The sequence below is a fragment of the Cajanus cajan genome, chromosome 7 (genome assembly GCF_000230855.2).
Source record: "Cajanus cajan strain Asha chromosome 7, NIPB_CcT2T_4, whole genome shotgun sequence".
Lineage (NCBI taxonomy): Eukaryota > Viridiplantae > Streptophyta > Magnoliopsida > Fabales > Fabaceae > Cajanus > Cajanus cajan.
The window spans coordinates 12,651,084-12,723,172 of record NC_138523.1 but is presented as its reverse complement, the minus strand read 5'-3'; the positions used below and the strand labels follow the sequence as shown (position 1 = coordinate 12,723,172).

Genomic DNA, 72,089 nt, shown 5'->3' with positions numbered 1-72,089 from the left:
TAACACCAATATGTAATGCTTTAATTCAGTTTAAACCAACATTATTCATGAACACATGTTAATCAAGAACAATCTTATTTAATGCACAATCAAGATATTACACAAAGTAAAAGATAAGGGTAAGAGAAGATTGCACAAGTCTTTTATCCTGGTTCAGCCACTCCACATGTGACCTACATCCAGTCCTCAATCATAACCTGATCAAGATTTTTTCCACTATCTTAATGAAGAAGGTTTACAAGCATACCACACATGCATATACTCCTACATTCAAGATAACCACTTTCTTGACCTCAAGAAAGCATCCATTGTAGAAACCCACTACAAGAATTCCTTACCACTTGAGAAACCCTCTCAAGATTTACAAGTATTCACAAAGAATTAAGGAAAGAATTCACATGGAATTCAGAAGCAAATCTTAATCTCTTCCCTTTCAAGAATGTGATGATGATGATAATCCTTTCAAAGTTTTTCACAAACGTTTTTCTTCTTGGATTCACAAAGAAAACTCTCCAAGATTGTCACAAAGACTTCACAAAAACGCTTTTCTAATTTTGATTCTCAATTCTAACTCTGTTCTGAAGTTTCAAAATGTTCAAACTATTTATAAAAGTTTCAAAACCAGATAATCAATTATTTTAAAGAATAATCGATTATTTTGTTCTTTAGGTTTTCTGGAAAACAAACCAAGAACAATTTAATCGATTATTTTGCTGGATAATCGATTATTCTAGAGAGTCATTTCTGGGATAATCGATTATTTCACAAATAATCGATTATTGCAGCAAGGCATCTCTTTTTGCTTGTTGCTGGAATAATCGATTATATTTAATGATAATCGATTATTTTGAGTTAGTTTTCAAAACTTTGTTTTAAGTCTCAAAATAACTTCTTAATCCTTTTAACACATCATCATACACTCCCTAATCAGATTAGATATAGATTTAGCTTATGCACACAGCACACACAAAAGATAAACTCAATCAAAAGAAGTTTATACACTATAAACTATTTCCTATTACATAGCACTTTCTTTTGACTTTGTTTTTGACTTCTAAGTTGTTGTTGTCCTTGGCACACATTTGTTATCATCAAAACTCTTCAAGCTTCAGAGGTGATCTCATCAAGTTCAGGCTCCCCCAATCTCAACAGATATGAGGATAGATGACCTTATGGATCAATTAGTGAGTGTTTATGTGTTTAGTAAGATTGACCTTAGGGTGTGGTATCATCAAATTAGAGTTGAGGATGAGCATATATACCAGATAATTTTATGCTAGTTATCTAAGTGTGATTTTTGATTGTATGAGGTGCATGTTCTAGGCCATGTAATTTCTAGTAGAGATATAACGTAGATCTACCTAAGGTAGAAGTTGTGCTTAAGTGGGAGATACCAAAAGTCAATTAGTGACGATAAGAGTTTTCTTATATTAGTTTATTATTATAGGAGAGTTATTGAGAAAATTTCTAGGATAACATTACCTTTGACTAGATTGACTAAGAAGATTGTTGTCTTTGTGTGGGATAGTGTGAGATAGTTTCCAAACTCTAAAGGAAAGATCGCATAGTGTTACCGGATTTTAGTAAGTCTTATGTGGTATATAGTGGTGCTTCTAAGATGGGTTGGTTGGAGTATGGATGCAAGAAGGAAGGGTAGTAGCTTATGTGTCTAGGCAATTGAAAATTCATGAGCGGAATTACCTTACCATGACATTGAGTGAGCAGTTGTGATATTTACACTAAGATTTGGAGACACTACCTGTATGATTATAAGCTTGAGGTATTTAGTGATCATTAGAGCCTTAAATATCTATTTGACCCGAGAGAGTTGAATATAAGACAAGAGAGATAGTTGGAATTTCTTAAGGACTAGGATTTTAATCTTAGTTTTTATCTGGGTAAAGTCAATGTAGTAGTCGATGCTTTGAGTAGGAAACTTTTACATTCATCTTCACTTAAGATTTGAGAGATGGACCTTTTAGCTCAGTCTATGGATTTAAGTTTGAATTGTGAAGTTACTCCTAGTAGTGTGAAACTAAGTATGACTCGAGTAACGAATGGATGGTTGAAAGAAATTGGAGAAGCACAATTAGATGATTCATTTGGTGGTAAAACATGAGGCTATAGGACAAGATAGTGGATGAGAGTTTGCCTTGGATGGAGGAGAGTGGTGAGATTTAGATACCGAGTATGAGTACTTAGTAAACTTATGCCTAGGTGTTTGATCTTTGGAGAGGGTCATAGAAGTAAAGCTAATATTGTGACAGATTCCTTGAGTAGGATGATCATTCATCTATCGTTTTTGATGATGTATGTGTTAGATTTAATTGAGGAGGTTAAAAAAATAAGTGATGTATAAGCTCACCCTTAAGAGCATTGGATTGGGTATGTCAAAAGCAACTAGCGAATTAATGGATGAGATTAGAGAAGCCTAGGAGTTAGATCTTTTCTTAGTGAACCAAGTGGAGAGAATTGGTAGGGGTATGGATAGCCCTTACAAGTGGAGGTTGAGGGTGTTTTAAGGGTTTGAGGATAGAATATATGTGCCTAGTAATCCCGAATTAAGGAAGATGATCTTAGAGGAAGGACATAAGAGTATTCTTAGCATTCATTTAGGAGCTACTAAGATGTATTAGAGTGGCGCAGCAGAAGCGTGGTGGCCTAAGGTGAAGAGAGGAGTAGAGGAAATTGTGTAATCGTGTTTAGTATGCTAGAAGTCTTTAGGAATTTTGCAGCCTTTAGACGTTCCAATTTGGAAGTGAGATGGTGTGTAGATAAACCTTGGTTGTAGGCTTGCTTAAGATGATTACGAAATTTGATTCTTTTTGGTTTATAGTGGTTGGACTCACCAAGTTTATTTTCTTTACCCTCGTTGATAATAGATATTCCTTGGTGACATTGAAAGAGTTGTACATCTATAAGGTAGTGAGGTTGCATGGGAATTAGAAAGCAAGATGCGAGGAGTCTACCATTGCAAAAACTTTGGGGACGAAATTTCATAAAGGAGGGGAGAATTGTAACAGCCCAATTTTTATAGACTGTACGAGGGCCCAAAAGTCCAATAAGGGTAATTTAGTAATTCACAGGGGTGTTTTAGTAGCCCAGAACGGGCCATTCCAAAATTGGAACGGACCTTCCAAGTTACTAAAACGGAGGTGATTTAGTGGCTCGGAACGAGCCTTTCCCAAAATGGAACGGGTCGTTCCAAACTATTAAAGCCTATGATTCTTAGTTGGGATGTTCCGGATTTCAGAATGGCCTTTGAACATTATTGAGAACGGGCCGTTCCAAAATATGACCGTTGAGAGTTTTAATGCAAACCCCAGAACGAGTCGTTCTGGTTTGAGAACGGGCCGTTCTGGATGTGAATTTTACACATGACGTGAGATTTTAGAATGGGCCGTTCTGGATTTGAAACGGGCCGTTTCGCGAATCCTGATGCCTATAAATTGAGTGCTCTAGCACTCTTAAAATCATATTTTTTCAGTTCTGACTTCTTTCAGTTCTGATTTATTTCTTCTACATTCTCTTCTTTCCCTTCTACACTCTCTGAAGATCGAGGGGCACTTAGAGGAGGAGACCAAGAGATCTCTGTTTTAGTTTCAACTGTTGTTTATCCAGCTGTGGGGGGAAAGGGGATTATTTATATGTAGAGTTACATGATAGAATTGGGTAGAGAAAGAGCCCTTAGGATTATGAGTAATTTTATAATTATTTCTATTTGGAGAATTATTGGTCTTATGTGATTCTGTATGTATCTAGGACTATGAATATATGATTAATTTGTAAAAATGATGCTCTGGGAGAGAGAACGAGCCTTGAGTAAGTGATGCTACAAGGACGAGCGTGCCCCTGGCATGGTATGGGATGAGTGAGGCAATTAATACGTATCACTTATGTCTAGAGTGGCAAGACCTTGAGGTGGCGTGACCATTGGCATAGTGTTAATTGCAATACTTGTGATAGATTGGTGTGATTGTGAAATTGTGATGTGAATATGATGCATGATTGATAGAATTAGAATGTATGGATATGTTTGTAAAAACTTCAATAATTGATGAGATTATGTTGTGTTTTTCCTTGTGTGCTTTACACATAGATGTTTTCTTTTCTCACTGTGCAATTGTGGATGTTTTAGGTGAGGAAGATCCGGCTATGAGTGGCATCTAGAATATGCCAACGGTTGAATTGTGGGTATGCTCTGATATTGTAACATCGGGGCAGAAGATTTCTAGGACATGAATTTTTATATGGATTTGGAGTTGTACTTATTACTTTAAAAACAATTTGTAAACTCTTACATTTTATTTTCCAATGTCCATTTTCAATTATTTTGGATATTGAAGAACATTTGTGAAGGTTTTTAATGTGAACCCTTTTACTAGTGTTCAAAAATTTATTTCGTTAATTTAATTACATTATTACGCTTTATGTGTTGGGGTTGTAAGGGTGTCACATTTGACATGCATTATTTCATGCTTATATGGACAGATTTGCTTCATCTTACTCATTGATTTGATATATATATATATATATATATATATATATATATATATATATATATATCATTAATTTATCGTCTCTCTTCTAAAAAGGCATCTTTTGTATTTAATGCTATCAAATTTTCTTATTAAAATGCTCGATCTAATTTAAACATGCATTTTTACTCTAATAAGACAATCTTTAACAAAAGTGCAACAAGTTTTTCAATAAAGAATATATCATTTGTGCACTTTTCAAAAGCAATCTTTGATCTATAAAACATGTTTCAAAAGCAATGCTTTAAAAATTTCTTCTTTTCAAAAACATGTTTGTTATCCTAAAAAATGAGGTGATTGTTAGGTCAAAAAAATAATTTTAGATCCCTTAGTCATAATGTTTTAATGATAACAAACACAAATGTTTTATATGTGTAGACACCAGATTTCGTCTGAGTTGTCAAAGGACTACTAGAACGACATGGAAGACCCTCGAAGGCCCAATAAAGCACTAGAATGAACCAGAACAACGACAAGAAGCGCAGAGACTCGAAGGTGGGGTTTTAGGCATGGAATAGCTCATTCCCAAATCAAAACAAGTTGTTACAAACTTCTAAAATAGCCTAAAACACTAATTAGGAATGACCTATTTCCAATTTAGAACGGGTTGTTCCAGCACACTAAAATGGCCTAGAATCCTAGTTGGGAATGACTTGTTCCCAATCCAGAACGGGTCATTCTAGCTCACAAAAATGGCCTGAAACCCTAGTTGAGAATAACTTGTTCCAAAATCATAACGACCATTCCAAACCTCTGGGAGCTTATAAATACATGGCTGATGCACATATTCCCACACACATTGCTCAGTTATCCTAGTCCAAGAAGAAACTTTCTCTCCTCTCTCTCTCTCTATACTTTCTTGAGTGTTTGTGAGTCTTTGATGAGTCAATATTTTCCCCTATTTTCTTGCCTTTCTGTACTTATTTTAATCTTTGATTTGTGCCTAATTGCTTATATTCTGCATTGTTTTCTATTTTGGCTGTAATTGGACCGGTAATTCATATTTTAGCTAATTTGAATTTTCTGCATCTAATTATTCCAAATTTCATTTTCAGGGCAGTTTAATAATTATTTGGGCTTGGAATTAATTTCTGGACTTCAAGTGGAGCTGCCACGTCATCTGCCACGTCATCTTCCATGTCACTACTGCACCATTTTTCCACCTCAGCATTTAATTTCAATCTGTATTTTATTTTATTGTATTATTAGGTCAGACTTGTATGGTGGAGGGGCCCAATTTCGTTTTAGGTTTAGGTCTAGGTTAGGGCTGACATGGTAGCCACTAACAAGGAAGGCTGATGTGACTACGTGAACAGTAGCCTCCATTTGTGTTTGGTTTTACGTTTTGTTTTCTGGAGCTGTTTCTTCATGTTTTGGCTTCCTTCTTTGTTAATTTACGTTTTGCTCAGCTTCCATTTTTTCGTTTTGCTTTTGTCTTTTCTCTGGTTGTGGAACTTGAATATTTACATTTGAAGAATACATTGCATTTTCGTTTCTCTTCTCTGCCTTGTAATTTCGTTTTCCTTCTTCTCCTTGCATTTTCGTTTCTGTGCTGCGTTTTGATTTAATGGAAGGCTAAAAACCACTAGTTGGCTTCTTGTTGTGGATTGTAATCTCTGTTTGAGGTTGGGTATGTGTGTTCATCTCTGTTCTGCTTGTTCTTCTCCAGTCAACTTCTATATAAATGCCACAGTTGCTTAATCTGTGAGGAGGAGGTTGATGTTGTGTACGTTTGTTTAATTCGTGTAGGGAAATCTTGAGTTAATCTTCGCTTAGTTGGTTAACTCAGATGGAACAATGATTAAGTGGTTAATAGAGTAATCTTTTGAGAAACCAGGGATAAGAGAGTTATAATCCGAACAAGGAGTCAATCCATTTTACTTATTGTGTTATCTGCATTTATTGTGTTACAAACTGAATTTCTGAACCAAACCCCCCATTTTGTGTGTTTAAGCCTTTAACAGTAAAAGACGGTCCTTGGGAGACGACCTAGGAGTCACTTCCTAGTACTACATTTACTTGTATTTATTTGACCGGATACGACTTCGATCAGTCTTTTGTAGAGCGAAAGGTTGTTAAACGTACCTTTGTATTGAAATCTTAAAGGTTACTCTATAAAAGCTTGCTACAGAGGTATTTTCACCAAATTCCCTTCTTCTTTTGTTATTTATTTGATTATTATTAATTATATTATCATCATAGAAATTTCATTCATCATGTAGATATTTAATGTGTAAATAATTAAATAAAAGGTAAATATTTAATTATTGTTAATTATTATGTTAAAATCATCATAGGTTACCAAATTAAGGCGTTGTGGGGTGCCTAACACCTTCCCTACACGTAACCGACTCCCAAACCCAATTCTAGCTGTCAAGGCCATTATTAAATTTTAAAAACCTTTTCCTTTTTCCAATGTTTTGAGTAAAATTTTGATGGCAACTCTTAAGAACCTTTTTCAAAAACCATTGGTGAAGGATTAGTTTGGTCTTTGGGCATTTCTAAACCGATGAGATTTTCAAATGAAAGTCAAAATCATCTATGGGCAAAATCATAATTTTATAGGTTCCGACAATATGAAGAAAAGTTTTTAAGTCATAAAATGAATGCTCTTTGTAAGACGAATGCACTAAGATGATCAATTATCTTGACATAAATGTTTAACAAATGAAAGACTTCATTTGTAAGACATTTACTTTGTATTCATACCATTTATGATGTTTGATAACTAAATCGATCTCTTTGTATATTATTCCCTAATAAATCAAAGCAACTTAACTTCCTCGCTACCAACACTAACAAAAGAAAAGGAAGACATGTTCTGCATAAAAAAAAGTCTAACAAATATGGTGAATCACAAAAATTTTCAAAACAGTTGTTATGAATTGTTAAGTCAAAAGACAATCTTGGATCCCTCAAGTTTTAATGATAACAAACAAAATATTTTCTTTTAAAAAAATGAATCATCTGAAAAAACTCTATATCATAAGAAGCATATAATTTATCTCATTATGCATTAAATGTATACTTTTAAGTGAGACTAACAATAAATTTTATTAAAAGATTTATTCCTTAACAAATCGAACAAGAAAGATGTCTTGGAACTCTCAAAATCCGTTAAATAAGGAAAAGTCAAATTATCCATCAAAAGTAATAGGCAAAATCTCGGAAATCAATGAAAAAATAGAAAAAAAAAAAAAAATCTTCAAGAACTGATTTGCACTGACTTTAACTACTTTAGGCTAACATACTTCAGCTATGCCTATTTTAGAAAGAAATCATGATAAGTAGCCTGCTAGATTATATAAGAGATACATGTTTTACTAAAAAGCATTTAATGCTCGAATTAAATAAAGCAACGATAATCTTTAGGGACAATAGTGAAGATAGATGAAGCAACTCGTGAAACAACTTGTGAGTTCAACTCAAATTGCCACAATATTCATCTCCTCTAAAGATACTATATAAAGATCAAGCCTTCAAGAAATAACATAAGAAAAAAAAAATAGAGCAAAAACTCACATACAAAGAAACATTCATTATGAATTCTATATATATTTCTTTGTAGATTACTTGTACTTTCAGTGTTGGTTGAAACATGTCTAGAAAAGACAAAACAACCTTATAATATTTTATAACCTTTGTCGTAAAGTTGAGTCTAAAGAGGCTTGTTTGAAAGAATACTTGGTACTAAGCCTAGAGAGGCTTGTTGTTCAAAGAATACTTATTCTTGAGCTTAGAGAGTCTTGTTGTTCAAAGAATACTTGGGTAGTTTCTTGAAGAGACAAGTCAAAGATTACTTAGAATTGAGCCAGAAGTGGCTTGTTGAAAGAATACTTGTATCTTTTTTTAAAGATAGTGGAACTCAAGCTGATTAGATTGAGAATTGGGCGTAGTCTCAGTGGTTAAGATGAACCAATATAAAAAATCCAGTGTTTCATCTGACTCTTCTCCAACACTTCATTTTTTAAGTTATTTTCTTTTCATTGCACAAATGTGTGAGTTTTTCATGCATACTATTCAACCTCCCCTTCTAGTGTGTGTCTTTTCTCCACAATTTGGTATCAGAGCTCAACCTTTGACGAGGTTGAGCATCTAACAGTGCTAAAGGAAAAGATCCACGATGGAAAGTAGTGAAGGACAATACATACCAGAAGGAGATTCTTTTACAAGGCCTTCTACCTTTAACAGAAAGACTACCCTTATTGGAAGGACATGATGGAGATGTTCATTGAATCTACCCTGTACCAACTCTAAAGAATCACCACACAAGGCGATATCACAGTCACTAAGCCTAAGAGTTAGTATACTCAAGAAAATTATAGCATTTTGCATCTAAATACTAAAACAAGATATATACTTGCTTGATCCTTGTCCAGAATTGAATACAACAAGTTCTATAGCTACTTAACTACAAAGGAAATGTGGGAGCCATCAGGGTAACTCACGAGGGCACTAAAAATGTTAGGCTCAAATGAGTTTCCATACTTCAAAGGCTCTATAAGTTTTTCTCCATGAATGAAAGTGAAACCATTGATGAAATATTTGGAAAATTTTCAAAAATCCTAAATGGGTTAAAATCCTTAGGAACTGAGTTCTGATGAGCTCAGAGCAAGTTAAAAATCTTGGATAGCCTTCCAAAGGTCTTGAATTCAAAGGCCACTACCATTGTTGAAACAAAAGATCTTAAAGTTCTCATTCTTGATGAAATTCTTGGAGCTCTTCGAGTTCTTGAGGTTCACTTAAAAAATAGAGATCATCCTAAAGCAAATGATGACACTATTGCTTTAAAAGGTGGCGAATCTAGCAAGATGAAAGAAAAAGGAAAGGCACTAAAAGTTCAGTCTGAGTCAAGTAGCTCAAAAGATAGTTCTAAAGACTTAACAGATGATGAGATTTCTCTGATGTCCAAGAAGTTCAAAAACATGCTCAAGAAGAAAGAAGACTAAGGAACTTCCACAAAAAACAAGATAAAATTAGAAAGTTCAACAAACCTGACAATAAAGATATTGTCTGCTATGAATGTAAGAAACCTAGACATCTAAAATATGACTGTCCTTTTGCCAAGAAAAAGTGGTTGAGCAAAAAGAAAACTAAAAAAAGTATAATAGTCACTTGGGAAGATCTTGACAACAACAATAGTAGCTCAGATGAAAAGATGGCCAACATCAATATCATGGAAGACATAGAGTCAAACGTAAAAAATATTGAGATAAAATATTACTCAAGCTATTATTCATCTAATTCTGATTATTGAGAGATGTCCTATGAGACGCTCTTAGCTAACTCTCACATGATCTATTTAGAGTACAAGAAACTTAAAGAAAAGTGAAAAGCTTTAGAAAAAGAAAATCTTGAACTCAAAAGAGGCATGTCAAATGTAGCAAAAGAAACAAAATGTCTAAAAGACAAGATCATAAGTTTTGTCCCACTTGAGATAGAAGCTTTAAAAATTGAAAACTTACAACTCAAGAAGGACTCACAAAATTTGTAGATAGGCTTTTAAGTTAAACAAACTTTTAAAACAAATGAAGGAGCCTCATAAAAGTAAAATGAATTAGTTAAATAAAGTCATCAAATCTCACAAGGAATGGAAGTTCGTCAACCACCACCCTCAATATCATATTTTAGGTGACAAGACTAACGGTGTTAGAACAAGATCTACACTTAGAGACATTGCATAATGCACTCTGGTATCCGAAATAGAACCAAAGAGCATAGATGAAGAATTAAAGGAAAATGGTCGGATCATTGTCATGGAGGAAGAGGTGAATCAATTCGAAAGGAATGATGTTTAGACTCTAGTTCCAAAGCGAGAACATCAAAGTGTCATTGGAACAAGATGGGGTTTCAAGAATAAACTTGATGAATAAGAAAAAGTGGTAAGAAATAAAGCTAGATTAGTAGCTCAAGGCTACAATCAGTAAGAAGGTATAGATTTCTCTAAGACTTTTTCTCTAGTTGCTAGACTCGAAGCTATCAGGATTATGCTAGCTTTTTATGCTTACAAAAACATAAAAATTTTCCAGATAGATGTTAAAAGTGCCTTTTTAAATGGATTTATTGAAAAGGAAGTTTATGTTAAGCAACCTCCTGGTTTTGAAAACCCTTAATTATTTTAAACTAAAAAAGTCTCTCTATGGTTTGAAACAAGCTCCTAGAGCTTGGTATGAGAAACTAAGTAACTTTTTACTTAATAATGATTTTGTTAGAGGAAAAATTGACACAACCTTGTTTAGAAAAGAGTCTAGAATTAACTTCATTGTTGTGCAAATTTATGTAGATGATATAAACTTTGGTGCTACTAATGACTCTTTGTGTGAGAATTTTTCAAAGCTAATGTAGACTGAATTTGAGATGAGCATGATGGGAGAGTTAAAGTTCTTCCTCGGTCTATAGATCAAGCAGACAGATGAAGGCATATATATTCATCATCAAAAATAAACTAAAGTACTTATTCAAAAGTTTAAGATGAATGATTGCAAGCCAATGTCTACTCTCATGCATCTGTCTATAGGATTTTCAAAAGACAAATCAGGTAAACCAATAGACCAGATGATTTATAGAGGTATGATTGGGTCTCTACTTTATTTAACTGCAAATAGATCTAATATTATGTTCAACGTCTATCTTTATGGTAGATTTTAGTCTGACCACAAATAGTCTCATTTGAAAGCTATGAAAATATATTTAGATATTTTGTAGGTTCTACTAACCTAAGTTTTATCTATTAAAGAAATAATAGTTTCAAATTAGTAGGATTCTATGATGTAGACTATGTTGGGGACAAAATTGAAAGAAAGAGTACAAGTGGAGGATGTCACTTTTTGATAAATTATCTCATCTTTTGGACAAGCAAGAAAAAAAACTCCATAACTCTTTCAACAACAGATCGAGGTAGAATACATGTTAGTTGTAGGATGTTGTTCACAACTATTATGGATTAAATATCAATTAGAAGACTATTCCTGTAACAGCCCAATTTTCACTGGGCCAAGAGCCCAATTAAGGTGGTTTAGTAGGCCAGAACGGGTCGTTCCAAAATTGGAACGGGCCGTTCCGAATTACTATATAGACCTATTTTTGGTAGCCCGGAACGGGCCGTTTTAGAATTGGAACGGGCCGGTCCCAAAATACAAAAATTGTCTACAAATTTTAGATGGGAACGGGGCGTTCCCAAATTGAGAATGGGTCATTCCAGAGTTGAGAATGGGTCGTTCCAAAATATGACCATTGTGAGTATTAAATGCACCCTAGAACGGGCCGTTACAGATTTGGAACGGGCCGTTCTGGCGAAGCCTGATGCCTATAAATAGAGCACTCTGCCACTCCCAAAACGCACACCTCTCATTTTCTGAGTTCTTTTCTTCTTTTCTCTTTTTTCTTCTTCTGCACTCCCTGAAGATCGAGGGGAACCCAGCGGAGGAGATCAACCAGATCCTTAGTTTCAGCTACTATTTATCCAGGTACAGGGGAAAAGGGGATTATTTGTATGCAAAGTTACATGAGGGAATTGGGTAGAAGAGGAAGCTCGTAGGATTATGAGTAATTTTATAATTACTTCTGTTTGGAGAATTATTGGTCTTATGTGATTCTGTATATATTTAGGATTATGAATATATATTTATTTTGTAAGAATGATGATTTGGAAGAGAGAACGAAATTATAGAAAAGTGCCTGCAGGCTAGGTTTTGGAAAAATTGGATTATTTCTGTTTGAGAAATTGATGATCCCATTAGATTCGATATATGTTAAGGATGAGAAATATATATTTAATTTGTAAGAATGATGATCTGGGAGAGAGAACGAAATTGTATAAAAGTTCCTGTGAGTTAGGTTTTGGAATAATTGGAGATTTTACCGTTTATGTTAAGATTATATTAAATTGCTAATTCTATTGATTATTATATTAATTTATGAATGTTATTGTTATATTATTTGATAAAATTGATGATCTAGGTGAGGATTCATGGTGAATTACTTGAGGGGTATGTGAACCACCATTTTGTGTGGATTGTGTTTGTATTGTGGAATTGAGATGTGGATGTGGATGTGGATGTAAATATGGATGTGAATGTGAATGTGATTGTGGTTCCTCACACTTGTGACCAGGGGTGGCACGACCTTAGACAAGAGATGCTATAGGCGTGACCTTGGCATAGTATGGGATGGGTGATTCCTCATGCTTATGTCGGGGGTGGCACGACCTCGAGCAAGAGATGTTGCAGGCGTGACCTTGGCACAGTGTAGGATGTGTGATTTCTCAGGCTTATGTCAGGGGTGGCACGACCTTGGGCAAGAGATGCTACAGGCGTGACCTTGGCATAGGGTGGGATGTGTGAGGCAATTAATGCTTATGTTGGGGGTGGCACGACCTCGAGCAAGAGATGCTACAGGCATGACCTTGGCATAGGGTTAATTGCAAGATTTGTGATGGATTGGTGTGATTGTGAATTGTGATGTGAAGATGTTGTGTGATTGATAGAATTAGGATAGATAGAAATGCTTGTAAATACTTTAATAAATAACGAGTTATGATGAGACGATATTGTAGATTTTTCTTGTGTGCTTTTCATATAGATGTTTGCTTTTCTCACCGTATAATTTGTGGATGTTTTAGGTGAGGAAGATCCGGCTATGAGTGGCATCTAGAATGCCAACAGTTGAGTTATGGGTATGCTCTGATATTGTGACATCGGGATAGAGGACTTCTAGGACATGGAATTAATTTGTAAATGAAGTTGTACTTATTATTTTGAAAACATTTTATAACCTCTTATGTTTTATTTTCCAAGTTTCATTTTCAAAATATTTTGGATATCAAAGAATGTTTCTAAAGGTTTTTACGTGAACCCTTTTACCAACTTTGAAAGTTTATTTTTCTTAATCTAATTACATTATTACAATGTATGTGTTGGGGTAGTAAGGGTGTCACAATTTCAGTTTTGAATCAAATATACATATATTTTGTGACAACACAAGTGCCATAAATCTATAAAAAAAATCTCATACAACATTCCAAAGCTAAGCACATTGAAATAAAATATCACTTCATTCATGATTATGTCCAAAATGGAATTTTCAATATAACATTTATTAACATAGATCACCAATGGGTTGATATTTTTACAAGGCTTTAGCTGAGGAACATTTTAATTTCATTAAAGAACATTTGCATTTAAAATGCTTATCAGACTAAGATATTGATGCATCATCTTACTATGCTTCATCTAATCATATTGTGTGATTTATTTGATCTAGCTTCATCTAATTACTGTTTCGTTTGATATGCATCGTTTTACCTTCAATAATTTGGCACAATTATTTTAAATAAATATATTTTTTCTAATGTCTCATCTAAAGTTTGAAAAAGGTAACAGGAGCATTAAAGACCATTAAAAGCAAGAAATTATTAGTGCATTGGTTAACGAGAAAGGTAATGCATGGAAAAATGGACACGATAAAAGTGTGTCTTGTTAGCACGTAACTACCTCTATCAGTTACTACTCACCAACCATGAGGTGCAGTCATCTGTATCTCTCCATCACACAAACCCACAAACACTTAACCACTCAATCTCTTTCTACACCCACTATTGCTCATTTTCTTCCTCATGAAAAACCCCCTTTTTGAACAAAAACCCTAAGCTCAAAATGGCCCCAAGATCTTCCCCCACTAGTCAGAAAGTGTCTATGAAGGAGTACCCCGAGAATTTCTTCCTGCTTGGTAAGATGATTTTTGTATAAAAAATACAAGATGATGGGTATCTTGTGAAGAAGTACCTAGACAATGCTATATGGGTGAAGTTTGTTGGGCTCAAGTGTGATTGGTTTCATGCCCCTTATGCCAAATTCTGGGCATCAGCCATCTAGGAACCACTATCCATCACCACCATTAGCGTCCCTCCCCTGATTGTAGCAATAATTTCAAAATGCAAGGAAGAAGAGGGAGTCTAATTTTGTGATTGGGAAACTGTAATCACCTGGGCTACTATAGATGCTCTTATCTACAACAATGGTCCTTGTCTGTCTAACACAACTTAGTTGAAGAGGTTTCTAAGGGATGCAAATTCGAATTCTTTATGTAGGATGTTTCACAGCCTCCTTTTCAACACCTTCCTTCTTAGGACAGGCTCCAAAGACCATGTCACTAACTTGAGCAGGTTTTGTCTCTACTCCTTGACTCTCGGGGAGAAAATCAACCTTCAAGAACTGGTATACTAGAGGTCTTGTTTCATACAATGCATAAAAAGAGCACCCATTACCTATGGCATGGTGTTCACCAAGATTATTCATATGGTTTACATTGACACCTCTTAGTTAGAAGTTGGCTATAAAGGAGGGGAAGTCTCTCTGACGACCTTTAGATTAGTAGGCATTGCCCATCTCTTTTAGCCCATCAAGCATGACTATTTGAAGGTGAAATAAGAACATGACCAAGGGGTGGAGCCCCTTCTAAAGAAAGCTGCTTCGAGTACACGCACCACCTACAACACCATTACTCAACCTCCCACACAACCTTCTTAGCCACGACTGTCAACCCCTATTCTTAGAGCCCTCAAAATCCATGTCTCTGATACTTCATTTGACTCAAACAATGCACCTCTGGTCCATCGTCTTACCTGCACACACTTTGTTAAATAAAAAATCTTATGTTAAGACAACAGACGATCCCTTAGGTAGCATTAGGTAGCGGAATAGAACAGAATGGAACATAATAGAACGGAATGGAACAAATGTATTTATACTGTGATTGGTAACAATAGAACAGAATGGAACCATGTGTTCTATTATGCATTTTGTGCTTGATGAACAGAATAGTACATCATGTTTCATTACATATATATCCCTAACCTGTTTAATGTTTGGTTGAGTATTAAAAATTAAACAGAACAAAATAGAATATTTTTTCACATTTGCTATTTTATGACTATTATTATATATATAATATTCTTATAAAATATTAATATTTATATTTTATAAAATATTTTATAATTATTTTCTAAATACATAAATATGAAATACTTGATAAAATATAATTAACTTAATATATTTTTATTATTACATAAAAAAATTTCAAATAAAAAAATAATATTAAAATTTTCACTTGTAAAATTTCAAATAAATGCATTCATCATAACAATAATGACATTATTCTCATGTCCAAAAATAAAATAAAACATCAATTTTCAATTTCATAGGAAATAAAATAAAACACCATAAAATAAAATAACATTTTGTAGTAATGTATGCTTCAACCCATAAGCACCCTGTGAAAATATATTTTCGATAGACTAAAATACTAATCATGTATATTTTTTTACATTTTCCATACAGTTAAATGTTATGTTTTCTATTGTACGAAAGAAGAAAGTAATTTTGTCCCTTTTGCATTAATTTTTTAAAAATTTAAAATTATAATAATAATGGAATAAACTATTTGTTATTGTGTAAATTAAAAAAAAACTTGCACATATATTTAAAAATAGATTTGTTGACTTATTTAAATTAAATTTATTAGTTTGTTAATGTAAAATAGGTTTTAGGTTAAGTTAGACTTAAACTTTAATTTTATAAAATAGATTCACTCTATATATTCAAAGTATGGTCTCATCACTTTAAATTAAATTTATTGATTTGAATGAGTGCAACATTCTCTCTATTAGCAAATGATAGTAATTCAAATGATCAGTAATTTATATGATGCAAATAGCAAATAAATTCTAACGATGCAAATAACACACTAAAGGAAAAAAAAATTGATTTGTCCTTGTAAGTAGTGGAAGCAATGAACAGAGCAGGAAGAGGGAAAAAGAGTAGTGAATAGTGCCGAGCGAAAAAGGATTGCGGCAAGGGTTTTCTTTTATAGTTAGGTGTGCAATGAAAGAGTTATAAAGATAAGGAGTGATAATTCTGACATTAAAAAATATTTAATAAAATGTTCTATCCCATTTTAGTTAGTTCCACCTTTTTTTAAGGAACAAAAGTGTTCCACTATTTTAATCATTTGTCTCGTTCTGATCTCCCTTTTAATTTCATCAAATAGGGAACAAAACTCATATATCTTGTCCCATTTTTTCCTAACGTGTATTCCAAACACTACCTTAAGTTTTAATAATGACAAGCAAAATATTTTATTTAAACAAAGGCAGCATTCTTCAAAGATATATTGTGACACCCTTTACCCCAACATACATATATAGTAATTATAAAAAAAAAAAAAATTCTTCATCATTAAAAACCAAATCTCCAACCACATAAGGGTAAAGAATTCACATTCATAAACTTAATCCAAATAATATGTCAGTGGAATTACAAAGAAATAAAAATAAGTTTTCCATAATAATTTAATAAGAATAACATCCTAATCTAATTCTATCTATACCTCGATGTCACATGTCCTATCAAAGCAAACCCCAGCATTGAAGCCTAAGCTTTGTCACCGATATCCTCAGCCTCATGTTGATAATTACTTGTATAACAATCAAGGAAAACAACACAAAAGAAAAGAGAGTGAGAAACATCTCACTCTGGATCACAGTGTAGGAATACACACCGAATAGCCAAACACAAACAAGACATGTATATGTACATAGCATAAATAAACTAACAAAAATATCACATTCCACTCATCAAAGGCATAAAATCACTTTAACATATAACATTAAAATGCATATGTAATGGACACAGACTACATATTATCATGCATGTGGCGCCAGTAACACATATCACATGGCATATTGCCGCTAGCAATACATGAGAGTAGTCTAGGAGTACATGCTGGGTCACACCCTCTATGCACTCTCACTAGAAGGACATACTACCAGGGACACGTCGGGATAGCTAAGCCGTGCAAGATACATCCCATGCACACAATGGGCAAGACTGGGACTTACAAACCGAGCTATCCCCAAGGACTAATCCCCAAGCTTTTACACAAGGGGGTCTTCCCTTGCGGTGTATTCTATATCGTACCCTTAAAAACATTTATGCAAATGATGCATGTCAATCACGACTCTATGCATTCTCATATCACATTATCATGTCTCATTTTCATATAACATCGTCATGTCTCATTATCATATCACATCGTCATGTCTCATTATCATATTACATTGTCATGTAAAATTATCACATATCCTCATATCTCATGTCTCATATTCACATTTCACAAATCATATTCACATAGTCTCCACATAGCACTTTAATTCATATCAAAACATGTCTATTTGCGAAAGTAAACACATATTCGTACATCTCATTCAACAGGGAATACAACAGAACAATCAAAAGGAAAAATAGAAAATATTAGAAATTTTCCTGTTTCTCATAAGGTTCCCACAGGAACCTACAGAGCACTCTAATTCATACAATAAACATTTAAAATAGTACAATTTACTCATACAATTACCTCTTCAAACAATCTCCTCTTACAATAACCAATGCATTCACTTAGGGTTTCTCGTAGGAACCCATAGAGATCTCAAATCATACATTTATTTACATATAAAAAGAGCAATAGAAGAAATATAAATAATTGGGAAAAACCCCTCATAATGAGTATATAACAAACATAGGATTGGGGGCCAATCCCACTACCAAACATATATTCCCACACCCAGAGCAAGATTTCTCACTCCCCCTTACCTGGATAAGCAGAAGGCGAAACTAGAGCGGAATCTGGTTGATCTCCATTTCTTGGTTCTCCTTGGTCTCCGTTTCAAATTTAGAACGGCCTGTTCTGGATCCTTTCATCATGTGGAAAACTCACATCTGGAACGGCCCGTTCTTCAACCAGAACGGCCCGTTCTGGAGATGAGTTTTAACTTACAACGACCATATTTGGAACGGCCTGTTTTGGGCCTAAAATTTACTCATAATAGCTTGTGTTGGAATGGCCCGTTCCAATCTCGATTTTATAGGCCATTTTAGTAGTTTGGAACGGCCCGTTCCAGTTTGGGAATGACTCGTTCTAGGCTACTAAATCACCCTAATATGGGCTTTGAGCCTTCATATAATCTGTAAAAATTAGGGTGTTACATATATCATATCAGACAAAATGAAAATATATATATCATCTATAAGATGAAGGATATCAAATGAAGTATACAGTTTGTCTTAGGACATTAAAATGAATACTTCTAAAATGAAACTAACACTAAACTCCATTTAATGTGTTATTCCTTAACAGATCGAACAAAAAGAAGCTTTGAAGCTCTCAAAGTTTATTAAAGAAGAAAAAGACAATATTCGTAAGTAGCAAAAACGTGTATTCCAAACGCTACCTTAAGTTTTAATAATGACAAACAAAATATTTTATTTAAATAAACGTAGCATTCTGCAAAGAAATATCATATCTGTAAACACTCAATTTTGTCCCCCTTTTATTTATTCTTTTTTTTTCTTTTTTCATTCCTTTTATTTATTATTTTTCACTTTTTATTAATCACATTATACTATTTTTTTCTTTTTCAGGAATAAAAGTTAAGTTAAATACAATATTTTGGTGTTTCAAAATTGCTAAATATTGAGTTTTAGCGTGTATATATATATATATATATATATATATATATATATATATATATATATATATATGAAAAAACAACAAATATTGAAAATGCAATAAACAGAAAATCTTCAAAATCTCTCTTAATCCATTCCTGTCTAATCAGCTGCCAATTTCAGCCTATGAGTGGACCTATCACTACTAGAAAATTGCAAAATAGCGACTGAAATTAGCGATCAAAATTTATTAGTCGCTATTTAGCAACTGATTTAGCGACCAATTCTAAATATTCAAAAATAGCGACTGATTTAGCTCCCAATTAAATTCGGTCGCTAAATAAGAAATTTTAATTTTTTTAGCGACGGAATTGAACTTGGTCACTAAGTATTAATTAAAATTAGCGACAGAATTGAATTTGATCGCTAAATATTAGTTACAATTAGCAGCAGAATTAAATTCAGTCACTAAATATTAGTTAAATTTAGCGATGGAATTGAATTCAGTCATTAAATAAGAAATTTTGATTTTTTTTAGCAACAGAATTGAATTTGGTTGCTAAATATTAGTTAAAATTAGCGACAGAATTGAATTTAGTCACTAAATATTAGTTAAAATTAGCGACGAAATTAAATTTGGTAGCTAAAAATTAGTTAAAATTAGCGACAAAATTAAATTCGGTCGCTAAATATTAGTTAGAATTATATTCGATCACTAATTAAAACATAAAAAAATTTATAAATTGCTTAAAAGTGATGATAATATTGTTGTTGAGTATCAATCCCATTTTCTTTTTTGGTAAGAGCAAGACATTAATTTATAATATAAAAAAATATTTATATGCACTCCTACATAATTAATACAAATAGTTATTTATGTGAAAACATATTTAGAGGTTTTTTGTTACCATTGAATTTTTAGGCATTTTCTTAATTAGAGTATATGATTTTTTTCAAATTTCTTATTCATTTTGATCTATATTTATAATATATATTTCTAACTTATGATAACTTTATTTTTAAATAAATTTTTATATTTAAATTTTATTGATAGAAGAGATGTGATATCTTAAGGAAAAAAAGAATTATAACATCCTCTCTCTTTCTAATAGGAAGAGTACAAATGTGTATTTTCTTAACTATTAGTATTTTTTTTATTGTTGTGTGATAAAATTGATTATTTTAAATTATTTAACTAGAACCTTATTAATTGTACTATCTGTACTGCGAAGCCGAGCTCCGAGCTCGGCACCACAACGCAGGCCAACCTCGGAAGCGCAACGCGTAGCATTAGCTCGGCATTTAAGTGAATCATAACTGATTCCCGAGGATCTCGCCCCAGACGAGGTCCGTTATCTAATCATATTATATCTTATCTCAGGCCCAAGGCCCAAGGCAACCCTAAATCACACCAAGGTACATGCATTACTTATACGAGATTCATACTCATACAAACCCTAACTTTAGCATCAGAGTCTCTTTTGCAGGTACCACCCCCATCTTGGAGCACGAACATACCAATAAAGGAGGCTCACCGATCTTACCTGGCGGATCAGCTCTACAACAGATTTCCGGTAAGAACATTTGGCGCCCACCGTGGGGCCGATCAAGACAGCTCTTATCGGCCACACTTATGGTTTGCACTAGAAGCCATAGTAGACGCGCAACAGAAGACGCAAATCATACGACTACCATGGATAGCGAAGCGGCATTAAGGAGGTTGATCGATCAGGTCAAACAGATGCGGCAGCAACACGCCGTCGATCTACAAAACATGTGTGCCCAGCACGACACTGATCTAGCGGCAATGCGTACAGCTAATGAAGCCGACCTGGCAGCACTGCGCGCCGAGAACGAGCGTATTCGTGCTCAACTCCCTTGACGTCACTCTGATCATCCTCCTCATGAGAGCAGCCACCACGAGGAAGAAGAACATTCAGTCTCTCAACCTCGGATTGCGACCAAGGCACCGACTCAACGACCTGCCACGCATCGGTCTCACGCACCGACGCACAAGTCAGTCCATGAAATCAGCAGGGCCCCTACTCATGCCACGGGGGATCAGGCAACCTTCCGCCGCCATCCTTTTGTGGAAGGCATTATGGAGACACTACTCCCTCACGGGTGGAAACCTCTCCACCTCGACCGCTACGATGGAACGACGGACCCGAATGAGCACATCGACCTGTACGCAACACAGGTAAATCTTTATACAAACAATGATGTTATCTTGTGTAGGGTGTTTTCGACCTCACTTAAGGGGGCCGCACTCAACTGGTACACCCAACTGCCTGCCAAATCCATCGACAGCTTCGGCACCCTGGTCAGGAGGTTCACCGCGCAATATGCGACGAGCCGACCTCACCATGTCACTTCAGTCGCCCTGGACAATCTCAGGCAAAACGATGACGAACCACTCCGGGCATTCATGGAACAATTCGCTGCCACCTCGATCAAGATCAGAAACCTGAATCTCGAGGTCGCCCTACATGCCATGCTCATGGCACTCAAACCTGGGCCATTCGTCGACAGCCTATGTCGTGAGTCCCCCCACGACATGGACGAGCTCCGCGCCCGCGCTGCAGGTTACATCCAGATGGAGGAACACTCCGCCTTCCGTGACCAGGTTCGTAGAAAAGGACCAGCGAAGCCAGAGCAGCGGCACAACGATAAGATCAAAGTCAACAATAACAGCCAGTTCAAGAAGTCGGCTAGGGCAAACAGAGGGGGGAGGTATGATTTCTACACTCCCCTGAACGCACCCAGAGTCCACATCCTGGAAGAAGCCAGCAACAACAACCTACTCGCCCTTCCGTCACCAAGTCACACTCCTAATAGCGCCGACAAGTCCAAGTACTGTCGGTACCATAGAAACCACGATCACACCACGGAGGAGTGTGGCACGCTCCGGGACCGTATCGAAGAGCTCATCCAGGCAAGCCACCTCGGCCAATATATCCAACGACAGCAGGGTCACCGAGGAGGCTATGGCGGTCGGGGGCGTGGCAGAGGCCGAGGTTTGGGAGCTCGCACAGACCAATCCTCTGGCTCCCAACAAAATGTCAGCGGCGTAGTGCAGGCCGAGATAAGCCAGGAGACAGGGACAACCCCCTTACGAGGAGTGATTAACACAATCGCAGGTGGTTTCGCTGGGGGAGGCACCAGCAGCTCGGCCCGAAAGAGGCACCTGCAGAATGTCAACTGCATCCACTCTACCACCTCGGCCTCGCACCAAAGCTCACCGCCGATCTCCTTCTCTGACGAGGACTACACGGGTGTCAACCCCAACCAAGATGATCCCATGGTTATCGTGGTGGAAGTCGCCAACCGGGAGGTACAGAAGACACTCATTGACCAAGGAAGTTCAGCCGATGTCCTGTACTAGCCGATGTTCCTCAGGCTAGACGTCCCCCATTCTCTCATCCAACCTCACACGGAACCCCTAGTCGGCTTTGCAGGAGAGCGGGTTCACACTCGCGGGTACGTAGACCTACTAACAACTTTCGGGGCACCTCCAGATACAAGGAGAATCATGGTTCGATACCTCCTCGTGGAGGCCAACACCTCCTATAACATCATTATCGGGAGGCCAACCTTGAATCAGCTTGGAGCGGTGGTATCCACTCCACACCTCACCATGAAGTTCCTAGGGAATGACGGTAAGATCATCTCCGTCAAAGCAAATCAGAAGACAGCTCGGCAGTGTTACACCGAGAGTCTGAAGATCTCCTCGTCCAGCAAGCAAAGCAAGGGGGGTCCCCCCACAGTAGCTCCTTAAGTTCCATTTCTCTTTTCTGTATGAACGAACTTGTGCACTCTTTTCCCGCCTCAGTCCTTGACTGAGAGGGTTTTTAACGAGGCACACAAAAATGATCAATAAAATCACTCATTTTTCTCAATCCATATTCTTATTTATTGATTTTATAAAGGACGAAATCGAACCAACCTCTTTCACTCTCGCTAAGGTCGAGTACGAACCTTAATACTCTTATCCGAGGTCGAGTCCGAACCTCGCTAAAATTACGAGGTTGAGTACGAACCTTAATACCCTTATCCGAGGTCGAGTCCGAACCTCGCTAAAATTACGAGGTCGAGTACGAACCTTAATACTCCAATCCGAGGTCGAGTCTGAACCTCGCTAAAATTACAAGGTCGAGTACGAACCTTAATACTCCTATCCGAGGTCGAGTCCGAACCTCGCTAAAATTACGAGGTCGAGTACGAACCTTAATACTCTTACCCGAGGTCGAGTCCGAACCTCATAAAAATGCATCTAAACTCTATTACACTCATCCGAGGTCAAGTCCGAACCTCGCTACAATTACGAGGTCGAGTACGAACCTTAACACCCTTATCCGAGGTCGAATTCGAATCTTGATGAAACATATATTACTCTAAATCCAAGGACGTGTTCGAACCTTGGTGAAATGTATAAATTTGAAGACAAGTACGAACCACTTATCCAAGGACGAGTTCGAACCCTTACAACGTGCAGCTTAACAAACATACAAGGTCGAATCCGAACCTTAATGCAACTCACTCTACTTCAATTTGAGGTCGACTTTGAACCTCGGCGCTAATAAATCAAGGTCGAAGTCGAACCTTCACGAAAACACTCACTCAACGAAAAACCAAGAGCGAGTTCGAACCCTGACTTGGCCAACACAAGGCAAACGCATCACCGCATACAAAAACACACAACAGACATCAAACGTGTGCCTCAAGATGCGCAAACAGCAAAAATCAAGAGCAAACGTAAGCAAACAAAGAAAATACGTATATACAAAGCCTTGTTTACGGAGTTCAATACATGAATTCAACAAAACAAAAGAAAAATAAAACACAAAAACATTAACCGTCCTACGCAGAGGCGTTTTCACTAGAGCTACCCTCGAGGTCGTCCTCCTTCACCAACTTCCCAAAGCGGACTACCTTCTCCACGTGCATCGTAGAGAAGTCGAACCCCGGGGCGAGAAGCCTTGCCTGACGAGCTGCCTTGAGGAAACCGCGCTTATGCTCAACAACGATAGCTTTTTTGGTTTCCTCCATCTTCTTCTCCAGCTCTTTCCTCTCCGTCTCCTACCTCGCAAGCTCCGCCTTCAAGGTGGCGACCTCCTCCTCTTTGCCCCCAATCACGACCTCGTCGCAAAGGCGCTTCTCGGCCACCGTCGCCAGCTCGCTCTTCAGAGAGGTTACCTCATCTTCCAAGGAGCGAACCCGACAACGGGAAGACGTCACCTCATCCTCGAGGAAGCGCACCGGACTTCGGGATGAGGAGGCCACCCCTGCAGCTCGCCCACCTGAGAAGCATAGCTTTCATTTGAGCGCAGAGCAATCTCCAGGGACTTCTGCACCCTTGCAAGATTCCCCCTTGCGGCTCGCAGCTCAGAGCTTAAGACCTTGCTCTCCTCCTTAAGGGCCTTATTCTCCCCCTTCAGGACCCTATTCTCATCCCTCAGAGGTTGAACTCGGCCCCTCAGTTTGGCTAGGTCCTCCTGCTGCTTGGACCACTAAGGCTTCTAGTGGCCCATAATTGCCATAGCCCTCTACAGGAGGACCTGAGCAGCGTCGAAGCTATCCACAGGCCTGGCCTCATCTATCAGCCCCTGGTCTTCAGAGCTTAGCGAGCCTCGAGGGAAGAACTTCTCAGCGGTCACCCCCGCGCTCCATAACGAGTCCATGTCAGTTGAGGCGCTCACATGGTCCAATCGCACCTTGAAGAGGCCCTTCCCGAAGCGGTGGGCTATGTATCAACTCCGGGAAGCCCCCTACGACGAACCAGACGGCGGCGCCGAAGCTGCAGGGGTGGACACGGGGACCTCAAGGCTCGACCCCTTTCCACGATCCTCGGTAGAGACAGAAGCCGGCGTCCGCTGCTCGGCAACTGGAGGGTCGGCAATAGGAATCTCTGACCTAGCCTGTAAAATCCAGCACCATGTCAAAAAAGGAAAAAGAACAACATACGGGGAATCACAAAAATTAGGGTACACTACCTACCTCAGCAGTGTGGGCGGTCCGCTCGGCGGTTGGGGTCGCCACCTCGGCAACCCGGGTGGCCTGCCCAGCAGCCTGAGCCGCTACCTCGGTAGCCTCTCCTGCCTACGAAAGACAGCCCTAGGTCAGAAAATAGAAAAAGCACAATAGAAGACAACAAAAAGCCGAAGAGATAAGGCACTCACCACCTCGGCAGGTTGAACAACCTGCTCAGCAGCCTGAGCTATCTCTTCAACGGCCACCTGAGGAGCCCCCATGGGCGGCGGACTCTCAATAAGGTCCACCGCTCCAGCATCGACAGCTTTGGAGGTCACCTCCTCGGCATCCGGAGGGGCGGAGGTTGCCCCAACCTCCTTCGCTCCCCTTTTTCTTTTTCGGTTAACCCTCAGGGGGGAAGCATCCTCCTCTTAGGGCTCCGGGACCTCGAGCTCGGTGACGTTGTAGCGATGCTTGAGCTCGCGCCACAAGTTCTTCCCCATGATACCTACAGAAAAGAAACAAAACACATCAGCAAAAGTAAGCTACACAAACTCCAAGCCACCAAAAAACGAAATACTCACTCTCCAAGGCCCTCTCCCTGTACGCCGAGTTCGCAAGCGACAAAACGAGCTTGCAATCCAACGGACGAGGAAGCGCGGTGAGGTTCTCGATGGCAGCCGCCTTCGAAGCCGTCAGCTTCACTTGGCCCACCCCATGAAACCTAGAAGGTCGGGGGCACCAATAGAAGGGAAATCTCGGTAGCCCCCCGAAATAAAACGCCCCATCTTCCAAGGGGTCAACGTTCACAAGAGCGACTCGGAAAAACTCTTGTTTGAAATTTTTGTACGACTGGGAGTAGAGAGTAAACAAACCCCCATCCTTACTCCCACTCAGAAATAATATACTGTATGGCGGAACGCCTACCTTCAAATGATAAAAATGAAGGAAGACGGGAAGAGACACCTCTATCCCCAAAACTGTACACAGGACTTGAAAAGCCCTCAAAAAACCTCAACTATTGGGGTGCAACTGGCAAGGAGCCGAGTTGACAAAATTCAAAAAATCGCACTCGAACTGAGTGAAGGGAAGACAAACACCTAAATCCATAAAAAACAATGATACATATAGAAATGGGGAGGGTCGGTGGACTTCCCCATATACACCCCCTCACCGGCCTGACAAGGTTCAAGCCGGATCATCCGGGAAACAGAAGGGTCACAAACCCTACACAACCTCGGGATCCCATTCACCTCAAGAAAAGACCGAAAAACACTATGGACCCCCGCCATCTCACGCTTGACCCAGTCGTAGCCAGTGATCCCTGGCTCCGGGCCCCAGGGCGGAGGCGGATCCCTCTTCTCGACGGCGGCTCTCCTGGTAGCCACCGCCTTACCGCGCGCCTTGCCCCTGGCAGGCGCAAAAGAGCCGGCACCACTCCCACCAGCCATTAAAGAAAAAGAAGGTACGGGGAAAAGAAAAAAGAAAATTGTAGAAAGGAAGTACCTGGTACTCCTCCTTAGAAAAGAACCCTAGTAATGACGGGGTTACCGGAAATGGAGACAGAAAGCGAACGGAAACGAGAAGGCAAGGAACGAGAAGGCACAGAGGGCTATCGTACCCAAAAAGCCAAAGAGTGGAAGAAAGTGGAATGAATGGGAAGAGACGCGGGAGAGAAAAAGAAAAGGGTTTTTCCCCAAATTTCAAAATGGCCATGCCACGTGTCAACCTAAGGGCACACCTGACAACACATTAATTGCAAGACCATCATTACATAACCGTCATTTCTCGTAACGCGCCACTTGCACGTTTTCGGGAAATGAACAGTTATGACACATGGCATCTCAACAGGCAAGCGTACACGAAAGGTCACCTCCCCCTAGCGAGCTCGGTCTCAACTGCTCGACCCACAGTCTCCGGAGCTCGGGGGGCTAGTGTACTATCTGTACTACGAAGCCGAGCTCCGAGCTCGGTACCACAATGCAAGCCGACCTCGGACGCGCACCGCGTAGCATCAGCTCGGCATTTAAGTGAATCATAACTGATTCCCGAGGATCTCGCCCCAGACGAGGTCCATTATCTAATCATATTATATCTTATCTCAGGCCCAAGGCCCAAGGCAACCCTAAATCACACCAAGGTACGTGCATTACTTATACGAGATTCATACTCATACAGACCCTAACTTTAGCATCGGAGTCTCTTTTGCAGGTACCACCCCCATCTTGGAGCACGAACGTAGCAGTAAAGGAGGCTCACCGATCTTACCTGGCGGATCAGCTCTACAGCAGATTTCCGGTAAGAACATTAATAATTTACTATATGATTTTGATATTTCTGTATAACTAATATCTGATTTTAAACTTGATTTGAAAATATTATGATATAGCTAAATAAGATTTTAAATTAGTATTTTATTAATGGTTGATAATTAGAAAATAAAGCAAGGATAAACACATTTTTTGAATTTTATATCTTACATTTAAGATGAATAAATATATTAAGTTAATTAATAATTTATTTAAAATGTTAAAACTTAATTTATAAAAATAGTATTTTAAAAGAGAAAGGTTATAATAACATCGGTGTAACTTTTATTAAGTATTACATCGCTCAATAACTTTATATTAAATGTGAATTTTATAAATTCAACCGTTAGATTGAAAGTTTTATACTCTTAGATCATATATAAAAAAATTTATATGAATTCAAGATGATTTGATACTTCATTCTTGTAAAACAAAATTGACGTAATATATACATTTCAAATAAAATATGAGCACTTTGATTACTTTCAAGTTATTGTTCAATTTTAACAAAACTTGATATAAACATATAAAGTGATATGAACTTTCAATCTAACATTTGGATTTACAAAATTCACATTTAATATAAAGTTATTGAGCGGTGTAATACTTGGTAAAAGTTACACCAGTATTATTATAACCCTTCTCATTTTAAAATATATAAATTATTAAAATTTTAAATTTATAATAAATAATTTAAATTGTATCATAAAATTAATTTTAAATAGAAATAAGTAGATTGTTAATTATAAAAATAAGTATATATATAAATAAAGATTAATTAAATATAATATAATAATTATTATTAGTAATATAACTATTATATATATTATTATATATTTATAACGGTTCAGATAGACCAAAATGATAAGGATCCAAAGATAGTATAAGTATGAGATTGGATAGTTGAGGATGACTTAACTGAATTAATTTGTACTACTTATACTAACAACAAACATCTTCTTTTCAGTAGCTTATCTCATCAGAACTTCACAGTTAAGTGTGCTTGACTTGGAGTAATATAGGAATGAGTGACCTTCTGGGAAGTTTCCAGAAATTGTGTAATTAAGAACAAAACATGCTAAAAAGTTAAGTATTGTGAAATAAAATCCTTAAGAGGCCAAATATGAGTGGTTCGTAGCGACCAAATTTGCGACGTCTATAAAATTTAATAAAATAAAAAAATCAATATTTAGCGACCAATTTATTCGGTCACTGATTTGGTCCCATACACTTCAACGACCAAAATCATTGCAACCATTTTGCGACCGAAATTTTCGGTCCCTATTTTTTCTCTCGCTAAATAGCTTAGCGTCCAAGGTTTTAGCGACTGATTAAATTCAGACGCTAATTCCATCTCTAAGGTAAATAGCGACTGATTTTAGCAATTTAGCGACCGATTTTGATGTCACTAAAATGCATATTTTTTGTAGTGATATGTTAAAGGGGTCATATCTCTTACGAGTAAAAAGGGAAAATGAAGAAAGAAAAAGGGGATTAAATAGAAGAACATTCTACACACATTGCACACGACGAGGAGCGGGGGAGCTCATTTCTCACAGTATATAAGGTTGAACGGATTGTAAGGCCCTCTCTTTTTCACATACACAACACTCACACCTAACGCTTTACCCCAGGCATTTTTCACACACAAAGAGTACTCACTGCAAGATCTGGATCACATACATTAAAAGTTTGATCTTCCTTGAATCCATCATGCGGTCCCAAAGCTTGAGTTGGCAACCACTCCTACCTACCACTGTATCTTCATGCCAACATTAGTAGTTGTGCCTGCCACCAAATCACCTTAACCAAATTTTCTTTCTTTTAATCAACACCACAAACACGAAACCGCTGCATAAGCAAAAGAGTTGCTAAGGCATATTTCTTCAATTTTTGCCTAAGGCCCACAACTTTTATCTTTTATTACTTACATTTTTGTTTCATTTGTATTGTGAATATTTCCATCTAAGTTGTTGTTATATTATGCACCTCATCCATTCATAAAATCGTGCTCAGTATCACGTATCACCAAGTCCGTGACCTTTTCTTTCTTTTCGTGGATATATCACGTTTCCATAAGACACGTAAACTTGGTGCATGCAATTTTGTTTTTTATCTTTTATCAAGGTTGGATAAAATATATTTTCATTTTTTTAATTATATTTTTGTGTGCAAAACTGCTGAAAGTTAGATTAGCATACGAAGGATTCGTAAGACTTACTAAATATGAATCAAATAATAATCACATAATTCCACATTGAAATAAGGATTAAAAAATCAATGAAATCATTTAAAATTAAAGTTCTCATCTCATAATAATAGAATGAAATCAAACTTTTGTGTCTTAGATAAAACAGTTATTAATAATAATGATTCCTTTTAATAGTAAAATAAGAGATAGAGTTTGGTTGAATGCAACATTTTTTGACTCTCAGAATTTTTAGAGCATAAGTTATGACAACTTGATTGTTCTAAAATTTCTTAAAAAATATTTCAAATATTAAAATTTAAGTATTTATGATCTAAAATCTAAACAATATTACAGTAAGATTTTTCTAGTGAAAAATGGTCAAATAGACGTGACGTCTTTTTGTTCCCTAAATTTCCTGAGAACATATAGTTATAACTTATAATCTCGAGATCTTTTAAAATGAAGCACATTACAAATTATAAGTTAAATTTAAAATCAAGTTTTATATTTTATCAATAAAATAATTCAAGTAATATTTGACAAAAAGATTATTTAAATGTGACATATTCTCTTAATCTTAGAATGCAAGGATACAAGTTGTGACAATTTATTATCTTATAACTTTTCTAAATTAATTAAAAGTATAATGCTTACCATTAAAAATACCATTATAGAATTTTCGCTAAATATTTAAAAACATTGTAACAAAATTTATTACAAAATGATTAATTTTTGCTTTTGCCCAAAAATTATAATAATCATGATTAATCAAAGTTAAATAATTTAATAAATTGGCTTTGGTGTACACCTTTGTAAATTTTAGGTTGTATGAGTTGAGACAGCTCAAAAGCCCCAAATTAAATTAAAATGATGAATTTAAATAAAAATTATTAAATCATTTTCTTTCAAGAATTACGTGACTTTGATTCTTCATTACATATGGAGATACGTAGGAGTAGGAAATTATTCCTGTCGAGCTCAAAAATAAAAATAATAATATTATCTCACTCTTACATCAATAATAATAATAATAATAAACAACTTTAATATTCAATGCACTTGTTGAATAAAATATATGTGATTATCATTGTTAATTTCTATTAATTTGGGGTGAGATAAATATTTTAAAAGTTATAATAGTTTACTTGATTAATTAGAGGTAACCGTCTTTACAATGGACGTTGTAAGGTGCTAATACCTTCCTTACACATAATTGACTCCCGAACTCAAAATCTGATTTTGTAGACCATTTTTCTTTAATGGGTTTTTTCAATGTTTTTTCTATAGAAATAAACATTGGTGACAACTCCATATTTATCAAAAAAAAAATTTATTTTGCCATGGCGACGAAGATTGCTATAGATGGCGACTCCACTGGGGATATTCGAGAGTCAAGCCTTTATGATTAATTAAGCAAAATATTAGTAACTTTAAATTTATTTATCTCACCCTTTGATTTTATTTTGTATATATCTTAGGTTGTTAATATTTTACGTTTTATTTATTCTATGAATATGACTAGGCTAAAAACCTGAAAAGGAGGTCAAGGAAAAAGTTAGAGTGACCCGCTAGGTTGAAAACTCGAAAGAACGACCTAGGCAAAAGTTAAGGTCACACAAAAAGAAGAAAAATAAAAAAAGAGAGGAATAATCATTTCTCAAAAAATGAAGAGTTAACCTAAAGACTCTAGTAAATCTTTGAAAACAGAGGCAAATTCATAACACTATAGGGAAGCTATATAAAAATGGAGTTTTCAAGACATCTGATATTCTCAAAAGGCTAGAGGATGTGCATTTCAAAATTGTGGAGATGGGAATTAGCACCATAATCCTAAAAACACATATTTTGTCATCTGTTGCCACTAGTGTTGATCACAAGACCCATTTTAGTGTATAATACCATTTTTGTCTCCTTATGTAATGTACAATACCTCATTTGAAGTAATGTTATACCTCAACTCTTCTGATCATTGTGTTATTTCATTATTTTATATACTGAAAATGGAACATGCATAAACATTTAAATACATTACAATTATATTAAAATCACAGGAAATAAAGATGGATCTTTAGTCAGCACTGACAAGGATAAAATCCAATTATTAATCAAAGCGTAAATGATATAGCCATAATTCACAACATTGTTAGCATACTTTCAAGAGATGCAGAATAATTTAACAGACTTGCTCTAATTTCTCCTTGAGTCTCAAGATGTAGATAACTACGAGGGTGTCGAAAAATGAAAAACAAACATATAAAGAAAAAATTTAGACAAACATCTCACATAACACTTACATTATATAAATAATTACTTTCTAACTATTAGTATTGCATTACATTTTGGGTTACTACACCCATCACATCTTACATTTTGGGTTACTACACCCATCACACTTTACATTTTGGGTTACTACACCCATTGCATGTTACATTCTGGGTTACTACACCCATCACATTTTACAATATGGGTTACAACACTCGTCACATTTTACAAGATGGGTTACGACACTCATCACCTTTTACATTTTGGGTTGCTACACCCATCACATTTTATATTTTGGGTTGCTACACCCATCACATTTTACATTCTGGGTTACTACACCCATCATCATTTTACATTTTGGGTTACTACACCAATCACATTTTACATTCCGGGTTACTACACTCATAACATTTTACATTATGGGTTATGACACTCATCACATTTTACATTTTGGGTTACTATACCCATTTCATTTTACATTCTTGGTTACTACACCCATCACATTTTACAATATGAGTTACAATACTCATCACATTTCTCATTTTTGGGTTCCAACACTCATTTGTATGTTACATTTTGGGTGACGACACTCACTACATGTTTCATTTTGAGTTATGAATACTTGTTCACAATTAATGTCTTCATGCACATGATTTTTATGTCAGGGATATTTTGTGACACCCTTCTACCCCATAATAGATAAGTAACAACAATAAGAATAATTCAATAAATATAACATCAAGAAGGGTCCACATATTTTAATAAAAACTCATAGGTTCACAAGTCTTGAAATAAATAGAAATAATAATAATAATAATAATAATAATAATAAAGTTTTACTCTTAAAAGAAAATTATCAAGGTCTCTAAAGAAAAATGAAAGGGATCCAGAATTTACAAATATAAGGTGAATATAAAACTCCTAAAAATAAGTCTCCTCAAACGACAAATAACAATTCATAACTAAAGCATCCTAAATTCATGCCCCAATGTCACATCCTATCAGAGCAGAACCCTTTCCCTTTAGAACTCAACACTATGAGTGCCTTCATCTTCACCTAAAAGAAAACCACATAAAAACAGGACGGTGAGAGATAGATAACATCATATATGAACATAGAGCTACCCAATTCCCACCCCACACCGTGCACCAAAATATCATCATTAACTATAAACAACAAATACATCTCATATAATTACCAAACATCATTTTTTTTCAATCATACAAGCTTTCATACACATGCTCACTATATGCTCATACACATCTCCTCTCCTAAGAGTCTCAACTTGGCACTCCGCACAATGGGCGTACCTCGTCAATTCCATTAGTTGTTGCCAATGCGGGCATACCGTTCTCACACCCTCCCAGGGCCGGTATGTTGCACGGTTAAACACTCAGCGGCCCGTGCAAAGGCAATCCACCCACCGTTAAACCCTCTGTGGCCAGTGAGCTGCGCAGTTAAACACCCAACGGTCCACGCATGGAATGCCTCCCGTCATGGTCCCCCCTGTCTCAACCCCTCTCTGGGCCCAGGGTCCAATGCAATATAGCCACGTCTGGCTTCTCAAGCACCACATGCAACTCATAAGTCTCATGCAACTCATGCATCCCACGTAACTCATAATTAATGCATCTCCATTATATAACATCATCACATGTCAATAATAATCCATGCAATATCATCCTCACATGCTAGGTACCTATCATTAAGTTATCAACATCATAGACCACAAATTTCACATAATTCTTCACACACATCACAATATCTATGACATTCAGTTAATAATTTAACCATAACTCGAGATATACATATCCTTTCTAAGTGATCCCAACTCCATTAGAATCCTAACATCAATATCTACAACTTTCATGAAGAACAAAAATCCTAATAAAGTCGTTTAGGTTACCATTCAGGGCTCACAAAAATTGATGTTGTGGTTCGCACACAGATTGGAAGGCTCAAATTGAAACTCACATAACTTGATCAAATATTAATATTTTTACACGATGCTTGTGTCTAAATGGTAGCCCCAGATGTCTAGTTTCTAAAAAAACAAACGGGACTCGATTTGGATAACTACACAGAAAGATATCGCAAAATTACAAACGTATGTCGGGGTCCCGACGCCCGACGCCCAAAACTGGCGCTGAGCGCCCAAATCTCTGCCCAGACTCCCCTCTGTGAAATTAAACCTGCGTTTTACGAGTTTCAACAATGTTTTTACCAATTTTCACTACTTCTACACCCCGTTGGTTCAGTTTAACTCCATTTATATTCTTCATACGTTCCAAATCAATCCATACACATCTCAAGCCTCAAAAATTGGTTTCCATTGGTTTTACAAAAAAAAAATCTAAACTCTTCTTAACACATAAAATTCAAGTCATCAAATTTAAGGATAAAGAATTAACAAGAAAGCCCCAATGGAATTCAAAGACAATTCAAGAAATAAGTTCTTCCAAATGAATTAAGAATTTAGAACATCGATTGCACAGATAATCGTTCAAAATTTTAAATAGAGTTCCTAGAGGGACTTAGGGATTGCCCTCACTACCCGAACACCCCTATATTCACATATGAAGAAACCCATCTCCCCCGTACCTGGATGAGCAGAAGATGAATGGTCTTGGTGTGATCTAAGATCGTTCCTGAGTACTCTTCCTTAGAGCTCTTTGTTTCTCCTCTTTTTTTCCCTAACCCTTCAGAACGCAAATGAGGCAGATAGGGTTAACACCACCTGACTCCTTTCTTAAAATTAATCCATTGGACTGGGTCAACCCAACCCATTTTCCTTCTCTTTTAACCCACTTCTAATTTTCCTCAAAATAATTAAATAAAATAAATACATGTATATTATAAAATATTTTTTCTCTATAATAATAATATATTTCTGACCCTAAATATAATAATATAATTTCAATAACAAAATATCATATAAAATCAACCTTCTCTTAAAACATATAAATATTTATTTAAAAAATGCTAATAAAAATACTTATTTAATACGTACAAAATAATTGTCCAAAATAATAATTATTTAAAACGTACAAAATAATATTCCTCTATAATTATTAAAATAATTATGACCAAATACCATCTAATAATAATAATAATAATAATAATAACCTTTTTGAAAATTGGGGTGTTACATATTTTGCATTTGGATTTTTCATTCAATGTTTCCATTAGGTTCTCACGTCAATTGTTTTTTGTCTTTGTGTTTCATCTAAACTTCTTTCTTGACTTCTGTAGTAATTATCTTCCTCTTCATGCTAAAGTTTAAAGTACACCACGTTTTCTTCGTTCTAAAAATCTTATCCTGTAAAAAAATAAAGGATTCAGTGGATGTGCATCATCTTAATCATAGTAATAGAGGCTTGAGACATAAGTTGTGACAACTTGATGTCTTAAAAGTCTTTTCTAAAACAAACCTACTCTTGGGACAAAATTGGAGTTTATATCTTTACTTACACTTTAATATGATAATATGAAAATTTTATTTTCATATTTTCTATTAAATTTAAGTAAAGAGGGGCAACTGTAAACACTCAATTTTGTCCCCCTTTTATTTATTTATTTCTTTATTTCTTTTCTTTCTTTATTTTTTTTTCTTTTTTCATTCCTTTTATTTATTTTTTTTCATTTTTTATTAATCACGTTATACTATTTTTTTTTTCTTTTTCAGAAATAAAAGTTAAGTTAAATACAATATAAAAATAATAAATAAATTCAGTGTTTCAAAAATGCTAAATATTGAGTTTTAGCGTGTATATATATATATATATATATATATATATATATATATATATATGTGTGTGTGTGTGTGTGTGTGTGTGTGTGTGTGTATGTGAAGTTAGACATGAAACACATAGAAATGGGGGTTAAATATGTGTGTTAGTAAGAAGGAATTTTAAAGCTATTTTCGCAAGAGTAATATTCTTTATCCAATGCACTTTTAAATACTAGACGATTTTGCATAATTTTCTTAACACAAGGGCACTGCGTTTGAAAGATTTATCGTCTACTGAGAAAAATGGTTTAGATAATAATGCTAATTAACGCTCTTGCATCTTCCTTTTTCAAGATATTTTCATATAAAGATAAGCAGTAGATAAAACTTTTCAGTGTAAAATATTTGTTAAACAAAATTTGCGTCTTCGTCTAAAAGAATGATTTTAATGAAGAATAGACACTAGACGAAGTTTTTAATATAATTTGTCAATTAAGAAAAGTTTGCGTCTGAAATATAAATAAAAACAATGCAATCATTTTTATACTGGTTCACTCAAACCGAGCTACGTCCAATCTCCTTCAACTGAAGGGTTCCACTAAATATGCAATTAAGTATAAGTATTATTGACTACTTCTTGCCCATTGACTTCACTCATCAACGCTAGTATCTTCTTATTAGCCTCTTCAGGCTAGCATTGAGTATTATGGACCACCCAGGTAAGAACCACTCCTGGTCCAAGTATTCTCGACCTCTCCAGGCCTTGAGTATTCTAGACCATCCCGGTCACGGCCACTTCTGGTCACGAGTATTCTCAACCACTCCTGGTTGGCTAGCTTCACTTACGAACTCTAATATTCTTAAATCACTTCTGGTTCCCCAAGTATTCTCAACCACTCCTAGCCCACCAGTTTCACTCACCGGTGCTAGTATTTTCTTATCAGCCACTTCTGGATAGTAGTGAGTATTCTCGACCACCTCCTGGCCCGCCAGCTTCACTCACCGGCGCTAGTATTCTCTTATCAGCCACTTCTGGCTAGCAGTGAGTATTCTTTGACAAGCCCCTCCGAGCTTTACAAGTATTCTTTCCCTAGCCTCTTCAGGCTTTATAATATGATAGACGTATAATCAGGTTTGAGTATTTGGGTTACTCTCACAAAGAGGATACATATATGGTTTACACTTTCTAAGGTTTCACTACCTTATTCCTACAGAGGTTCTGAGTGTATGGGTTAATCTTTACAAAGAGGACACATAATATTACAACACTCACTAAGGTCTTCTTCCTAAGATACAAACACCTTAGACTACAGAGACGAATACAATGATACATTGTAGATTTGACTATGAAGAATCGATCTCTGATCTCTCTATTTTTCTTTTGGGCTTGATATTACTTTTGATGCTTAATGCTAAAAGCCCAGGGCAATGCCTATAGTTATTCTTTCGTTGCTTCTTGCCAACCTTTTTCGATTTGATGTTATTGCACACTTATAGGCCTGTAAAATTTTCCCGTTGCATATATTTGTTGAAGCTGATATAGTCATTTGTGACTAGTTTGATCCTTTCATTTAATGTATTTCATCTTGCATTAAATGTTGCTTCCTCTTTTTAGAATTTCATGTATTCTTCTCTGTCCTGTTGCCAGTAGTGTTTGACTTTATCTGAGACTTAGAAATTATTTGTCTTTTTCTAGTCATGTAGCAATATAGTCGTTGTCCTTTTCTGAAAAAGTAATGCACTTTTTGTGACATATGCATGCTTTTGCTTTTGCGTGCTTCTCTTCTTCTTCGTTTCTTTATTTAGATCACGTTTTTTACATTGAGAGCTTTTATGTGGTTATAGACGATGCCTTGGTTTGTCTCTTGAGACTTGATTCTTTAATTGCTTGTGTGTCAGTCTTCGTCTTCATCTGTTGGTCTTGTGCATCTCAATCTTGACCTTCGTCTCAGCGTCTGAGTTTAATGCTTTTATTTTTCTTTGATCTGGTCAATAATGTGAATAGACAGACATTATTTCCGTCTAGAGTATCTTTCAGTCTGTGTTGTCCTTCGTCTGATGCCTAATTGACTTTCTTCTTATTGTTGTCTCATGCTTGGTCCATTTCTTCACATTCCACTAGAGGTTGTTCTTGACACACATCCATCTGATATTGGACTCATAGTCGTCTGACGCACATATTGTATTTTTCCTATTCAATTGGCTTGAATTGTATGGTTCTCATGATGTGCCTTGCCTTGACTGTTTTTTTAACAAAGTTGACCATCTAGCTTCTTCTTATGTTCAACACAGCTTTTCTTGTTCCAGGTTTGGTCTCATTTTGGCTTTTCTTCTGATACTCCAATGTCTCTTTCTAGTAGTAGTCTTCCTTCATCCGTGAGCAGACTTCGTTTTGATGCTTGACTAACTATCACCTGATTCTTTTTTTTAGTTTGCACAGGCTTCATGGATTCTTGCATTTAATGCATCTGATCTTACATTAAATGTTTGCTTGTTGAATCTGCATTTCACGGAGTCTTTTTGTACCATTTGTTTGCTTCTATATATAACATTAATCATGACCTAGATATCTCTGTACTGTCCTGGTGTTGTAGCTATAGAGGCGTTGTCCTTTGCTGACTGGTAGGTGTACTTGCTCTGACACATACAACTTTGATTTTTGGATAAGTGCTAGTCCTATTTTGCTCTTCTTTCTTCTTCTATTTTGATGACTTCATGTGTTCTTTTGAGAGTGTGGATGCTAGGTAGTTCTTCTCGTTGTGACTTCAGAAACAATCCAACCTTCTTGGTCTTTGTTTGTGTATTTGAGTCTCTGTCTGGTCAACTGTCGTCATCCATGGTCTTGTATCATCTGGGGCTTCATTATTTTCCTTCTTGTGTTGGGCTTGATTTCATCTGATCTCCTCTGACGTCTTGTTAGCTTTTTCCCTTCATCTTGGTTTCTCGTGTCCTCTTCTTTATTTCTTTTGTGTCTCTGTTTGTGGGTGTCTTCGTTTGATGTATTCCCTTCATTTGATCAGCCTTTATCCAGTGCTTAACTCATATCTCTTGGTTCTAGTGTGGACGGTAATACATGCATATTCTCTATTCTTCAACTTGCCTGTACTTATATCTGAAACACTAACACACTTGTTAGAAATAACAACATGTATTATATTTGTCTCATTCAAAACCTTGTTGGGAATTACTTTTGTCTTCAACTGACTTAACAATATATATATATATATATATATATATATATATATTCATCTATATGAAAAGAAAAAACAAAAAATATTGAAAATGCAATAAACAAAAAATCTTCAAAATCTCTCTCAATCCATTCGTGTCTAATCAGCCACCAATTTCAGCCTATAAGCAGACCTATGTTAAAGGGGTCATATCTCTTACGAGAAAAAAGGGGAAAATGAAGAAAGAAAAAGGGGATTAAATAGAAGAACATTCTACACACATTTCACACGACGAGGAGAGGGGGAGCTCATTTCTCACAGTATATAAGGCTGGACGGATTGTAAGGGAAGGGCCCTCTCTTTTTCGCATACACAACACTCACACCTAACTATTTACCCTAGGCGTTTTTCACACACAAAGAGTACTCACTACAAGATTTGGATCACATACATTAAACTTTGATCTTCCTTGAATCCATCATGGCTCATGTAGTCCCAGAGCTCGAGTTGGGAACCACTCTTACCTTGCACTATGTCTTCATGCCAACATTAGTAGTTGTGCCTGCCACCAAATCACCTGAACCAAATTTTATTTCTTTTAATCAACACCACAAACACGAAACTGCTGCATAAGCAAAAGAGTTGGTAAGGCATATTTCTTCAATATTTCCCTCAGGCCCGCAACTTCTATCTGTTATTACTTACACTTTTGTTTCATTTGTATCGTGAATATTTCCATCTAATTTGTTGTTATATTATTCACCTCATCCATGCATAAAATCGTGCTCAGTATCACGTGTCACCAAGTTCGTGACCTTTTCTTTCTTTCCTTGGATATATCACGTTTCCATAAGCCACGTAAACCTGGTGCATGCATTTTTGTTTTTTAGCTTTTATCAAGGTTGGATAGAATATATTTTCATGTTTTTTTTATTATATTTTTGTGTGCAAAACTACTGAAAGTTAGATTAGCATAAGAAGGAATCATAAGACTTACCGAATATGAATCAAATAATAATCACGTAATTCCGCATTGAAATAAGGATTAAAAAAATCAATGAAATCATTTAAAATTAAAGTTATCAACTCATAATAATAGAATGAAATCAAACTTTTGTGTCTTAGTTAAAACAATTATTTATAATAATGATTTTTTTTAATAGTAAAATAAGAGAAAGAGTTTAGTCGAATGCAACATTTTTTTACTCTCAAAATTTTCAGAGCACAAGTTGTGACAATTTGATTGTTCTAAAAATTCTTAAAAAAATATTTCAAATATTAAAATTAAGTATTTATGATTTAAAATCTAAACAATATTGCAATAATATTTTTCTTGTAAAAATGGTCAAATAGACGTGACGTCTTTTTGTTCCCTAAATTGCCTGAAAACATATAGTTATAACTTATAATATCGGGATCTTTTAAAATGAAGCACATTACAAATTATAAGTTCGATTTAAAATCAAGTTTTGTATTTTATCAATAACATAATTCAAGTAATATTTGACAAAAAAGATTATTTGAACGTGACATTCTCTTGATCTTAGAATGCAAGGATACAAGTTGTGACAACTTGTTATCTTATAACTCTTTTCTAAATTAATTAAAACGTATAATTCTTACCATTAAAAATACCATTATAGAATTTTCGCTAAATATTTAAAAACATTGTAACAAAATTTATTACAAAATGATTAATTTTTGTTTTTGCACAAAAAATATAATAATCATGATTAATCAAAGTTAAATAATTCAATAAATTGGCTTTGGTGTACACCTTTGTCAATTTTAGGTTGTATGAGCTGAGACAGCTCAAAAGCCCCAAATTAAATTAAAATGATGAATTTAAATAAAACTATTAAAGCATTTTTTTTCAAGAACTACGTAACTCTGATTCTTCATTACATATAGAGATACGTAGGGGCAGAAAATTATTCCTATCGAGCTAAAAAATAAAAATAAAAATATTATCTCATTCTTACATCAATAATAATAATAATAATAATAATAATAATAATAATAATAATAATAAACAACTTTAATATTCAATGCACTTGTTGAATAAAATATATGTGATTATCATCGTTAATTTCTATTAATTTAGGGTAAGATAAATATTTTAAAAGTTATAATAGTTTGCTTGATTAATTAGAGGTAACCTTCTTTACGAAGGATGTTGTAAGGTACTAATACCTTCCTTACACGTAATTGACTCCCGAACTCAAAATCTGATTTCGTAGACCATTTTTCTTTAATGGTTTTTTTCAATGTTTTTTCCATAGAAATAAACATTGGTGGCGACTCCATATTTATAAAAAAAAAATTATTTTGCCGTAGTGACGGAGGTTGCTACAATATCAAACGAAATGTAGAAAATATATATCATCTATAAGATGAAAGAAATCAAACAAAGCATACAAATTGTCTCGGGATATTAAACTGAATACATCTAAAATGAGGCTGACATTAAATTCCATTTAATCTGTTATTCCTTAACAGATCGAATAAAAAGAAGCTTCAAAACTCTCAAAGTTTATTAAAGAAAAAGACAAAATATTTGTAAGTAGAAAAAAGCAAAATCCCAAGTATCACAAGAAAGGTGTTGCAAAAGATTATTCTACGCTGACCTCAACTGCTCTACACTGACACTACTTCTACCATGCTCAATTTATAAGTAAATGATAATAAGTAGTTTGCAAGACCAGGTAGAGATACACGTCTTACTAAAAGGCATTTAATGCTTGCATTAAATGCATCAATGGTAATCTCTATGATCAACAAAGAAGACAGACAAAGAAACTCATGAAGAAAATTGAAAGTTCAACTCAAAGTTATTGTAACAGACATCTTCTCTAAAAATACTCTAAAAGGATCAAGCCTTCAAACAACTTTTTTGGAGAAGAATTGAAAATAAAAAGATCGACACATATTAAAAAATTCGTATTGAGAAGCATATTGAAACATACAAAGCTAAAGTACTAAAAAGAAGTTTTTCATTGTAAATCTTATACATAGTTATTTATAGACTATTTGTGCATAAATTTCATAGCATCACATCTAGAAGAGATGAAGTTATCCTTGTAACTCTTTTCAAATCTATTTGTAAGGATTGAGCCTGAAAAGGCTTGTTCAACAGAATACTTGGTGTTGAGCCTAGAGAGGCTTATTGAAAGAATACTTAGTGTTGAGCCTAGAGAGGCTTGATTGAAAGAATACTTGGGTAGTTTCTTGAAGTGACAAGTCAAAGACTACTTAGGTTTGACCCAGAAGTGGCTTGTTTAAAAAATACTTATATCTTTTGAAAGATAGTGGCATTCAATCCAGTTGGATTGAGAACTGGACGTAGTCTCTAGGTTTGGGATGAGCCAGTATAAAAGATCTATGCTCCTTCGTCTGTTGCATTCCAATGCTTTATCTGTAAAGTCATTTTTGCCTTCATTGCGCAAAGAGTGTGAGTTTTTGATATACATTATTCAACCTTCTCTTCTAGTGTGTATCTTTTTCTCCAACAAGCACCATACTTCTTTCTTTAAGTGAAAAAAATTGAGAAATCAATCTAACTTATGCTAGTCATTGTTTCTAGCCTTGTGCTAGCCATTTTTTTTGGCCTCAATGTCAACCATATTTCTAGTATTATACAACTCGTTGTGATTCAGTAGGGTGACGCCACTTAAACTGCTCACCATAAGATGTAGGAGATCTTTGTAGTTGACATGCATGATGATGCATTATATATGATGTATAAGTTTTTATAAGATGATATGTTAAATTTTTTTCACTAGCTTACCTTGTGTTTTCCTTGTAATTGGAATTGAGATGATCATACTTGGTATGAGAGTATGATAGGATTAGTAGGATGGCTTGTGCATTTAGGAGGCTAGTCACACTGGAGGTGGCTAGAATTTTGTTGTGGTTGGCTACTCTAATGTAGTCAAGTTTTATATAGACGTTGACCAACATCTAGGTTTATATTTCAATTGGTACTATATAATGTATATAGCATGTATATATTTAATACTAGATACTATTTGTATTATAAACTCTAGTTTTGATGTGTGTTATTCAATCTTCTGCTATGCAATAATTTCTCAACAGTAAATGTAGTGACCTACCCGATTATTAGAGTAATCATGTTTATAATTTGTCCAAGTGGTTGTAATCATCAATCTATGAGTGCATATGGGTTACTATAGGAACCCTAAAGATAGAGAAAATTGAATTAGTAAGTAACAATTAATCTTTGTATGAGAGAGTATGTAATTGACAGTTTAATTGTATAGATTTAGGCTTTAATTGTGGGTTGGTGCAAGAATAGAAAGTTTAGAGGTTGAACTCGTGCTTCGGATAGAGTTTCAAATTGTTTTGGAACTTTGTTCTTATAGCACAACCATGTTTATTGTGAAGCATGCCCATGCTTAAGTAAGCACACATGTGCTGATTTTATGCATGACCATACACCTTGTTAAAGTTCAAATTGGTTTTTATGGTCTTAATGAAAGTCGTAGCCCTAGATGTTAGGTTTCAAATGCCATTGGAATCACCTAAAAAGAAGGTCTATAAATCAAGTTATAGTCAAATTAGTGAACGGAAGTCAAGTTGTAAGATTTAGGTTGAAATGTTATGGTTTTGTAATTTTTAAAAATAACAAATACCAAAAGTAACTCTTGAGGTCAACAAAGAAGTTTTAAATAATTGTCTTAGATTTATAAAAAAAAAAAAAAGTAATATCAACTTGATGTCATGTTATAGCTCTAAATATAGTGTTTAGACCACACGAGATCATAGAAAATTATGTTACAAAAATACAATTTGTGAATAGTGATAGTGAATCATTTTACCCTTTACATGTATGATCTAATGAATGACTTTATCCTATAAATGTTTGGTTCTAATTGAGGTATTTAGTGGTGTGTCTTATGATCATGATTTACAATATTAATAGAGATATGAGAATATGATTAAATGATGAGTTGAGTGAGTAGGTTGAGACTTGATTTTAAATATCAAGACTTACTAATCAAGTGTATATGTGATGGTGATCTGATGTGCTTGCATGTGTGTGATAATAATATGGTGTTATGTGTGAACCATGTGAAATGATTGATTATGACTTGAAAAGTATGTGTAATTGAGGATATTGTGTGGGATTTTTATGGTATGCTTACATGTATCTTAGATAAGTGAGTCTTAATACTATCAAATATGTCCTATGTGAAAATATGTGATGAGTACTCTGACTAAGTCTAAGTCTATCTTAGTAGTATAAAAATCTAGGTGATTGGCCTAGCAAGGACATGATTAATGCGATGTGTAACTGTATATATGTAAATTGTGAATGTGATTAGTATGACCATACATAGAGTTTGTGTGACATGCATCATATGCATTATGCGTTTTTGTGATAGATACAATGTAAAATATGTTGTCAAGAAAGGCCCCATTAAGTAAAAGCTTGGGTATTTATAATTTTGGAGACAACTGGATTTGGGAGCCTTAGTCTCGTATAGGGATGGCAAAAATACTCGTACCCGTGAGTATCTGTGGGTAAAATCCGCTACGGATAATAAATGGATATGCTAATTGGGTACCCGCAGATAATGGGGACGGATAATTTTTTACCCGTTTATAAATAGGGCGGGGGAGGGTATGATGATATCCATACCCGCGGGTACCCGTTTAATAATATTTACTAAATATCCTAATTATCCTTGTTCCACATAACCCTAAAGCTACACTCTCATCTTATTTTCTTTCCATAGAATTATGTTGGATGTAAATTGATTAATTTTATAGCTTTGATTGGACCAATAAGATTTATGTATTTTAAGTTATTTACTTACGTTTGAAATTATGAGATTGAATTATTGTAGCTTTGTGATATGAGACTTTCACATACTTGTGTAAGATTGATGTATTTTAAGTGATTGATTCTCTTGCATCTTTATTATTGTTTCAACAATTAACGTTAAATACAAATTCAAAATTAACATTGAATTTTTATTTTTAATATTTCAATGACATTAAATATAAATTTAAAATTATTTGTAATATAATTTTTTTAATTTCTTAAAAAATTTATAAATATCCATGGATATCCATGGATATCCGTGGGTATTCAAGAAATTCATGGATACCCGCTTAATGGATACCCGCGTGGATATGGGGTGGGTATAGGGCCAATTTTCATAAGCGGGGTGGGGGTGGGTTTACTATTGCCCGCCCCATGGGGCCCCATTGCCATCCCTATCTCGTCTGCTTGTGTGCATGGGATGAAACTTGAGCGATAAAATTATCCTAACATACCACTAGTATATTTTCTCCAAGTGTAGAGTGTTATGATGGCTTGACTTGACATGTTCTCCTAGGCTACTCATGCCTCCAAGCTAGGATAAAGTGATTTTACTAGCATCACATGCACATAGTTTTAGGAAAGTCTTGACCATTGCATGATCATAGCATACTCATTGTTTTTTGAATTATGAATTATATGGATATTGAGATGTGTGGAACAAGTCTTGTTATATCATGTGAATATTGTATATTGTTTAGTATACCTTGATTATTGAGAATTATAAATGTGATTAATGATATTTGTTGTTGCTTTATATGCATAGTTATTGTTATGTATGTGTATAGCTACCTAGTCATTTTCTACACTGATAGTTGAAGTGAGATGTTTCTCACTCCTTTTTCTTTTGGTGTTTTGTTTTGTTGTATATGCGCAAGTAATTTTTATTATGGTAATGTTGGATGAGAAGTCTAAGTTTTATGTTGGAAATGCTTTAATAGGATTTGATATTAAGGGGTTAGTTAAGGAACTATTTTATATTATTACTTGTATTAGAGATTTAGATTCTCTCTTAGAGTTGTTTTAGCATTAGATTAATATTCCTTGTAATTGTTTTTAAATTTAGCTTTCTTATTTTGGAGATTCGTATTTAATGTGATATTTCTATCTTGAGTTTTAGTTTATTAAAAAAAAAATAGTATTATACTTATTGAATTTATGTTTGTAGAATAGAGGGTGTTACAATTATGTTATCATGAAATTGGATTTTAGGTTAGTGTACTAAAAAAAATTACAAATGTTTCTATAATAAGTTAATTTGTTAGGGGTTATTAGGTCATTACCCAAAAGTGTCATAACTTATAAAACATTGTGTATCCACTAAAACATTACATATTGAATTCCAAATAGAATATTTAATTGATACAATAAAAGGTTCAAATTTTATTATAAAATGAATCCAAATCAAAGTACAAATGAATTCTCTTTAAACAAGCCCAAAATAATAAAATGGCTATTAGTCACACATGTTTTTAAGTGCACTAGTTTGCTATAGTAGCATTATTTATAGCTCAATGGTACCAAAATTAATCTTATAAACATATGTGTATATATTTTTCAAAATATTTTAATAAATTATACGCGAAAATAAATAGAATGTGAACATTGTCTTAACTTCAGCGACTTCTTTATCTAATAAAAGGCATAAGGAGGTACTCTACGGACAACAACTACAAAAAGAAACAAGAGATCAGTACAATATTATGTTTCACTTTATACGAAAAAAATATATAATTTAGTGCATATAATTTGGAAAAAAAATACAAATAAGCTCATAATAATTCATTGTATGTTTTATGTTTCAAACAATATTGAGGTTTTCACAAAAAAAAAAATGAGTTAGTTCTATATATGATTAGTTAGACAAGCTTAAGCTTAGAAATTCATGTCACAAAAAAACTTGAATTTCGTTAACTCACTCCATCCTTATATTTTGTATTTTAGTTGAAAATTATAAGTTATTAGAATTTAAATAACCTTATTTTTCAAAATAAATGAAAAGTAGTCAAATAACAATTTCTTTTAAATAATAATCTTAAAATCAAACACTTAAAATGGTAAACAATATTTATGATTATTACCTTCCAGATGAAAAAATAGAAGGAAGATATGGAAGCTTTATTTTCCAAATCTACATATTTGGCCTGGTACCAGACAATTGAAGCAAGAATAGCATGTCCAAGACCCTAAAACATTGTCAACAAATAAATTTCAAACATTATTAGAAAGTGTTAAGAAATTTTATATTTACTTATATTGACCCATAAAACAATAGACATGCATTTTCTCCTAAAAATATATTTGTTTTCAAAATCAATTTACTAATAATATCATTAAGTTTTTAACTTCAAATAATTTGTACAACAAAAAAACAAATTTCCTATGAAAATATTTCTTCATTTTAACCGTAAATATTTTCCATATTACAATCTTAAAATATTAAACATGTCACATTCTAATAAATTTTGTATATATAAAGAAATTCAAAGGGTAAAGAAATTATTAATACTTTCTCTCAATTTGTTTTGGCTTATATTGGTACCATGACCAAGAACATTTATTTTTGCACTTTTTTTTGTATTCTAATTAATCAAGAATATAGTTTATTATGTTACATAGTAATTATTCCTATCAAACTTAGTAGTTTGAATACTTTCTTGCAAAATGGAGGAAAAATGGAATACATATAATAATAAGATTATATAAATATTAGTGTTGTTTCCAAAAAAGATTTAAAAAATACTAATGATAATAAATATATAATCCTATTTAATAAAAAAATAATTTAGGATATATAAGAAAATTAATTATATAAGAGATAAAATAAATTTCTTTAAATCACAATACAACCAATATATTATAAGATCTGTTTGTTATATATTCTAATACTTGCTAATCAAAATATACCTTCATCCTTTGGTGCAAAACAAATGATATCCTAAGTGTAACAAGGATATTATACTCTTATAATTTTAATTTATAAATGTAATAAGCAGATTACCGTGACAATTTTACTCCAATTGTAAGGAGATGTTGCTCCTGCTAGAAGGGCGACTCCAAAAGCCATTTCAAAAAGAAAAATACAAGTCCAGAATACCTAATAAATATTAGTTAGGAATAATCAAGGTATACACAAAAGGGTATAACCAATTATATTAAGTTGTATTTAAAGAACATACATGTTTTTGACCAAAACGTGATGAAAAAGAATAAATGCCAAATTTTGTATCTCCTTCAATATCGGGTATATCCTATAAATCCAATAAAAGGTTTTACATTAGGAAAAGATATTGAACTAAAAGTTTGATTTGAAAACACATGTATGTTTTGAGAAATTGGTGGACTTTACCTTGCACAATGCTATGCCTATAGAGTAGAAACCCATGAATGCAATCATAGTAATCAATGATCTTGGAAAAATAGGTGGCCTTTTGAATACAAATGTCTGGAAATCATTACATGAATTAGCAATAAAAAAAATGGTTTCCTTTCATTTTTATTCCTTTAATTAATAAAATGGAAGCATTGTTAGAAAATATGTCATTCCTATGACTATTTGGCAAAAATATCCTAATATGTAAAGAAGGTTGTCTCAATTGAGATCTCGTGACTTGCATGTAAATCTTTACAATTTATTAACAATTATTTAGTTATAAGATCTTTATTTTCCAAGTGAGACAGTTATAGCTACCATAGTTTGATATATCAAAATAATTGTGCATACTAGACTAAAGCAATTAAAATCAAGTTATCGTTCTTTGTACACAATATTTTTTCTTTAGATTTCTAATTCACATATTATTTAGTTCCAGTTGATGACATCAAATAGTTTATCACAAATCCAACAAACCAACCCTAAAAGTTTTGGATAAGGGTTTGTCATTATTGATACTCATCATAAAACTAGATGTCTTCTTTTTTTAAAATAAAGGCACAATTAGCCATAAGATAAAACCTGCATGTGAAGGAAAAATGAAATTGGAAATATAATTGTCCAAGTAATAAAAATGCACATTGCTGCAAGTAGTGGATTTCCCTTCCATCTCAACAAAGGCACCTGAAAAGTTTCAAAACATTTTTATCACCATCAAACAATTTTTGACATAAGACTTTCTTTAGTATGTGTTTTTTGAAAAAGAAATATTAATTTATTTTCTTCTAATATCTTTGTTTGTACATGAATAATGAATTTATTCTTGGTACATAAGGGAATAGTAATAATCTCTTAGGCCACTATAGGATGATCAAAGGTAATGTTATAAAAAAAAGAAAGTAAGAAAACCCTTTTTGAGAGGGGAAGAGCTCTAAAGAGTAGTAAGAGAATATCCTTTGATAAGGAAAATATGAATAAAAAAGAACAATAAGGATACAACTTGATTATGAGTTCAAATCTAAGATATAGGATGAAAAAGAAAAACATCGTATTCAAAGCATGCAAAACTCTAGATTGTGTTTCTATGATTTTGTAATATAATGCCTTATGTAAATAGAAAGTTATTACTCATGTATTTTATTTTATGTATCATCTTAGTGTTGTATTTTTAGGGAACTCATTAGGATAAAGTATCCCCAATTAATTTTTAATGTTTTAGATTTAGTAGGTTATGAAGTAATAATAGTTGGGAATTATTTTCCAAAATGCTATAATTTTAATAGATTTTTATTATTTATGATTTGAAGTATACCTTTCTAAGGAAAGACCTATAGATTGAGGCCTAGTTCACAAAGGTTTGACATTATTCTTGTCTAAGAAGATTGTAAAAGTACCTTGGTTACTTTAGTTATAAATATATGCACATAAGTCCATAACTATAATTTGATTTCTTATAAGATGACATTAATTTTTTTCTAGATTTAATATTTAGTTAAGGTAATGTTAGAAAGGGTGTTATGTAATATCTCATTTTTCATAAGTTAAATAAAATAAATGTTTATCAAAATAATTTTATTTTTTATTTAATTAATTTAGTTAATAATACAATAATATTTTTATAAATAAAATAAAAATAAAAAGGGTTTATAAAGAAAAGAGCTTTAGGTTGGACTCATAAGTCTAACTTAAAGGCTTATTAAAAACGAAAAAAAATAAGGGGTAGGTCATTTTTCTTATGTGTCTGTCTATTTTGAACTTGAGGAGCACTTGTAAAGGAAAACTCAGAGAAAGTCACTAAAGAAAGTACAAAGTAGTAGTTTAGGCTACGAAAGGATGGTGTGCTACGAAATCATTACTCAAGATGAAAGAAGTGAGGATGTTGAATCTATATGGGCACATATGAGACATATGGGTAGTGAGACAATCTCTAAGCCTCTTAGGTTTCTGAATGAATTTCTATGAATGTTTATCTCTGATCTATGTATGAAACTACTAATGTATGATGCCTATGGTTGAATTTTCATGATTGAATTATTGGTGTACATAATTTACTACTTGGAAGGTTAGGGTAAAATGTATAAAGTGCGATTTCTTATGAAATTGGATGAATTTGTATGAATTGGTCTAGATACGTATTCTATATATGTTATGCAATGTTTTTACTAAATTTTTAGTGAAAGACACGATGAATGTGTCTTGATGGGTTTTAGGAGAACCCAGATCATGTAGCTTGTGATTTTACAAAGTGCAGAATATGTGACAATGACAAGCATGCCTTCCTGGTGTCAAGAAAAATGAATAGATTCTCATTGTTGGTCATGAAATCAGTCTCACCTGGTGCCATTGTGACGATGTCTTGGAGAAAAAGTTACATCAGACATGACTTGGATCATGTCAGGCGATTTTGTTCCAGAGGAATCTTGACTCCTCAATGTTGGGCATGACAGAATCCATGTCAAACATAATTTAAGCAGAGAGGTCCTTAACTCCACATTGAGTGTTTGCATTACCATGTTAGGCGCGAATCTATTAAAGATATATATCCCTTATCTCTCCGCACTAGGTACAAATTCAATCTCGCCAGGCTATTATTGAATTAATTGTTTTTATGAAGGTAATTAAATAATGGAGGGACCTACGAGGAGAAGTTAATGTTAGATTTGAAAGAAGAGAATAAAGAAGTTAGCAATTGTGATAAATCAAGAAAAGAAAGAAATATATGAAGAAGGATTATAAGTGTGCAAATTCAAGCATGGTGTGTTGTGAATGAATGATAATGATATTGTGATGATGCATGACGATGATGTATGATGATGAGAAAGTATGATGATGTTGATAAGCTTTATGTTAGTCCAAGATGCCATTGTCAATGCACTACAAGAAAATTCGCTATTATAGACGGCCAAAATCCGTGGGTAATAGTGCATTTCCCACAGATTATTGACGGACACTAATCCGTCGGTAAATTGCTCGTCTGAAATATTTACCGACAGATTTTTATCCGTGGGTAACTTTCCGACGGATTTTCCCACGGATTTATCCGTGGGTAATTACCCACGGATTTACCCATGGATATATCCGTGGGAAATTACCCTGGACGAATTTTTCTTCAAAAATTATAATTTTTTTAATTTTAATAAATTTAGTAATGTAACAACCCTCATATTTGGCCTTTCAAGAGTTCTATTTCACGATATTTCATTGTTTAGCATGTTTTATCCTTACTTGTGCAATTTCTGGGAAACTTCCCAGAAGGTCACCCATCCTTGTACTACTCCAGGTCAAGCACGCTTAACTGTGAAATTCTGATGAGTAAGCTACTGAAATGTATATGTATGTTGTCAGTATAACTTGTACAAATTAATTCATTTAAGTCATCCTCAAATATACAATCTCATATTTGTACTATAATAATAATATATAATAATTTTATATTACAAATAATAATAATTAATAATAATAAAATATTTAATTATTACTTATTTATATGTACTTACTTTTATAATTAAGGGTTTAGGGTTTAGGGTTTAGGGTTTAGGGTTTAGGGTTTAGACCAACATAATTTTAGGCCAACATCCCTCTCAACATTTGACATTAATAAGAGGCACATATCCCTCACAAATTTGTGACAGATTAAATCTGTCACAAATTTGTGAGGGAATCACAAAATCCATCACAAATTTGTGACGGATTAAATTCATCACAAATTTGTGACGAAGTCACAAATTCCGTCACAAATTTGTGACGAAACAAGTCCCTCACTAAGTTCGTCACAATTTGTGACAGAAATTTATTAATTTATGAACATTTAATATTATAAATTAGTGACGGAATTTGTGATGCCTTAATTCCGTCACTGATTGTGACGGACTAAAATTATCCGTCACTAAATATTTTGTGATGCCAATTTTTGTGACGAAATCAGTTCCGTCACAAATTTTGTCACTAATTTGTTTTGTGACGGATTTTATACTGTTTTGTGAAGGATCCATTCCCTCTCAAATTTAAATTTTTCTAGTAGTGGGTGCTTAGATAGGCCACTGGTTTAGGTGAGTCTCCTCTAAGTCCTTAGCTAGTGTTGGAGCGGAGTATGAGAGGGTGAGGGTTATTCCCTTAACCAAGTACTAGGGAAGGTGCGTGGTTCCTTGCGGATATTCGGTGGGTGAACTCCACAAGTGACTTGGTAATGCATGCCAAGGTCGTGGTAAGCTTGTACCCAGCTGTGCTATACCTGATGGTGGAACCAGACTTCCAATTGTATAAGTGCCATCATTCGAGTAAACCCGAGTGAGGATTTATATCCTGTTTAGTTGTTACCGAGCGGGCGCATTAGGCGTGAAAACGGTTGGGGTGGTTTCGATAGGATTGGGATGTCACTTATACTGCTCTGTTGTCACTACAAGAAAAATGATGAATTGCGGCGGATAAATTGCGACGGTTATCCTGAAACTGTCGTCGCTTTGATATTATTGCGACCCTTCATATGACGGTTTCTCCCAACTGTCGCAAAATTTTTTAACATTGCGACGGTTTCTCTCAAAATCGTCGCAAAATTTTCAAACATTGCGACGGTTTCTCCCAACCGTCGCAATCTACAAGACAAAAATTGAAATAAAAATTCACACAAAGTTATGCACACTCCAAAATTATATAATTTTACTTTTAATAAAAAATAGAAAATATAATCATAATGACATGTAATTACATTTAGAAATGTTAAACATGAAAAAATACTTTAATATACTATATTAATTTTATTTCTCTATCTTTTAAATTATTTTAGAATAAAAAAGTTTCATGTTAATCCTAGGAAGCTAAAAATTAAAAAATATATATGTTACATTTTTTTATGTGTTAGTGAAATTAATAATACATCTTAATTGTGGATTAAATCGAGAATATTGAAAAACTAATAAATAATTTATGAAATTTATTATTTTAATGGTTAATTAAATATGAGATATTTGATAAATTAAATTATCTTTTCAAAAATATTAGCTTAAAAATCACTTCTAGGTTTGAATATAATACACACACACACATATATATAACCCCTATTAAATTAGAATTTAAAATTTATTTTTAGTACAAACTAAATATTATTTTGTTCAAAAATTACGGTGAAATTTGATAAAGTTTAGGGTTAAAAATACATTTAATAGTAGATTAGACCAAAAGTAATATTTTTCTTTTGGAAGTATTATATTATCTTAATAAACTTATATTTTATTAACAATTTTATATATATTTTGTTTAATATGAGATACACAATTATATATATATATATATAGAGAGAGAGAGAGAGAGAGACAGAAGGAGGAATCAAATGACTCACAAAGTAACTCTTAATAAAGTTACTCCGCTCAATAACTCATGGTGTAAGTTGAATTTTATCGACACAATTATTAAATTAAAAGTTATTAAATTTTACTTATAATTAATATAGAAAAAATTGATTAGAAAATAAAACAAGGATAAATACATTTTTTGAATTTTATATCTTAGATTTAAGATGAACAAATAAATTAAGTTAATTAATAATTTATTTAAAATGTTAAAATTTAATTTATAAAAATAATATTTTAAAAGAGAAAGGTTATGATAACACCAGTGTAACTTTGACTAAGTATTACACTGCTCAATAACTATATATTAAATGTGAATTTTATAAATTCAACCGTTAGATTGAAAGTCTTTTACTCTTAGATAATATATACAAAATTTTATATTAATTCAAGATGATTTGATACTTCATTCTTGTAAACAAAAATTGACGTAATACATACATTTCAAAATATACTAAAATATGAACACTTTGATTACCTTCAAATTGTTCAATTTTAACAAAATTCGATATAAACATATAAATTGATATGAACTTTCAATCCAATAGTTGGATTTACAAAATTCACATTTAATATAAGATTATTAAGTGGTGTAATACTTAGTAAAAGTTACACCGGTGTTATTATAACCTTTCTCATTTTAAAATATATAAATTATTATTTAAACTTTTAAATTTATAATAAATAATTTAAATTATATCATAATATTAATTTTAAATAGAAATAAGTAGATTGTTAATTATAAAAGTAAGTATATATAAATAAAGATTAATTAAATATAATATAATTATTATTAGTAATATAATTATTATATATTTATAATGGTTCGGACACACCGGAATGAGAGGGATCCAAAGATAGTATAAGTATGAGATTGTATAGTTGAGAATGACTTAAATGAATTAATTTGTACTACTTATACTAATAACATGTATCTGCTTGTCTGTAGCTTATCTCATTAGAACTCCATAGTTAAGTGTGCTTGACTTGGAGTAATATAGGGATGGGTGACCTTCGGGGAAGTTTCCCAGAAACTGTGTAAGTAAGGACAAAACATGCTAAAAAGTAAAGTATTGTGAAATAGAATCCTTGAGAAGAATAGCAACCGAATTTGAGACGTCTAAAAAATTTAATAAAATAAAAATAAATATTTAGCGACTGATTTTGAGGCAATTAGTGTGACGGGTGCTGTAAGGGTCAAAATTCCAATTTTGCGATGGTTTGTGCAACAGTTCCAGTAACCGTTGCAAAATTCACTCTTGACGGACATTTCTGCGACAGTTGGTGAACCGTTGTAATGGTGTCTTTGCGACAGTTCTAACCGTCGCAATGTAGGCCATATAATTGTCGCAAAATCGTCATTTTCTTGTAGTGTGTTAGGGAGATCTCCTAGGTGTATGTGTGATGAAGCATTAGATGATTGATATGCATTGATATCTGTCATGAGTTGCATGTATTGCATGACTGTTATGATGATGAAATATATGGTGTTTTACTTCTTGTTTGATGAGTTGATGATTGTTTGAAATGGAAGTTCCTTTAGGACTTGATCTGGATGCATGTGTAGTATAGATTTTATTATGTACTTGTATGATTGCTTTTTGAACTCTGGCTTACCTTCTGTTTCTGTGTGGATGGACTGCGATGATCATACCTTGTATGGGAGCAGGTTAGGGCTAGCTTGGAGTTGAGGTGATCGCTACGAGAGGAGGAGTTTTGTCCTAGTGTCAAAGTTACCTTCTTGGGTAACTGTTGTGTGTGCTTGACCGACACTAGGAGGTTATGATTTTGGGATGACTGTACATATATGGTGCTATATTTTGTACATAGAAATGTAGTTATTATATTTATAGTTACATACCTGTATGTATGAGTCATTCAGTTTCTATATTCTCTTAGTTCACTAGTAGTAGTGCGATTTCATTAAGTATAGGGACCATGGCGGGTCGTTACAATATAAAAGATAAATAAGAAACAATTTTTTTATTTAAAAAGAAAAACTAAAGCTAAAGAGAACATATATAAAGAATGGAGATAATTAGTTAGGAACTCCATAATAAAAGGTCATGAATTTCACACTAAAATTAGTTTGTCATTAGACAAAAGATTATGATTATCTCCTTTAAAGGAGTAACACTAGTCCATAACACACATAAGATATGTTGGGTATTGGGCTCCCTTCCTATGTGAAGAAAAGACCCAAAATTGAGAAGCCCAAATTTTGTCTCACTTAAAAACCAAGTGGAGAGAAAATTACACAGCTGTCAGGGAGAGAAAGAAGAGAGAAAGAGAGTAGAAAATTTGGTTCGCATACATAGAGTAATTTCAGTAAAATTGTGATCCCCACTTTGTTTATTGTTGGATCGGGCTGGAAATTTGACAGCAGGTTCTTAACATAGTGATCTTCGTTTTGACCGTTGGGATCGTGGATTGGAGGTCTGTGGTTGGAGATATCAATTTCGTACAATTGCTCTAGTTGGAGGTTTCTTCTTCCTTATTCTTCAATTGGAAGGCCTTGTTGCTTTAATATATTGGCTGGTTGTATGCATTTATTTATGAATTTGATTAGACTTTCTTGTACCCTTATTTGATCATAGTGGAGCTTGATTGACTAGCTTGTGCCCGTGGGTTTTTACTTCTCACATTGAGAGGGTTTTCCCACGTTAAAAATATTTGTGTCTTTTTGTGATTATTTTCATCCATTTATTTGTTTTGTTGCTCCTCGTTGGTTTTTGCAAGTTGGGGAAATTATTTCTGCTGCGTACTTTGGTACTTTTGAATATTGTGTTTTTGTTTCCCCTATCACAGTGGTATCAGAGCTCCTTGGTTTAGGGCTATATTTACTTGCTTAAATGAAGGAGGCAAATACAAATATGGTTCCTTTAAATGGTACAAATTATCATTTGTGGAAGGGCAAGATGAAAGATTTGTTATTTGTGAAGAAATTGCATCTTCCTGTCTTTGCTACTCAGAATCCAGATTCTATGTTTGAAGAAGAATGGGAATTTGAGCACCAACAGGTTTGTGGTATTATTTGACAATTTGTATAATATAATGTTTATAATCACATTGCTAATGAGACACATGCTCGAACTTTATGGGAGAAGATTGAGTCCTTGTATGCTTCTAAATCAGGGAATCATAAATTATTTTTGTTGAATTGTCTGATGAATTTGAGGTACAGGGAGAGTTCTTCCATTTCAGATCACTTGAATGAATTTCAAGGGCTCCTAGATCAGTTATTTGGAATGGGTATCAAATTCGATGATGAAGTTTTGGGACTATGGCTATTGAACACTTTGCCTAAGTCTTGGGAGACATTTCGAGTTTCTATTACCAACTCGGCCCCTAATGGTGTTGTTTCTTTGCAAGCGGCAAAAAATGGTGCTCTTAATGAAGAGATGAGAAGGAAGGCACATGGTTCTTCATCTTAATCTGAGGTACTTATCACAGAAAATAGGGGGAGAAGTCAGAAAAAAGAATCGAAGGGTGGTAGAGAGAAGAGCAGGAGAAAGTCCAAGTCAAGATATAAGAATGTAGAGTGCTATTATTGTAATAAACCGGGGCATATCCAAAAGAATTGTTTTCTATGGAAAAAGGAGAACAAACGCAAAAAGGGTAAGCAGAAAGAGAAGGATCATGATGATGATCGTGTTGCTACTGCTACTTGTGGTGATCTTGTTATTCTCAGTGACCATGGGTCAGTTAAAGCTTGTATCAGATGAGAGCATGTGGATTGTTGATAGTGGTGCTACACTGCATGTTACACCAAGGAAGGAGTTCTTCACATCTTACACTTCTGGTGATTTTGGAGTGTTGAAGATGGGTAATGATGGTGTGTCTAAGGTGATTGGTGTTGGTGATGTTTGCCTGCAAACCAACATGAGAATGCATTTATTGCTTAGAGGAGTCAAACATGCTCCTGATGTTCGTTTTAATTTGATCTCTGTGCAGATGCTTGATGATGATGGTTATGATAACCACATTGGTTCTGGAAAGTGGAAACTTACCAAAGTTAACTTAGTTGTGGCTAGAGGGGAGAAAAATTCTAAATTGTATTGGAAAAAAGCTTTGGTTGCTAAAAATAGTGTGAATGCCATGGATATGGAGGCATCTTTGTGGCATCGAAGGCTTAGTCATATAAATGAAAAAGGGCTTAATTGCTTGGCTAAAAAGGATGCGGTTTTGGGATTGAAAAGTGTAGAGTTGGAGAAATGTTTTCATTGCATGGCTGGTAAACAAATCAGAGTATCCTTTAAGAAGCATCCTCCCTCAAGGAAATCAGAGTTGCTTGAATTGGTGCATTATGATGTTTATGGCCCATTGAAGGTAAAGTCATTTAGTGGTGCACTTTACTTTGTAACTATTATTGATGATTGTTCTAGGAAGCTATGGGTCTATGCATTATAGAAGAAGGACCAAGTGCTTCAAAAGTTCAAAGAATTTCATGCCTTGGTTGAGAGGCAGTCAGGCAAGAGGCTGAAATGCATCTGTTTTGATAATGGTGGTGAGTACCATGGACCCTTTGATGTCTATTGCAAGCAGCATGGTATAAGGCATGAAAATACTCCTCCTAAAACTCCTCAGTTGAATGGTCTAGCAGGGGGATGAATAGGACTTTGGTTGAAAGAGTGAGGTGTATGCTTTCTGAAGCAAAGTTGCCTAAGCACTTTTGGGGAGAGGCATTGCTTGCAACAGTGCATGTTATTAATCTTAGTCCTGCAGTTGCCTTGAGTACTAAGGTGCTGGACAAAATTTGGTTTGGCAAAAATGTAAGTTATGATTACTTGAGTGTCTTCGGTTGTAAGGCATTTGCTCATGTTCCAAAGGATGAAAGATCCAAATTAGATACAAAGACAAGGCAATGTATCTTTATTAGTTATGGTCAAGATGAATTTGGCTATAGGTTGTATGATTCTGTTAAAAGAAGCTTGTTAGAAGCTATGATGTGTAGTTCATGGAAGATAAAACCATTGAAGATATTAATAAGGTGGATAAGACTACACTCGAGAAAGATAATAATTTGACTGATGGTAATCTCATGCGGTTGCCTATTCACAATCTGGATAATGTTGAGACTGATGCTCAGAATGATGAGCAACATGGTGATGTTGATGATCAACAAATTGAAGATGTATTAAAGGTTCCAATTGATGATGCTCAAGAGGAACATGATATGGCACATGATGATGATCTTGATAATGCTCATGAATTACCACAAGTCCCTCCTAGGAGGTCCAACAGGTTGAGACTACTGTCTTCTAGGTATTCTTCTGATGAGTATATGACCTTGACTGATGGAGGTGAAGCTGAGTGTTTTGAAGAGGCTTTCGAAAGTGAAGAAAAGCAATAGTGGCTAGATGCAATGCAAGATGAGATAAATCTTTGCATGATAATCACACTTATGACTTGGTAAAGTTGCCTAAAGGCAAAAAGGCCTTAGAGAACAGGTGGATTTTCAAGGTAAAACAAGAAATTAATTCTACATCTCCAAGGTACAAAGCTAGATTAGTGGAGAAGGTGAAGTTAGCGAAAAAACACACAGAAAGGGGGGTTGAATAAGTGTGTGAACGAAGGAATTTTAAAGCCGTTTGCACAAATAGACTTTTTTACATCTAATAAAAATATTATTTTGAACACGTAAAAACTGTGCAAGGTTGGCTCAACAAAAGATTTTGCGTTTGAGAGTTTATCGTCTGCACAAGGAAAATGTTTCTTAAAATAATAAGTTAAGCAAGTGTATATTCCGTCTGAAGATAGTTGCAATGAAAATAAGCAGCAGACGAAATTTTCAATATGATATATCAGCTAAAAAAATTGCGTCTGAGAAATAGATAAAAAGTGCAAAGAGTTTTATATTGGTTTGCTCGTCCTGAGCTACGTCCAGTCTTCTTCAACCGAAGGGTTGCATTAATTACAACGGATTACAAGTATTATCAACCACTTCTGGTTCGCCAATTTCACTCTTCAGTGTTAGTATTCTTAAACCACTTCTGGTTCCCCAAATATTATCAACCACTCCTGGTTCACCAACTTCACTCGCCAGCGCTAGTATTCTTAAACCACTTCTAGTTCCCCAAGTATTATCAACCACTCCTGGTTCGCCAACTTTACTCGTCAACGCTAGTATTCTTAAACCACTTTTGGTTCTCCAAGTATTATCAACCACTCCTGGTTTGCCAACTTCACTCGTCAGTACTAGTATTCTTAAACCACTCCTGGTTCCCCAAGTATTATCAACCACTCTTGGTTCGCCAACTTCACTCGTCAACGCTAGTATTCTTAAAAAAATTCTGGTTCCCCAAGTATTCTTTCAACTAGCCTCTTCAGGCTTTACAACATATAGATGTTTCGAGTGTGTGTATAACTCTCAGAGAGAGAATAGGATGGTTTCTACACTCGTTAATGTATGCAACCTTAGTTTTACAGAGATATGTGTTTTGAGTGTGTGTATTACTCTCACAAAGAGGATAGGATAGTGTCAACACTCGCTAAGATAAGCTATCTTAGATTTACACAAATATACAAGACTATACAGGAAGAGATGTAAGTTTGCTTTTACGTTCGCTTTTTCTTATTGCTCGTTGCTTCACTTCTTCTTTTTTTCTTGTTAATTAGGACTTGATATTTATAACCTCGTGATAAATCTGCCTGTTGTTTAAATTTGAAAGTGTCCGTTGGAGCGGAGCTTCCAGTTGGTGCAGATAGTAGTTCGTTCATGGCCATATAGATCTTTCATTTAATGCATTTGTTCTTGCATTAAATGTTTGCTTATTGAATCTATGTTAGGTGAAGTCCTTTGTGTAGTTCGTTCACTTCTATTTCTGACTCCAATCATAACCTAGGTATTTCTGTTCTCTCTCCGTCATTGTAGCTGTAGAGGCGTTGTCTTTTTGTGAAAAGTAGGTGTACTTTCTCTGACACATGCATGCTTTGACTTGTGGATACGTGCTTGTCTATCTTTCTTCTTTCTTCTCACAAATTTGATGACTTCGTGTGCTCTTCTATGAGTGTAGACGATATTTGATATCTCTTATATTGTGAATAGTGGACTTTAGACGCTTTTCAGTATTCTTCGTCTGCATTTGGTAATGCATCTCAAATTTTAGTCTCTGTCTGAGAAGTAGACTTTGACTTTTCCTTCCATCTGGTCAGTTCTGAAGATGGAAGACTTTAATTCCATCTAGAATGTTTCTTCGTCTTGTGTTATCCATCGTCTGATACTTTGTTGATCTTCGACTAGTAGTATGCCTTGTCTTGTAATTGGTTTATTTTTGTCTGGCTTTTGATCAGGCTTAGTCTTGATGCTTGATCAACCATCGTCTGATGTTTTGTATAGCTCAACCAAGCTTCGTTTGGTTTAACCATAGTATGTGTAATAACACGTACTTTGTTTTTCAGTTTTGCCTATTCTTATATTTATCTGAAACACTAACACACATGTTAGAAATAACAATATATATTATATTTGTCATGTTCAAAACCTTGTTGGGAATTGCTTCGTCTGACTTAACAGAAAGGGTTTAGACAGAGAAAAGGTGTTGATTTCAATAAGATTTTCTCACCTGTGGTGAAGATGTCATCCATCAGAACTGTATTAAGTTTAGCTGCTACTCTTGATTTAGAGGTTGAGCAGATGGATGTGAAGACAACTTTCCTTCATGGTAATTTGGAGGAAGAGATTTACATGAAGCAACCCGATGGTTTTCTTGTTGAAGGCAAGGAAGACTGGGTATGTAGGCTGAGGAAAAGCAGGCTCCAAGGCAGTGATATAAGAAGTTTAAGTCTTTTATGTGTGAGAAAGGCTACAAGAAGACTACTTCTGATCATCGTGTCTTTGTTAAAAAGTTTTCTGATGATGACTTTATTATCCTGTTATTATATGTTGATGACATGCTTATTGTTGGAAAAGATGTTTCCAAAATTGACAGGTTAAAGAAGAAACTGGACGAGTCATTTTCCATGAAAGACTTGGGATCGATCTGTTAAAAAGATTCTTGGTATTAGTATCACACGTGATAGAAAAGAGAAGAAGCTTTAGCTATCACAGGAGCACTACATTAAGAAGGTATTGCAGAGATTCCAGATGGAAAATTCTAAAGCAGTAAGCACTCCTCTTGTAGCTTACACTAGTGCAAAAAAGGGTATTTACGTCACCCAATTTACGTCGCAAACCACAAACACCGACGTTGTAAAAACGCGGTGGCAGTTTCGTAAATAAGTGGAGACTAATTTACGTCGGACCTCTCGTAGACCGATGTAAATTAGGCAATTTACGTCGGGTACCTCTATTCCGACGTAAATTTACGTCGGTTCCCTTTAGTCCGACGTAAATTTACGTCGGTCCCACCCACGTCCGACGTAAATTTACGTCGGAATAGAGGTACCCGACGTAAATTTACGTCGGAGTCCACCAAGGCCGACGTAAATTTACGTCGGTGAAGCCTTGTCCGACGTAATAGTTCTCCAATATTACCCCCAAAGTCCCATTTTCATTCCCGCGCTCACAGTTTATACGAAATCCTCTGAATTACTTGAGTCTCCCACTGCGTTTACGGCTACATTCAACGTATCCAAGTTTGTAAGTGTCAGCACGTTGGTCGTTTGAGGTTAGTTTGTTGTCCCCGTAATTTATTTGTTTTTTTTTTGCTAGTTGTTCCTCTGGAACGGCCCGTTCTGCAAGGAGAACGGGCCGTTCTCCTTGCAGAACGGGCCGTTCTCCTTGCAGAACGGGCCGTTCTGCAAGCAGTACGGGTCGTTCTGCATGGAGAACGGCCCGTTCTGCTGGAATTTTTTTTGTTGTAATTTGTTGATCTGGAACGTAATTGACCTTTAGTTTACCATAGATTTTTTAGGGTTGTAGTTTAGGTTAAAAAAATTATGAATAACTGAGTCAATAGTTAATTTGTGTTAATATATAGATAATGAATCGAAGTTGGATGAATGCAAGTCGCATTAGTCAAGAGTACAGAAATGGAGTTGAAGAGTTCTTACAATTTGCAAGAGAAAATGGGAAACTCATCAAAGGGGCATATTATTGTCCATGTGTTCGATGTTTGAATCAGATACGTCAAGAAGTTGGAGAAATACGTGATCACCTGTTTATATATGGTATTGTGAAGAGTTATACAGTATGGACATGGCACGGAGAAATATTAGACATTCCAACAGTGTCAACAACTGAAAATTTTGAAGGGATGAACGATAACTTAGAAGAGATGATACGTGATGTTGGTGAAGAAAATTTTGAAAGAGCACATGTGTATGATACCTTAAAGTCTGATTTTGAGCAACCATTATACCCAGGATGCAGTATGTTTACAAGATTATCAGCAACTTTAAAATTGTTTAGTTTAAAAGCAAGAAATGGTTGAACTGATAAAAGTTTCACAGAATTGTTGGAGTTATTGAAGGAGATGCTTCCAGAAGATAACACGTTACCTAATCGCAACTATGAGGCAAAAAAGATACTATGTCCAATGGGTTTGGAGTATAAGAAGATACACGCGTGCCCTAATGATTGCATATTATATACAAATGATTTTGCTACACTGAAAGTGTGTCCCACATGTGGATTTTCGCGGTTCAAAAAGAAAACTGATGGAAGTAATGGTGAGGAAGAAATAGAGGGTCCCCCTGCTAAGGTCTTATGGTATTTGCCAATAATACCTAGGTTTAAAAGATTGTTTGCCATTAAAGAAGATGCAAAAAACCTCACATGGCATGAAAATGGTAGAAAATGTGACAACTTTCTTCGACATCCAGCTGATTCTCTGCAATGGAAGAGGATTGATGAAACATTTCCAGAATTTGGTGCAGAGTCAAGAAACTTGAGAATTGGTTTAGCTACAGATGGCATGAATCCTTATGGGAACTTAAGTAGTAAACACAGTTCATGGCCAGTTTTGTTGGTCATTTATAATTTGCCTCCTTGGCTATGCATGAAGAGAAAATATATTATGTTGTCTATGATGATATCAGGTCCCCGACAACCAGGAAATGACATAGATGTGTATCTTAGTCCATTGATTGATGACTTGAAAATGTTATGGGACACAGGAGTGGAGGTGTTTGATGCATATCGTGAAGAAAAATTTACCATGCGTGCAATGTTATTTTGCACAATAAATGATTTTCCAGCATATGGTAACCTGAGTGGGTATAGTGTGAAGGGTCATTATGCATGTCCTATATGTGAAGAAAACACAAGTTATACCCAATTGAAACATGGGCAAAAGACTGCGTACACTAGGCATCGTAAGTTTCTTGTTCGTAGTCATCCATACCGTAGATTGAAGAAAGCATTCAATGGAAGTCAAGAGGATGAAATTGCCTCGACACCGCGCAATGGTGAAGAAGTATATCAACGGGTGAAGAACATTAACATTGTGTTCGGAAAGACGCAAAAGAAGTCAACTGAGAGAAATATCTGGAAGAAACGATCAATATTCTTTAATCTTCCTTACTGGTGCAAGTTAGATGTTAGACACTGCATAGATGTGATGCATGTGGAGAAAAATGTTTGTGATAGTGTAATTGGGACATTGCTAAACATCAAAGGAAAGACTAAAGATGGAGTGAAAGCACGACAAGATTTGGTGGACATGGGTATACGTTATGAGTTGCATCCTCAGTCTATTGGAAGACGCACTTACTTGCCTCCAGCTTGTCATACTCTATCAAAGAAAGAAAAAAAAAGCTTTTGTGAGTGCTTAAGCAGTGTGAAAGTTCCACAAGGGTACTCCTCAAATGTTAAGAGTTTGGTGTCTATGCAAGATTTGAAGTTGATTGGTTTAAAGTCTCACGATTGTCATGTGTTAATGCAACAACTTTTGCCTGTGGCTATTCGTAACATTTTACCATCTTCTGTTAGAGTTGCTATTACTCGATTGTGTTTATTCTTCAATGCCATTTGCAACAAAGTAATTGACCCTATAAAGTTAGATGAGTTAGAAAATGAAGCAATCACAATCTTGTGTCAATTGGAAATGTATTTTCCACCTTCATTTTTTGATATCATGGTGCATTTGATAGTTCATTTGGTTAGGGAGATTCGATTGTGTGGCCCGGTTTATCTTAGATGGATGTACCCTGTTGAGAGATATATGAAGATCTTAAAAGGATATGTCAAGAATCAATACCGGCCAGAAGCCTCTATTATGGAGAGGTACATTGCAGAAGAAGCCATTGAGTTTTGTTCAGGGTACATGTCGGAATCAGAACCAATAGGAATTCCCAAGACTCGACATGATGGAAAACAATTTGGTAAGGGTAGTCGAAGTTTAAAGATTAGAACTGTGAGTCGAACAGAAGTTGACCAAGCACATTTGTACATATTGAACAACACTGATGAAGTAATTCCTTACATATCAGAACACATAGATGAAATCAAGGTAGCACACCCTCGGATGACTGAGAAATGGGTATTGAATGAACATAACAAGAGTTTTTTAGCTTGGTTTAAGAAAAAGGTTTATGGTGAGGTTAATGCTTCTGATACACTTTTGAGACTCGCGCGTGGGCCTAACAACGATGTCATTACATTTGGTGGGTATGACATTAACAAATATTGTTTCTATACAAAAACAGAAGATGACAAAAGTAGAGTACAAAATAGTGGGGTTACAATTCAGGCTGAGGCTGTGCACTTTGCTAGTTCAAAAGATAAAAATCCCATTACAGCATCCATGAGTTATTTCGGAGTCATATAAGACATATGGGAAATTGATTATGTTACGTTTAGAGTGCCTGTGTTCAAGTGTAAATGGGTTGATGGCAATACAGGTGTGCGGACAGATGATTTAGGGTTTACTTTGGTTGATTTGAATAAGGTCGGCTATAAGGATGAACCTTTTATTATGGCATATCAAGCAAGACAAATTTTTTATGTAAAGGATCCATGTAATGAGAAATGGTCAGTGGTCCTCGAAGGAAGAACCATGCATGGAACTCACGAAGATGAGTCTCTAGATATGCATGAGACACCGTCTTTTTCAAGCAGATCATTTGGTCCTATTGCGGACAATGAAGTGGACGAAATACATGCTATTCGAAGTGATCATGATGAAGGAATATGGGAAAACATTCTAACCTAATAGGTTTCTGTTTATGTATTATTTTTTTTTTATTAGTTATTTTGTTGCTATATTGTTATTATCTTTTTTACTTTATTTGTCTATTCAAATAATTCATTGTTTTAATAATAACAGTTTAATTTTTTCAGGATTATGGAGGATTCTGGGTCTGGCAGTGGAAGGAGGGAAGGTAGATCTGTCACTCGATTGTCTGGGTTGACAGCTGGGCGCATTGCCAAGGAGAGGACACCGATTGAGGTGGATGCTCGTTCTGGCAAGGCATCAGGCCTAAATGCTGCCAAGTTTAAGAGCTATTTGGGAGTCCTAGCTCGACGACATGTTTCTATTATCATTCCATCATGGGATGACGTTCAGGAGGTTGACAAGAACCTCATGTGGTAGGATATTCAGGTATATACTTTCACATCCTTTCAATATTATATAACTTAAATACATTATTTATTATTTGTTGTTATTTTCATAGCAAAATTTTGACATTCCCAACACTGAGGGCATGAGGAGGAAGATGTTATCTGCCCTTGCCAGCAGGTGGAGAGACTTCAAGACTTTCTTGACACGGGAGTATGTATTTGGAGAGCGCCAAAATGAGACTCCCTGTCTAAAGTACCAGATCACTGATGAGGAGTGGATGCAATTTTGTGCCATTCGATTGGACCCTTCGTGGCAGGTTAGTTATTGATAACTTTTACATTGACACAAATACTTAAGGTATATTTTAATTTATCTCATTTTTTATTTTGTATTATTGCAGGCTAAAAGAATAGCTGCCCAAGAACGACAAGCCAAGAATGATGCACCCCATCTTTTGTCAAGAGGGGGATATGAAAGAGAAAAAAAACAAATGAAGAAGGCTAGGGCACAGGCAGCAGGGGTTGAGGATGCTGACCGTGTGGAGTCACCTCCCCGCCATGAGATGTGGATAGCAGCCCGGACAAAACCAGATGGGCAAATGACTTCTGAGTCTGCAAGGGTCGTTGCTAATAAAATAGTAAGTAAAAATATACAAATTAAGACTCTTCATTTCAACTCATTTAATTCATAAGATTTTTTAATCTTCCTTATTGTTGCAGGAGGATTTAGTTGAGCAGAGCACCCAGGGCTCATTTGTTTCCGATGGTCGGAATGATATCCTCACAACGGCTATAGGAAAGCCAGAGCACGGAGGTCGTGTGCGTGGTGTTGGTGGTTCTTGGAGCCACCGAGATTTCTTTGGTGGCCGATCATCGAGGAGCAGTGTCGACTCTTGCAGTCAAGAGGTTATACAGAAATTGGAGCAGAGATTAGAGATGCAGTTTGAAGAGAAACTGAAGAATATTGAAAAACAGTTTGAAGAGAAGTTTGAACTTTTGGCTCGTTCTCAGCAACAGACTGCAGTTGCTCATGATGGTGTTCGAGTCAGCACTAAAGGGAGTTGTGATGCTCCAAATTCCTCAGGGGAACATGCTCACACTGATGTACCAAACCAGTGCGAGTTATATGTTGAGGATGACCCCCCACGGTTAGTGGCTATTGGCCGAGTATTTGAGGGTGGCTCAACCATCCATGGTGTCCCTCTACAGCCAGACTGGACACGGGTTGTGGTTGACCAAGTTCAAGATGCTGCTGCTCCAGTGCCTTTGCCCAATACAGAGGTTCAACTAGTGGGGCAGGCAACCGGCACATTCTTAGCTTGGCCAAAATGTTTGGTCATGCCGCTTTCAGCACGGGCAAAGGTAATTATATTATTGCTCTTTTAGATTCTTATAATTCTATTATTGTTTAACTAATTTTGATTATTTCTTTAGGATTTTATCGATCGTGGTAAGGAGGTCATGAGAGAACCTCATGTTCATGATGCTAATATCGCAGAAGCTGAGGATGATCCCATATCTAAGCTTCTAATCAAATTACCATGATTAAAGAAGCAACCAATTCAATTGCAGTGGGACATTAGAGTTTTTGGAGTTGATAGCTCTGATGTTCCACTATACATATCTCTGCCTGATGCATTAGAGATTGTTGGGGGAAACTCCATGTTAAATATATCTGTCATACAGTTGTGGGCCATGTAAGTCATATTTGCTTTTATGAGTCTAAATTTACAATAATTACATTTAACTTATAATAATTATTTGTGTTAGGTACATGAACAAATTGAGTGTGGAGCAAGCACAAGCAGAAGTATATGGATTTTTTGAGCCTCAATCCATCCAAAAATCAGGAAACACTCAGGTCCAGATCCAACAATATATGCAAACATGGATGAGTGACTCAAGAAGACATATATACATGGCTCCATACATTGACAGGTTAGTTTTTTAATTGATTTTTTAATCATGGTAATTTTTTAACTGATTTGTTTGTCATACAATGTAGGTCTCATTGGCAGTTAATGGTAATCATTCCTAAGGAATATACCGTGGTGTGGTTTTGTTCACTTCATCGAAAACCAAGCCAGGAAATTAAAAGCCAATTACATGGGTAACTAAATTTTTTCATTATGTTTTAACACTGTAATTATATATATTGGCTAACATTTATTTTTATTTCAATTAATTAGAATCGTGTCTGGAGCTAATATATTAAGTGGAAGAGCCAGATCATCAAAGTCATTGCATTTCATATATCCTAAGGTTAGCAAATTAATTCATACAGTCAATAATATTTAAATTTATTGACTTTGGAATTAATAGTTATTTGTTTCTCATTTTAGTGTAATAAGCAAAAAGACTCGTTTGAATGTGGCTATTACATCATGTATTGGATGAAAGCCATAGTTTCTGCGGGTATTATTGATTCTTGGGCGCAGGTAATTCATATCAAAAATTATTTAACTATATTTACCTTTAGAATAATTAACATTGCATATTAATGACACTTAAATTACCCTTTCAGGTCTTTCAAGATCCATCTCCATTGCCCGAAGATGAGATGCTCAAGATAAGAGAACAATGGGCAACTTTTTTTCTAAGTTTAGTTAGTTAGATATTATGTTTGTAGTTTGATAGTTAGTTATTTAGATAGCATTGACAAACATGTTTTATAGCTTTTTTAGGATAATAGGATTTACATTGTCATAATTTATGTTTTTTAAGATTTATATATTATTTTCTTTTTGTCATTCAATTTTGAAATACAATTTGAATTTCTATTCTGGACTGCCTGGTTTAGATTTGGTATTCTGGATTATATTTATATGCATGTGTTGGGTATATCAATTTACAAACGTTTTTAAAAAAAAAACTGCCACAATTTACGTCGGGCCTTGCAATGACCGACGTAAATTTACGTTGGACATGGCGTTGTCCGACGTAAATTTACGTCGGTCATTGCAAGGCCCGACGTAAATTTACGTCGGACAACTCCATGTCCGACGTAAATTTGGGGCATGAATTTGCCTCTTTTTACGTCGGTCTGGAAAAATTACCGACGTAAATTTACGTCGTCTTCCAGAGGCGACGTAAATTTACGACTCCCGTATTAACGTCGGACCCTTTTCCGACGTAAAAGGCCCAAAATACACGACGTAAAACACCCTTTGTGTACTAGTGTTATTTTAAATTGAGTGTTAAGCAGAGTCCTTCAAATGAAGATGAGAAGACATATATGAGCAGAGTTCCTTATGCATTTGTAGTGGGTAGTTTGATGTATGAAATGGTATGTACAAGACCAGATATTGCATATGTTATTGGTACAGTCAGTCGATTCTTATCAAATCCAGGTAGAGAGCATTGGAATGCTGTGAAATGGATTTTGAGATATGTTCATGGTACTACTGGTTTAAGGCTTTATTTTGGAGGGGATAAGCCTACCTTTGTGGGTTACTCAAACTCAGATATGGCTTGAGATGTTGATTCCAAAAAGTCCACTTCGAGCTATTTGATTAAGTTTGCAGGGGGAGCTGTAGCTTTGCAATCAAGGCTACAGAGGTGTGTAGCATTATCTACTATAGAAGAAGAGTTCATTGATATTACTGAAGCATGCAAAGAGTTGCTATGGTTGAAGAAATTCTTGCAGGAGCTTGGTTTTGTGCAGGACAAATATCCTTTATTTGTTTAGGGTTTGTTGATAGTTAGAGTGCTATCCATCTTGGCAAGAATCCAACTTTCCATTCTAGGTCCAAGCATATTGATGTAAGGTATCATTGGATACATGATGCTTTGGATGCTAAACTGTTGGAGTTGGCTAAAATTCATACTGACGATAATGGTGTTGATAGATGACTATGTAGACCCCTAAAATTGTCCGGGTCGGAAATAAAGCTTGAAGACTCTCGAAGACTGAAGGATAATCAGCCAGAAAGACTCCTGGAAAGCCCTAGGAGGGTTCTCTGTAGGTCTAGAGGTCTTAGAATAGCTAAAAATAAGGAAGTGGAGGGAAAAAGCCCAATACGGCCGTACTGAACTTAATACGGCCGTATTGAAGCTTCAATACGGCCGTACTGAAGTCAGTACGACCGTATTGACACTTCAATACGACCGCCGCGAACTCAATACGGGCGTATTGAAATTTCTGACTTTCAATACGACCGTATTGAACTCCAATACGACCGTATTGAAGTTCAAAAATTTCAATACGGCCGTATTGGCCCTGTAGGCCGTATTGCGCCTATTCCCTATAAATATGACGTCATTTGGACGTCCAACCACACTTTTTTCACTCAGTTTTGACTCCCTCCTTGAGATTCTGGGGTTTTTGAGCAGTGTTCTGCCCTAGAAATCTCTCTGGGAGTCGATCCGACGAAGTTCTGGAATTCCGAGCACTTAGCTTGGAGATTCGAACCTAGTCGAAGGGAAATCCTCCGGATTTCCGTAGTCATTTTGTTCTAGGAGAGCGAGGAGCGGGCTTGTAGAGCGAGGGAACGCCAAAACGCTTCCCAGTTCTTTGCAATATAAAAGCACGCTTCAAGAGGTTTCCCTTCAATCCTTCCTTTTACTGCTTTCTGTGTGCATATTTAAAACTGTCATCATGTAGATAGTCAATTTATAATTGCTTAGAATAAATAGGGGTAATTTAGTAATTTTATACTGTTCTTTTAAAAATAATCTGTCATAGGGAACCCGAAAGGGGCGCTGTGGGGTGCTAACACCTTCCCCACGCGTAACCGACTCCCTTACCCAACTCTGGTTGTAGTGGCCAAAGTTGATTTTTAAATCAATTGCCTTATCCCTTTTTCCAATGTTTTGAGTAAAACATTGGTGGCGACTCCACGAACCCTCCTTTTGCGAAAACCACTAATCCATGGAGGGTCCCGCTTGGGATTAATATGGATTAGTGAGCCTTTTAATAAAATTGCTCGTTTGACGAGATCTCAGTTTGAGAATAAGTCATTCTAGCAATCCACATTTTTAAACAAATAAACGAGTCCAACCATCCTTCGCGAATGCCGAAAGCCCGTTTCGGGCCGGTGGCGACAGATGGCGACTCCGCTGGGGAAGCCTCGAGAGTCAGTCCCATTTAGTGACAGATTATTTTTAACAAATAATAGTTAAAATTACTTCATTACCCCTCACTTGTATGATAACATGTTTATCTATTTGGCTTTAATAACTGTTGTATTTTTAAATTTACGCAATTGTTTGAAATAAAAACTGTACACAAACCTTTGCACACAACAGTTCCCTCTATACCCGGGGGCATGAGTGATTAACCATAGGGAGTGGATGTTAGTACGGCCGGTTGTCGAATGGGTCTATAGGTGCCCGTAGACCGTTGTCGGAAAACATCACTCAAGGTGATAACCATGAACTTGAGTCCGACGGTGCGTTGGAACTTTCCATCGACCTACGACGAGAGGAATTGGGTCCCTATAATGGGGGCACCTTGGGGGCCTTTGACCAAGTGAGAACAGTTAGATCCTCCTTGAATATGCACTTTTCTGCAGGAGACCCCTACCTCGTGATTCGCTCGTGACTGTTCGTGGATGAGTGAATTGTCTGTGCATTGACTATGTGACATTGTATGAGCATACGTTTGCATTCTTTAAACATACAACATCCTTAGTAAAATAAAAATAAGTAGAAATAAGGATCTTCTAGTGCATGGTGTTAACATCTACCCTCATCACATTCATGTAGGCAGTTTCCCTTTTCACCCAAAAAATACAAAAATACAAAAAATGATATTTACCCAAACCAAGCAATATCATGCATCATGTTAGGAAAATCCCAAGAAACATGATAATGTTTAGTTAAATAAACACTATGCATGCATATTCATCTCCATCATCTCATAACATGCATTTTATTGTAGATCATGGAGGGATCTAGGGGATTGCAAGGGCAATTAAAGAAAGTGGACTTCTTATTATACCGTGCCGAGAGGTTGGATCACCTCTGTACCTTGATGCCACGAGAGGCTCGTTTGGAGTTTGAAAAATCCTATGGACGAGTTCTCGACTTGATGAAGATTTGTGTAGATCCATCCTTTCTGAGAGCATTGGTCCACTTTTGGAGTCTCGATCTACATTGTTTCGAGTTCCCCCAGTTTGACTTAGTTCCTACTCTCGAGGAGTACGAACTCATGCTTCGATGGCCCAAATCAACAGGGGTCTATATTTTCCATGGAAATCATGTGGCCGTAGAGAGAGTTGCCACTCAAGTCAAACTACCGCCACGATTATCTGCTTTAGTGGGGAACGGCAGTATCAAGGGTTGGAAGCTTGCTATGATTGAAAACCACCTTTCTTCTTTGGCTGATGAGGGAGATTGGTTAGCTTTCAACAAGACTCTAGCGTTAGCCGTGTTTGGGATGATCCTATTCCCCTTTCACGCTAAC

At 35.2% G+C, this 72,089-nt stretch overlaps 2 protein-coding genes across 2 annotated transcripts; one reads left to right on the top strand and one right to left on the bottom strand.

The window, feature by feature from the left end:
* Positions 1-44,908: 44,908 nt before the first annotated feature.
* LOC109792131 (glycinol 4-dimethylallyltransferase) lies at positions 44,909-49,595 on the bottom strand. Its single transcript, XM_083060542.1, has 5 exons — positions 47,870-49,595; positions 47,700-47,771; positions 47,522-47,617; positions 46,602-46,706; positions 44,909-46,190 (listed from the first exon to the last, which is right to left on the bottom strand). The coding sequence occupies exons 1-5, from the start codon at positions 47,915-47,917 to the stop codon at positions 46,149-46,151; spliced, it is 363 nt and encodes a 120-aa protein (XP_082916668.1). The 5' UTR covers positions 47,918-49,595; the 3' UTR covers positions 44,909-46,148.
* Positions 49,596-65,671: 16,076 nt separating this feature from the next.
* Positions 65,672-68,545, top strand: LOC145950135 (uncharacterized). Its single transcript, XM_083061091.1, has 3 exons — positions 65,672-66,321; positions 66,404-67,045; positions 67,118-68,545. The coding sequence occupies exons 1-3, from the start codon at positions 66,175-66,177 to the stop codon at positions 67,226-67,228; spliced, it is 900 nt and encodes a 299-aa protein (XP_082917217.1). The 5' UTR covers positions 65,672-66,174; the 3' UTR covers positions 67,229-68,545.
* Positions 68,546-72,089: the final 3,544 nt, after the last annotated feature.

Bases quoted from the DNA above. Each gene is read 5' to 3' on its own strand.
- LOC145950135 (XM_083061091.1), top strand. From the start codon at position 66,175: ATGAAGAAGGCTAGGGCACAGGCAGCAGGGGTTGAGGATGCTGACCGT. The intron at 66,322-66,403 runs GTAAGTAAAAAT...TTATTGTTGCAG, and splicing joins GGGTCGTTGCTAATAAAATA to GAGGATTTAGTTGAGCAGAG. The intron at 67,046-67,117 runs GTAATTATATTA...TTATTTCTTTAG, and splicing joins CGCTTTCAGCACGGGCAAAG to GATTTTATCGATCGTGGTAA.
- LOC109792131 (XM_083060542.1), bottom strand. From the start codon at position 47,917: ATGATTGCATTCATGGGTTTCTACTCTATAGGCATAGCATTGTGCAAG. The intron at 47,618-47,699 runs GTATGTTCTTTA...AATATTTATTAG, and splicing joins CACGTTTTGGTCAAAAACAT to GTATTCTGGACTTGTATTTT. The intron at 46,707-47,521 runs GTAATCTGCTTA...ACAATGTTTTAG, and splicing joins ATTGGAGTAAAATTGTCACG to GGTCTTGGACATGCTATTCT.